We start from the raw sequence: 72,089 nt of genomic DNA on the forward strand, positions 1-72,089 counted from the left end.
ATTATTTTTTAAAAAAGGAAAGAATTAACTTCTTTTTAATGTGTACAAGAAATGAATTAATTTTATACAGTGATATTTAGATTTCACCTTGATTTGTGTAAATTTGATACGAAGATAACTTCTGATCTTCAATGTATTAGAATAAATAATTTAATTAATTTAATAATTTTATGAATATATTTTTTAAAATAAATAATTTTATAAGTAAAATATTATATACAAGTTTAAAAATTAATTAATAACAAAATTATTAAAAGTTACTTTAAAACTATATTAAAAAGAATTAGAATATGTTAATATTAGATGTCGAATTTACAATATTTATATTATTTAATAAATTTATAAAAAATAAAATTAATTAATGTTATAATTATTTTAATTTTTTTAATTAAGTCAACTCTATCGAGTTATTTTATTTTAATAGATACTATATTTTTAAAATATAAATAAATATTAAATTTTAAATAACATATTTATATAAAGTACATAAAATTTTATATTCATAATAAAAAACAATTTAATATGATTTAATAGTTAGATTAATTAGTTTTTTTTATTTATAAAAGGTTATTAAATGGTGTAAAAGTGTAAATTTTTTTACTCTAATAAAAATTATATAAAATATACATTAGTGTTTTTTAATTAATTACCAGTTATTTCTTTTATCATTTTGAGTATCGTTATCTTTTTGTAATACACCTAAAATATATTAAAAATTACAAAAATAATGTGTATTTTATTTTTTTTCACTTTCAAATTATTAATATTATTTTTCTGTTATATTTTTTTAATTTTTAATAAATTTTAACTAACAGTAAAAAAAAATATATTAAAGAGAGTTGTTAACATTTATTTTTTATAAAATTTCGTTAAACGAATCTTAAAGCAAATCCCTCTAGAGTCACCAGTTTCCATCTTAACGAGAGAAGATTTGAATCTCCCTATAGTCTTTTATTAGTCTTTTAAGGGACATAATAATAATAATTCGTTGTTGGCTTGTTGCAAACGTCGGTCCCAATCTCTTTTTGGCAGTTCACATCTTTTAACATACTACCTTGTTACCTTTTTTTACTTCTTCCTTTTTATTATCACTTGGTTGACTCTACTTGTACCGTTTTTATTTTGAATTATTTTTAATTGTTTATGAATTTATGTTTATTATTTAATTTTTTTAATATGTATTTAAAAATATAAAACAAAAAATTAATAAAGGAGAAACTATTTCTCCATATGGGATTGATTGATAAGAATTTCGCTGTCTGGGGTAATTTATGAGTGTTGTAAAATATGTTGCCGACACATTATTAAGTGTCGGCAACCCAAAAACCGACACTAATTATGAATATTGCTTGTATCGGCTGGTTGTGGTCCGACACATGTGTATCGAATAAAGTTTTGATAATACTTGTGTGTTAGCTGAAAGAATGCCGACACTCATTCTGTATCGGTTGCTTTGACACTGACACATTTCTCATTCATTCTCTTGTCCACTGGACAAAAGCAAAAGGCAGACTTTTATCCAATTAAAATGCATATATATAGGCATATGATTGTGCATCGGTTGCAAAACATTTTGAAGAAACTTTGGTAGAAAAAATTTCAGGTTAAAATGTTATTAATTTACTGTTTTAAATTTTTTAATTATTGCAAATAAGTTTGAATTAATCATTTTAATATTATTATGAATAAATGAAATTATAAATATTTTTAGTAATAAATTAAATTATTTAATGTTAATATAATATTATTGAAAATATAAATGTAAATATTTTTATTTTAATTTTTTTGTAATATTTTTTATTACTATTTGTTTAGGTAAACTTTTGTAATAATTTTGGCTGTATTTTTTAATTTGATACACAAGATGACTGAAATTGTAGTTATTTTATACTGGAATGGAAGAGTGTACGAAGGAAATGAGGGTATCATATTTGAAAAGAATAAGAAAATTATTAAAATAGAACGTGGAATTACTTTTGAGATGTTGAAAAATAAATACATACAAAATTGAGATTGTGCAATAGTAATGTAATTTCTAGACTGATTTCACAAATTTTAGTTGATTCAAGGAGTGGAAACAACACAATTTTAGATGTATGTAATGATGAAGACATTGATTGTATGATAAGTGCTTGTTAAGAACAATATCAAAGAAATATAGTTGAGTTATATGTGGATATTGTGGTTGATGAAACTTCTCATGTAGCTGAAAATTTGTTATGTTTAAATTTATCACTCTCAACTGTTAATGTTAGTGACAATGAAGAAGAGTATGCAATTGGAGGAGGTAATGTATAATATTTATTTAAATTATATGATGTTTAAAATTTTATAATTTATTAATAAATATTTGCTGCTGCATCTAAGATGAAGAAGATGAGTACGATGATGACTATGAAGATGAAGGAGAAATTCCTTTAGATAGTTCTTCTGATACTGATTTGGAAGATGACTTCGATTCAATGATGAATATTCCAAACACTGAAAGAAATAACGATATTCAAAGACGATCTACAGGTATAATTTTATATAATACAAAAATTGTGAAATATTTTTAACTAACATTAGTTGTGTTGAATACAGATTCTATAACACCTTTTTGAAACATAAGTTCACACTACGCTGCTATTAATTGGGAACATCCTGATCAAGAATTGGGTTTTTCTGAGTTGCATTCGTCACAATCATGGGTATAAGGAGATGCATTATATATTGACAACTATTTGACTTTAAAGAGGAGGTAAAAATGGCGATAAAACATTATGCAATGAAGAAACATCAAACAATTTTTGTGGTTGAGTCAAAAGCATCAACTCATTTTGTCAAGTGTGTGAATCATAATTCTGAGTGTCCTTGGAAAGTAAGAGCATTGCTACCCAAAAATTCAAATATGTGAAAAATTATGAGATGAGGTAGTGTGCATACGTGCATAAATACTATGATTTCTCAAGATCACAAGAAGTTATATTCAAATTTTATTTGTTCATGTATTATTGGTACGTGAAACTCAATTGAAATTATATTTATTTGTCTATTTAAAATGATTTTGATATGATCATTAGCTGAGACGTATTGTTTAATTTTATTGACAGGTATGGTCAAAGAAGAACCTTCTGTTCCAGTTTCATTAATCCAAGAGAGAATAAGTGGCCAATTTGGGTATTCAATTTCATACAAAAAAGCATGGAAAGTAAAGCAAAAAGCAATTGTGACAATATTTGGTGATTGAGATGAATCTTATGCAACATTACTAAGATGGTTAGAATGCATGCAATTACATGCTCCAGGGTCAGTTTACAAAATTGAGACCAATGATTATGTGCAAGGTAATGTAATGGATAATAGATTCAGAGTCTTTCATCGATTATTTTGGTCGTTTAGGTAATGTCGTGATGCCTTCAAGTTTTGCAAGCCTATAATACAAATAGACGGTACTTTTTGTATGGTAAGTATAAGCAAACATTGCTAATTGCTACAACTCAAGATGACAATAACAGTGTGCTTCTTATAGCATTTGCCATTGTTGAAGGAGAAACATTATCATTTACAAATTTAACAACTACATTTTTTTAATAATGTAAATTTATTAATTAATATATTTCATTCTTATTATTTCAATTTTATTTTGTTATAATTACTATTTTTTATTTTAGTAACATTCTAATAATCACATATAATTCTTCCTCATATATTTAGTTAATTTAATTATTTCATATTTTTCATTTTATTTATATTTCTCAATTAATTTATATTTATATATGTAAAAATTTTTGTTATTTTAAAATAATTATATTTGTATAACTAAATAATATCATTATTATTTTTACTTTTAAATACAATTTCTACATTAAAAAACAATAATATAATAAATTTTCATTTAATTATTTTTCTAATTTCTTATTTTTCTATTTTTATCTTTTTCCTATTTTCATTTTTCTCTAATTTTTACATGCAGAAAACAATAAATCACTAACCTTTTCACGTGAGAATAGGAATGGAAATGGTGGACTACCCGAAAGCCCCTGTAGCAATTTTTGCAATCTTCCTAAAATTAATTCTGCAACAAAAATGGATAACAAAATTAATTTTTTTTAAAAAATATATTCATTTTTATATCTAATATACAAAAAAGTAATTTATTCTTACCTTACAAAATTTAAAAATGGTAAATCATTCACCCCTGTGCATTTTTGTTTCCCAAATTTTGTTAAGCTCTTCGGTTTTTGAATGAAGAAGATGAAGCACCAAGGGAGAGAGAAGGAGGGGCGAGTAGGACCTCTTGTGCAGCAATGACAAGTGAACCACTAATTGTGTGTCGGTCCTGAATATACCGACACATTTGTCACCAAAAACAGCACCGACAATAAAGTTAGATCTAAACCATCCGACACACTAGGCAGCCACCACATGTTCAGTTTACAACCGTAGATCAATATTTTGAAAATTTATCTGTTAATTTTTTAATAGTATCGACAACAAGTTTGACGACACTATTAATTTTCAAAAAAAAAAAAAAATTGTATTTTTTGACACTACTTCCACCTAAGCCCAAACATGGTATTTGTTACAAAATAATCCTATTTGGGGAATTTGTTTCTCTTTTAACCTTGTTCGGGTAAAAAATCCACATACTACGCTGTTACCTTTTTTGACTTCTTCCTTTTTGTTATCATTTGGTTGACTCTATTTGTATCCTTTTTATTTTGAATTATTTTTAATTGTTTATGAATTTATGTTTATTATTTAATTTTTTTAATATGTATTTTAAAATATAAAACAAAAAATTAATAAAATAATATATTAAATTTTATAATAATATATAATTTTTGATAAAAAAATTTCAAAAATTATATATAAATTTTTATTTTGTGTCCTTAAATTATATTAGAAGAATTATTTATTTATTTTAGATTATTTTTATTTTATAATTTCAAGGAGATATTAATTATTTTTATTTATTTATTAGGAATAGTTCTTGCCAATTAATTATTACAATAACTCTAATATTATTTTAAGAGTAATTCTTGTTACCCAATTGCCATAATACCTCTAGTATTTTTAGTAGAGATATTTTAGTAAAATCAATTCATTTTATTATAGTAGTTAATAAAGTATTTTATTTTTGTTAAATCACAAAATCTAGAAGATAGAATTAACCTATTTTATTAGAAGAGAAATAGTATTTGTATAATTTTATTGTAAGTTGGAGAAATAAAAAGACGGAACAAAAGGGAGTAATATGATAGATAAATGTAGAAAAAAATTGTCGTTAAAACATTATAACCGTTAGTGAAGATCAAGCAGAAAATAATTATATAAATTGAAAATTCAATTCTCAGTTAATAAGAATCAAGACAGAAGAAAGATGCTTGATTGTAGCAAGAGAACATGTAGAATGATACCACGCTGATATACATAGATTCCCAATTTCATTATACAGTATACTACTGGAAGTGCGACAAATATCACTCTTATGTTCTTGATTCTTGTCATATACAAAGTGAAATATGAGCATATCATGGAGGACAAGTGAATCAAGCTTTTCATCTTCACCAATTTGCACTGTATAATTACTCACAACCAAAGTGATTTTGCACAATTCAAGCTTAACTCAACTCTCAATTAGCACGCCAATTAGTAGTGTGTCCGCACTCTGCACTTATTCAGGGAGAGGTGTTCTTCATTAGGCGCTTTTCACTGTCACATAAACAAATCACACACTGCTGAAGTGATCACTGAAGTGATCAGAGCATTGTTGAAATCTCAACAAATATATTATCATGCAAATCAACGAGCTTTTGAAGACACGAATGGAAACTTCATTAAACATCACCAAGATAATAACCAATCATGCATATAATAAGATGTCTATTGTCTCTTAAATGTTTGTCACTTTGGTTTTAGTGATTTTTGTTTGAAGTAGTCTTTTTTTTCTTATAACTATATTAATATTTTAAATAGTTTTTTAAAAATAGAAATAGACATTTCTTAGTGTATATAAAGAGAAATTGAAGTGTACCTTAAGACTCAATTAAATCGAAACCGGTTCTGTCCTCCCATTCTCATCCAAGACGAGTGAGACCAAATAGACTTGTCAAAGCAGGGATCAAAGTCAATGGTAAGGATGCTATGGTCTTCTAAGTTGAACACACGATTATCATAGGCCTCCGTGAAGTAGATGCAGTTTCCTTTATACCCAGTTAACTCTCTAGCTGAAACAGAAAAGTTACAACTATTACCCAAAATAAATGCTCTATCCCTCAAGTTCTTCACATCAACCCAAGTACCCCACTCTTCATCCAATTTATAAACCTTGAAGTATTCGACAACAGCATCACGATCAGGGCGTCCAAGGTAGTTTCTTCTTCTCGGGTCACCTTCATAGTACCTATCTACAACATAGAGACTCCCACATGACTCCACCAAATGCTTCTTGTTCCCAAACCCACACAAAGGAGGGGAAAATTGTACTAACTTCAAGGAAGAGGTATCAATCCATGAAATTGTACCCCAATTATCAGTGACATAAAACTGACCTTTGAACACAATAACATCATCATAGAAGAAGTTTTTGTCATCCACAAGAGTCCATTTCTCACCCCCGTGTTTCATAAACCCCAATTTACCCTCCATGAAGACACAACATGCCTCAGAATCCTCAACCTTAATCCAAGGAGAGTTAGGAAAAAACACAACTTTACTCACAGTGGTAGATAAACGCCCTGTGTTTTGAATGGTATATGATTTGCATAGCTCAATGATACGGTACTCCAACATGTTCCACAACATGGGAGAAGCTCCAAGAGGGTGCGCGATTTTGTGGTCAGAGATTGGACTAAGCAAACTCAAGGGACGGTTTTCAGATTCTTCAACCTTAATCAACCACCCTTTTGAAGAAGGTGCCAAAAGTTCCAATTTAGAGTTGGAGGTTCCATCACTCGGTTCAATAACATAGATGGTGGCTTGGTAAAGGAAAGTCTCTGTGGAGTGGTTGGTGGGGTGAGGTATTTGCATGGGAAAAGAAGGAGAATTTGGAAGAGAGGGAGGGATGGAAGATCGACATGATTCACACACACTGCGAAATTTGAGAATATCTATATTTTTGTCAAGAGATTTTCCAATCTTGGGCCACAGCTCTATGGGTAGTTCAGACCAATCTACCTTTTCATCCATGGCTTCAATCGGAGATTTTGGCTTTGTTTGTTGACTTTGCTTTGCTCTATGCCCTTGATTTTAACGGATCTTTATGGGGTTTTTATGAGAGGGTTGGTAAAGTGTCTCTGTTTGTAGAAGTCTACATGTAAATTTACACGAAGGTGAGAAGTAAGGGCAAGAGGAATGAAAAGCATTGGGAAGACTTGAATACTGTTAATTCCGTGTTGGCAAAGTTTCCCTTCTTAGTAGAATCTGGGAAGGACCCGGTGTTGACTTGATAATTCCTTTTATGTGAAAATATATAATAAAACTTTACATGTAATAAATTTATATTAAAAGTTATAAAATATTACTGTAAATATCTAATTTTATCTATATTTTTTTAAAAATAACTTTAAAATTAAAAATTAAATATAATGATTAAATTTTATAAAAAGATAAAAAAATAGATAAAATAGTTTATAAATTTTTAGGAGAGTGAATGAAAAAGAACAAATTGATTAATAATTATAAAAAAAATAAGGAATTATGCAAAGTTAGAGTTTTTTTTATCTAAATTAAAAAATATAAAAATGTATATTAAAAAGTTTCATAAAGTGCTTATGAATAAGAAACTTACATCTTTAGAAATAGAAAACTTTTTTTAGAAGTACGGTCAAATAAAAAAGAGAGAGAATTAAACTCTTTTAAAGATTATAAAAAAATAAAAGATAAGAGAAAACAGAGAGATTTAAGAGACAGAGAGGAAAAAGAAAGACAATTCAAGAAAGAACTTAAAAATAAAAAAAAGAGGAGGAGAGATCAGAGAAAATTATCAGAAAAAGCGCAAAATATACTAAAGCACATCTCAAAGTTGATTATAGGAAACAAATTAAAGGAAAGATCCAACTATAAAAGGACTAATATAAAAACTTTTATTAATAAGAGTTCTCTTTCTTATTTCTTCATTTGTCTTTCTTTTTGTTTATTTAGTGAGAGTTCTTATTCTTATTTCTTTGTTTGTTTTTAATTCTTTGTTTATTTTGTATGTTTCTCTTTTCTCCTTCATGATTTAACATTTTTTTATTGGTGTAAAAATAAATAAATAAATAAATAAAAGGAGGTAATTCAATAAAAATTCTTTCTTTTAAAAAATATCATAAGTCCTAATCATTTTTCTAATCCTAATTTTTTTTTTCTCTTTGTCAAACCCTAAAACAAATAAAATCCAAATCAACGAAAAAAATTTAATTATTTTTTAATCCTAAAATATTTTTTTTTTCAAACCCTAAAAAGAAAATTGTTATTCAATAAAAATCTCTCTTTTAACCTTGAAAATTTTATTCCCTTTTCAGATCCTAAAAAACATCCTAAATCAATAAATATATGTTTTCTTGAAATGCTAAACTAATTCAATAAAACATTTCTTTTTTTAGCCCTATAAGTTATATTTTAACCCTAGAAAACTATTTTTTTTTTACCCCCAAATCTTCCCTTTTTTTTTTTGCAAACTCTAACAAAAAATTAATATTTTCTAACCCAAAATACTTTTTTTTGCCGACTCTAAAAAATCATAAGTTTTTTTAACCCAAATAACTTTTTCCTTTTTCAAACTTTAAAATAATTTTGTACAATTAATTAAAAGATAACCGTTTTATTAATAGACATTGTAGTGTACTAATACTTTCCTTACGCTAAATGACTTCTGAATCCAAATCTAATTAATTTTTTTTAGTGTTTTTTTTAAGAAATTTTGGTGGCAATTTTTTATCATTAATTTTTCTTTTAACTAATTTCAACCCTTTTCTATATTCTTCTTTTTCTCTATACAATGGTCGAACCCTTATAATTTTGGTTGTGACAGTTACATAATTTAATGTATAACAATATTAAATGTTATATTTTAATAAATTTTAATTTTAATTAATTTTTAATCTATTATACAATTTTACAGATTAAAAAACTAAATAATTGAAGCCACGAAAAACAGATAAATCAAAATAAAGATTTTATATATATGGTTCAAAATCTACATGCCTAACGCTCTATAAATGTATATGTATTCATTATTTATAATGATGTAGATTCTAAAAAAATTACACAGTCATGTAATTATAAGTTATAGTATGCGTTTCAACTTTAGATGGATAAATTATTTAAATTTGTCGTCAATAATATATATATATATATATATATATATATATATATATATATATATTTGGAAGATTTAAAAAATTATTAAAAAAAATAGCATTTTAATTTTATCACGATAATAATAATAAAAAATTAAAATTTGAAAACTAGAAAAAAATAAGAGTAAAAGTTAAATTGTAAGTAATAATTAGAATAAGAATGATATTATTAAAAGATAAAATTATTATTTTAAAAATTCAAACAATAAGAATTGTTATCATGAAAAGTATTAAAAAGGAAAATGTCATTTATATATTGTTTAAAATTTAAGATAAGAGATAAAAGAAAAACCTTTATTTGCAAAATTGTAATTACATTGCGTGTATAGACATGACAAAACAGGTTATTTCACTCACTGAGACTACTTTATTGGGAGCATTGGCATTTAGCAAGTCAGGTAAAAGAAGTCTAAAATTAATTTAGATTTGCAAAAATGATGCTTAAAATGGGAAAATTTTATTTATTCATTTATTTTTGTAAATTTTACAAGTATATCAATGTCATGGAAATTTAACTTTTGCTCTTAATTTACGAATAATAACATGGAACTTGATTGAAGTATGTTGAAAAGGAGATGAATTGTGTTAAAATTGCATAGCACTAGAATTTGAGAATAAATGTTGGGCATTCAACATAGGGTGAATTAATGCAAGTTGGAGCTAAAATTATGTTATTAATAAATCTAAGCCATTTTTTATTCAATGATGATTTATTTTAATTTTTTTTTATGAAAATATTAGGGTGAAGTATAATTTTGAGAGGGATTACTTGAGGTATTATCTTTGTTCTTGAATAAATGTAGCAATTACAACTCTAATACTATAATAAGAAATATAATTAGATGAAATTTAAAGCTTTGTTTTAGAGTAATTTTTAGAGAAAGAAGAGAGGGAAGAATAATATTTATTTGATGGTAACTCTTATTTAAAATTTTTAAATATGATGATGAATTTTTATGAATCCTTCTAAATTAGAAAAAAAAAATTGTTAGTTTTTTTTTCTATTTTTGTCTCTTTCCTTATTCGGCTCATCCTTCATTATTGTGAAGGTTCAAAATGGAGGAGAAAAAGGAGATGAGAGAAAAATGAATAAAGTACTTTTACGATGAATCAATCAAATCAAGTTGTCTTGTTAGATTAATTAAGATATGTTATGGCAAACCTAACAAACTTATTATAATTGAACTAACAAAAAGCTAACATCATAATAGAACAAATACTTAGCTGACATAAATTAAGACTCTAATATACAAAATACAAAGTGGAGAATATTGATCTAAATACGATTCTTGATACTCAGCTTCAAACTCATTTTGAAAGAAGATGTAACAGTGAGTTTAAACCTTAATTATAAAAAGATTGTAGTAGAAGTTGGTTTTGTTAGCAAGTCAACAATCTAAAATTTGGAAGGAGTGTGTCTAATACAAATTTCTCCACTAGTAGCCTTTTCTTTGACAAACCAGAGATCTAATTTAAAGTGTTTAGTTTTGTTATGGAGAACATGATTTGTTGTAAGAAGAATAGCACCTTGGTTGTCACACCACACCAATGGTGCTTTGGTGACTTTGATGTGCAATTCAGTTAGCAAGGATTTTATGTAGCAAATTTCTGCAACTAAGGATGCTAAGCTGCGGAATTCAACTTCAGTGCTGCTTTTTGACATAATTCGTTACTTCTTAGCAGTCTAGGATACTATATTAGAGCAAGATAGACACAAAATCCTGATGTAGTTTTCATATAGAGGGCTCGAAAGCCCAATCACTATCACAGTAAGGTGTAATATATAAATTTTCTGATTTCTTCAGTTGAAGGCCAAAATGTATTATCCCTACTAAGTATCTTAGAAGACTTTTCAGAACCTTCCAGTGATCATTAAGAGGATTATACATGTATAGACAAAGCTTATTCATAGTATAAGAAACTATCATCAAACAAGTTAGTGCCTTCTGCAAAAAGCTTGGAGAAATTGCCATAGGTGTTTTGATTGCCTTTATTGAATTCATTTTCAGTTTAATTAGGATATCACTAATATACTTAGACTGATTGAGATGAATGCCCCTTTTTGAGTCAGTTTTTGCTTCTATGCTAAGAAAATAGTGTAGAGGGCCTAAGTTTTTGAGAGAAAAGGTAAGTTGTAATTTCTGGATAAGATTAGTGATGGCTTCCTTTGAATTACTTGTTATTAGGACATTGATGAATCCATATTTTGTTAATATTTTACTTATCTTTTTAATAGATTTTTAATGAAAAAATGAAGTTAGAAAATGTAAATACCATAAAAGTTTCAATTATGTCATTTATTCCAGCTTTCTTAATTTTGGTTCAATTTACATAAATTTTGTAATTATCTTTTGCAATTCTACTTATTAAAAGAATTGTACAGGAATTTTTGGACGATAATTCATGCGATTTAAGCTCTTAAGAGAAAATTGGGTTAAAGTAATCACTTCTAGCACCTAAAGTAATTACTCTAGTAAGCTGCTTCAAGATTCAAGGGAAAGTAATCACTTCCAACACTGAAAGTAATCACTTTAGAGCCAATTCCAAGAAGTAAGCTTGTGCATGTTTACTATCACCAATGATAGAGATCACTACAAATAGTAATTCAAGAGAAGAAGTTGCGCGTAATCACTTTTACTATTCATAGTGATTACGTGCAAGCCTATCTAACCAACGAAGCTGCATGTGTTTACTCTCATTAGATATAGTAGTTATGCGCACTAAAAGTGATCACTATAGAAAGGAAAAAGTGTATGGAGCTACGCGTAAACACTTTCAATAGTCAAAGTGATCAATCTAGGAAGTATTACCCTTACTATAAATCGATTTTCACTTATAGGATAGGGATTTTCTTTCATTTTTATTATACTTTTCATTTACACACTTTGCATAGGCTTAGGTTAGGACCCTAGTGGCTACCAATGGTTCAATTTAGGGTTTCTTTCTTAGTTCTTCTTTTCTTCCACTTACTTTCAATTTTTCTGGTTTGTGCTGAACATCATTCTTTTGTAATGTTGAACCTCATTCATATGGAAGACTAATTTTTACTTATTAATCCTTAGTAAGTTCATAATGATTCTTGAAATTTTGATTTGATTGTCAATACGAATTTTCTTCCCATTGAATTTCACTTTCCCTAATTTCTTGAGGACTGAGTTAGGAATTAAATGGTAGTTGTTGCTTAATCAATCTAAATTTCATTTTTAATAAGGATTTCAAAACTTGGTTGCTTAATCCTGAGTTGGGTTCTAAGATTGCTTAATTCTAAGAACCAAGAATTAAACCTCATGTGATTTGCTTAATCTTGCATGAGAGTTTAAGGTTAATTGACGCTTGTTCTAATTAACCAAATTCTAGAAAGGAATGAGTTACTCCCTCTGGTCCTTTTTATAAAAAATAAAATAGAGCATTTCCTTGGTCTTTATTATAAGAAACAAATGATAGATTCAAGAAACATTAATTGTTAAATTTTTTTTATACCCTTCTTTTATTAGTATTATTAATTGTACAAATTACTAACTACAATATTTAATATCATGGGTATTTTTGGAATAAAGTTTATATTTATGAAAAGCATAAGTGACTTAATTGCTTTCCTTGATTCTAAAGATTTAGTCCTTTGTTTCTTATAAAAAGGACCGAATGTAGTATTAATTTTTAGAGGATTTATGATTGAACCAGTATGGATGAGCTAGGGGTTAATACATTTTGTTAATTGATTTTCTCAATTTAAATCTCTTACTTGAATGCTTTTGAACTTAAAAACAACAAAACCTCCTCTTTTTATTTCCTAAACTTGATGTTTATGTCATGTTTGAGATATACTCTCATACCCAATGTTTACAAGAGGATGACCTAGGTTAATTCAACCTAGTACTACATTAATTTTGTTTGCATTTTGATAGAGGTAGAGACAATTCTTTCATCAGACATCATCTACATAATAAGAATATAAATGGTGAAAGAAGATGAAAACATGACAAATAGGGAAGTGTCACACTTACCTAAATGAAATCTAAGAGAATTCAAACCATGTTCTAGGTGCTTACTTGAGACCATATATGGCTTTCCGAAATCTGCAAACAAGATCTATTCTAAAAGCTTCAAAATCTGCTGGTTGTTTCATAAATACTTTCTCTTTGAGGTCACTATTGAGGAAAACATTATCAAAATCTATTTGATGAACACGCCAGTTTCTGGACAAGGCAATGGTCAATACTACTCTTATAGGCACAGGTCTTACCACTAGACTAAAAGTATCAATATAGTCAAAGTGCTTTTCCATTAGGTGGTAGATGAACAAGTTCCCATGTTGAGTTCTTCATAAGGGCATGATATCCTTTTTGTATTGCTTTGAGCCAGTTAAGATGTTGTAAAGCTTCAGCTACAGAAGAAGGTTCATGGTTGCAATATATGCTTTGGGCTTGAATATCCTTGCTTTTTCTCTTGTGATCATAGGGTGAGTATTTTCTACTTGATGAGCTTGATGAAAAGTATGAAGGGTGTCTTGTGTGGCAATGACAGGATAAACGTCTGGAAGTGGTTGAGTAGTATTGGAGTTGGTATTATGAATGATAGGCGTAGGTGTAGGGATGTTTTAGTTTGTGTTTACTTGTATGATATATAGAAGAGGAGCAATATTTGGTAGTTGATATTTTGAAGGTTGAGATGATAATAAAAAAGGTGTATTTGACTTAAAGGGACAACGTAGCTCATAAAAAATAACATTTTTGGCTATGATGACTTTTCGTGATGGTAGCAAATACTTATACCCTTTTATGGCATGTTGTGTCTATTATAGGGCCTAAGATGTGGATAATATCCACATCCAAATGGTTTGAATAGACTGAAGTCAGGTTGTTGATTGAACAACTTTTGGTAAGGAGACTTGTGTTTCAAATTTGGAGTTGGAAGTCTGTTGATCACAAACACAGCTGTTGCAAAAGCACCAGCCCAAAACTGACTAGGAAGGGAAGAAGAGGCCAGTATGGTTAGTCCAATTTCACAAATATGTTTATGCTTTCTTTCTGTAGTGTCCTTTTGCTGGTGTGTATAAGGGTAACTAAACCTATGTATTATGCCATGCTTAGGAAGATAGTGAGTAAAAACAGAAAATTCTTTTTCACTATTTGTCTGAATTGTTTTGAGCGAATATCTAAATTGTAATTCAGCAATTACTTTGAATTTCTTAAAATTAGTGAATGCCTCAAATTTTTTATGCATAAAATAAATTCATGTGAATCTTGAATATGCATCTATAAAATGAATATAGTATCTATACCGTTCTCTAGATGGATATGGGGAGGGTCCCCATATATCTGAATATACTAATTGAAGAGGGGCATTGAAAGTAGTAATTGAATCATAGAAAGGTAAAGTGTGGGATTTTTCCATACAACATGAAGAGCAAACAAATTGAGTTTTATTTATGTTTGGAACAAGTACATTATAAATCTACATTACATGCTAAATAGTTTTTGCATTTGCATGTGCTAATCTAGAGTGCCACAATTCAAAAGAATTAGTCTAAACAATAGAATTCAAAGCAAAATTTTTAGAGTTTCTATGAACATGTGAATCAGCATAAGTATCACTCAAGGAACTAGTTGTCCTAGAAGCATGTTTATTAGGCAACAATTGTAGATTGTCAAACACATAGAGTTCTCCTTTAAGAGTTCCTTGAAGCAATATACGCTTGGACCTAAGATTTTACAAGACAAACATCTAGGTGAAATTCAAAAAAACACAACATTATCTCAAGCAAATTTAGATACACTGATTAAGGTTTCAGAAATGTCTAGAACATGCAAAAGGTTTTTCAATGTAAGGAAACAATTATTAACAAGAAATGTAGTGTCACCTATATGACTTATGCCTATAGTGCTGCCATTACCCATATGAAATTGTTCATGTCCAATGTATTCAGACTTAGTCATTAGATTGTTAAGATCAAGGGTTAAATGATTGGTAGCCCCTAAGTTTGAGTAGCAAGAGGTATCATAGGTGTAGTTTTGGGCCTGCGTTGCCATCATGGCTTCCATACCTTGGCTATTATTACCTTGTTGAGGGTTGGTAGAGTGTTGAGAGCTAAGATTTGGTTTAGGAAATAGTTGATCAAACCTATGCCAGCAATGATAGGCTAGGTGTCCAGTTTTGCCACAGACTTGACAAAATAATTTTGCTTTTTTCCAAGATTGAAAGTTCGCTTTCCTTGGCCATAACCTTGGATACCTCTTCCTTGAGTGGTGTTGGGCTTTCTTTGCTGAGCAAAGTTGGCTTGCATAGAACCAACATCATACTTTTTATGTCTTTCGAGTCTTTCTTCTTGAGCCATCAATAAGACTTCAATTTAGAAGACTGAATATGGTTCAGATCTTGAGATCACTGATGTCACAAAAACATCATATTCCTCAGGCAATCCATCAAAGATTGCATCAATGTGCTTTTCCAGAGTCAAAGACGATCCAATTGTTCCTAAGGTATCAATGACCTTCTTCATTTCAAGCAAATACTGATTTATAGTGATAGTTATTTTTTATTCCCCTTAGCTGAATCTTCATCTGCTTAACCCTAGCCTTTGTATGAAATGCAAAGTAAGTTTTCACTGTGTTCCAAACTTGATAACACCAGTCACATCCAACCACCCTAACCTTGAATTGAGGTTCCATTGACTTAAGAAGCCAAGACTTCAAGAGATTATCTTGCTGTTCAAAATTTTCAAACAATGTGATAGGTGTATCAAAAAGTCTGGATGCTTTATCTTTGACTTTGGTAGTATTCTCAATAGCACCATTATGTGATCTGTGGTTGATGTATCAGCAAGGCTAGATGCTTTATCCTTGTATTTGATGAGAATCTTATCAGCACCATCGATATGATTCTTCAACTGAAACCCTTTGATGATGAAAATGACTTGTTAGTACCATGTAAGGAAGTTATCTTCACTGAGTTTTGATGAAATTAGGTTCGTGAAGGGTTGAGGGGAGAAAGATTAAGATGCAGAAGTCATACTTGAAATTGGATTAAGCTTGTGATACCATATGAAGGTTCTGAACAGAGAAGGAAAAGAAGATGAGAGATAAATGAGTAAAGTACTTTTCTGATCAAATTGTCTTGTTAGATTAATTAAGATATGTTTTTATGTACAAAACGAAATGATAAACCTAACAAACTTATTATAAGTGAACTAACAGAAAGCTAACATTATAACAGAACCTAACTAATATTTTGCTGACACAAATTAAGACTTTAATATACAAAATACAAAGTGGAGAATATTGATCTAAATAGGATTCTTGATAATTACCTTCTCCTTTCAAGTTCTTAAATAAAGTATAAGAAAACTTTTTATATATTACTCTGTCCAAATGAGAGATTAAAGGTCTTTCTGTATATACAAAAGAGTAAATCTCAAAATTAATTTCTAGATTATATTGATTTGACAATTTTGTGTTTCAAAATTTTAAATTCATTCAATAGTCTCTAAGATTCTTAGCTATCCATCACTTTAGTCTTTATCATTAGGAATGGAAATAAGTCAAGTTGTTTGATAAAGACTTACGACTTATTCGATGGACATGTGTACTCATCGAAAAGTAATATATGGTTCTTAAATTAAGCTCCCAAAATTATTATCCCACAAGGATTCTTTTTCAATTACTGAAAATTTTTTAATTCAATTGTTTGAACTATGAGATTAAATAAAATAAGAATTTGATTATAAAATCAATTGTGAATAAAAACAAGTAACAATATACATATCTTGGTTGAACTTATAAGAAAGGAACATAGGGCATATGAGTTTTCTCATTTAATCCTTTATGTTATTTTTCTGTTTAATTATAAGTTCAATTTCCTTGTCACTAATTATTCATACAATTACTATTAATACCCAATGGTCATGGAATATTAACATTCTTTTCTCTAAACTAACATTCACAATGGTTATGCAAAATATTAATTCAAGAAAGCATAAAACAATTATGAACTTGTTAATTTAATAATGATTAGAAGAGAAATATTAGTTTGGTCCACCTAATTCTTTGTCTTATTTTATCCTATAGATCCATTAATTAATCGAGGTACAGTTGCCTGATAATATAATTAATTAGAATTATACAATTATGCACAATAGGATAAACACTAACTCACAGATGAAAATCAAACAGATTCAAACTTCAAAATCTTATAAATTCATAAACAAGAATTTTCATAGCCTTAACTATAGACTTAGTTACTCATGTTAAAGAAAAGAACTAAAATATTCATAAACAAAGTCATAATCAAGAGAAAATAACAAATCAAAGATGAGATAAGTTCTTAGTCTTCAAGTACGGTCACTCAAAACTCTAAGTCCCACTAAGAGTGTGTCAAAGGGTCAAGAGTAGGGTAGAGAGGTTAGAGATGTATCACAAAGCAAGGACAAGATATGAAATAGGATGCCTGAGGTCCCTTTTTAATAGGTTTCTTCATTAATTGGATTTGCTGCAGATGGTCATAGCCTTGCAAGGGCATAAACACGATCGTACATAAGCTCGAAGCATTATCGTACTTGCTTCTAAAGTCTGAGCGTGTTAATTGCTACGAAACTCTATTTTGCAACCAATTTGAGCCTAAAATGTGCTTTACCCAATTGTATTCTTATGTTAAACTGTAAAATTAATATATAAATCAGTGCAAAATCTAACCAAAATAAAGTTTACATAAATATATGGACTATAAACACGGGTCTAAATACAGACTTATCACGACTTAACTTTTTTAAAGTCTAGCCTAATTTGACCAATTTAACTAATAAACTTAATTTAAAATTTTAAAAAAGATTAATTAATTAAATAGGTCAAACTTGAGCTTAAGAAAAAACTTAAGCCCGATAGAATAGCCTATTTAACATTTATAAAATTTATAATAATATATTAAATAATTTTATATAATAATTATAATATAATATTATATTAAATAAATTAAATTTTAAAATAAATAAAATCTTGAATTAAAAACTCTAATAATTTTCATTAGAGTTTGAGAGTGTACATGCTGCATATGAGAGAATGCATGCTGCTTGCTGAAGTTTTTTATGTTACTGTTGTTTAATTTGTCTTGTACACACAATCTTGATCTATATTTGTGTTTATTGTATGTTTAGTGATTTATTTATTTAAATTAAATATGTGGTTTAAAAGTGATAAATAGAAATATGTAATTTTATTATAGATATTTAAGGTGTTGAACCATTTTTTGGCTTATTTTGATATAATCTTTATAGAAGCATACCTATTTATATACTTTGAAAGCATATTTATAAAAAGACTTAATAATTTATTAAAGATTTCAATATAAAATAGGTCATTAAAGAGATTAATAGACCTAATCAGGTTTTAAAAATGTCAAGTTGACTTAATAAAAAATCTATAACAAATAATAGGTTAAATTTAAGTTTCAAAATTATTAAAGAGGCTAGACCTACTTATGAAAAGTCTAAACCTACTTTAACCTATTTCAATACTTACTTACCACTAGTAATTAAAAATTACTATAAATTAATGTGTTATCACATTAAATGACATAAAAAATCAATGCAACATAAACTACATTATATAACATTGTTTTTGGCTTATGTTATGTTTTGTCTTAACATTTCAAATCTATTCTCTTCTTCTTCCATTGTTTTTTTTCTTTTTTTCTTGTTATTCTTCTTTTATTCTCTTACTAGTGTTATTCCTTTGCTATTTTTTTCTTTCATCCATATTGAGCAATAACAAGAGAAGAAAGATAAATTTCTTAAATGAGTAGAATGCAATACCTATTATTCTATGTGATTGAAGCCTTTACAAACTTAGAAAATAATAAATCTACTTTAAAATTGTCACCAATTATAACAAGATATATGTTGTTGTATCCTAAAATATTTTTATAAGTACTTATTCAAAAAATTTATACCAATAAAAATTAAACACATGGCAAAAAAAATATTATAATATAATATATTTATATAATAATTAAATAATTAAATATTAAAAATAATAAAATTAAAAATATGAAAGATATATTAATATAATATTTTTAAATTTTAGTTTGTTTAATTTTAATTACGTTTTATTTCTCATCAAAGATTTAAACGCTCTTCAACTTGTTTAAATGTAGTAAATATAATAATTTAATTAAATAAATTTATTATTTAAACACATATCTAAATATAATCAGTTAAAATTTTTTATATACGGTACTCTAAAATTTTTTAAGAGTTACCATAGAATTTACAAATAAGAGATATAGCAACAATGTCAATAAAGCACAGTCACAATATTTAAGATTTTTTCAATGTTTTTCCAATGAAAAAAGTGACAAATTGAGTTAATCCTTTCTTCTTACATAACAACGTAATTTTTTAGGCTGTACGACTATGCCAAATCTCACGAGACAACTCAGCAATTCATACATGATAATAACATTATTTGACAAATAAGAATTAAATTAATGGATAAATAATTTTGAAGAGAATTGAATGAATTTTAAATTTTACAGAATAAATTTTCTAACTATTTAATTTTGAGGACCAACTTGAGAGTCTCATATACAAAAATGCATGTTCACCCTAGCCTAACACAATTATAATAGTATAAATAAAATCCCACTACTCTACATTGTATACAAGAAAAAAATGAAATGAAAATAACATATTCATAATAGTTAAGTTACCCTGAATGTTTTATGTATCCATATTTTCTCTCATAGGTTTAAGTTTAAATAAATAAGGGCCTATTTGATTTCCCTTTTTAAATACAATTTTTAGTTTTTAAAATTTAAAAATTAAAAAAATTGTTTGATAATTAAATTTTTAAAACAATTTTTAAAAACAATTTTTTATTTTCAGTTTTTAAAATTAAAATTCAGAACAACTTATATGGTGTTTTTTTTTTTTTTTTTATTTCTTTTCATGATACTCTTCTCAAAATTTTAAAAATGCGAAGAATGCAATTTTCATTAATGGCAATATTGTAAATTACCTAAAAATTAGGTTACAGCTTCACTATCTCCTAACAATCGTCTTCTCCGAATGAACATCACGACGCCCACCCTAACACCCACCCTCATAGTTCACCTCACAGATCAACATCTCTCATAGTTAAGACCTTCAAATCAAAGTTGACGTCTACCTTCACTTCACCATTGATGCCTTCAGATCAACACCATCATTGTCTACACCCATCGACATAACCACTCTTGGAGTACCATCAACCATCTTAGATTCACTTATGTTCCTGTTCGGGAAACACTAGTCTTCAAGTCTCTGCTTGGATAGGGTGACGTCCTTCCGTATCTTGCTGACGTTACTTAACGTGGGGAGGGTACTTGCAAAAGGTACTCCGATATTGAAGTTAGGATTCAGTTTTGAGCAATTATTGCTATTTTATATTGAAAGTTCACCTTTCACCTGTACTTCCTAACTTTCTTTTATAGGCATTGTTATGGGCTAATGGGCTTGCTGAGTCAGCCTTGGTTCTGGCCTTTTAATTAAAGTAGATAATATTTTGATTATTATCCTTAATTGGATTAATTACCTTTTAATCTGACAAAAGGTATTTGGCTATATTAGACCGAAGAAGTACTCGGTTACCTTTTCCTAGAGCTAAGACCGAATAGTGCCCTATCTAGTACACTAGCCCCCTAAGCTCGAAGAGGTACGAAGCAAGGGCTTAATAATGTATTTACCCATGACACTTTGACGGAGGAGGTATTCAGTTGTAATGAAGAAGTAAGCAGACCGAAAGGGGGTATTAGGCGCTATTCATCCAAGGATGAGGCCGAAGGGGTGTTCGGCATCATGCATCCAAGGATGAGGCCGAAGGGGTGTTAGGCGCTATGCATCCAAGGATGGGGCCGAAGGGGGGTTAGGCGCCTTGCATCTAAGGATGACACTCCCAAGGATGAGGTTGAAGGGGGGTGTTAGGCGCCATGCATCCAATGATGAGGCCGAAGGGGTGTTAGGCGCCTTGCATCCAAGGATGAGGCCGAAGGGGTGTTTGGCGTCATGCATCCAAGGATGAGGCCGAAAGGGGGTGTTAGGCGCATTTCATCCAAGGATGGGGCCGAAGGGGGGTTAGGCGCCTTACATCCAGGGATGAGGCCGAAGGGGGGTGTTAGGCGCCTTGCATCTAAGGATGAGGCCGAAGGGGTGTTAGGCGCCATGCATCCAAGAATGGGGTCAAAGGGGGGTTAGGCGCCTTGCATCCGAGGATGAGGCCGAAGGGGGTGTTAGGCATCATGCATCCAAGGATGGAATAGACAAGTTTACTTGTGTATTAATGGTAACTTTTAAAATAACGTTTAAAAGTTAACAAGTTAAAGATGACTAGTTCCATGATATTTGCATTTTTTTTTAACGACTCGAACCGAATACGTTACACGACAACAATCATGCGTTATTAGAAAATAGCTGAGTGAGGTGTGTGTCAGCAAACATTCAAACAGAATGGGTACTCGTAAATGTAAATTTTACCTTAATCGAGAGGGGTTGATAGGAGAAAATAATCAAACTTTTAACCAAGCGAGGTACTTGGAAATATAGATACTAACCGAGATAGGTTATCCGAAAAAAGTAATTAAATCTTATTTGAGATATTAATTCAACCTTAGCCAAGTGAGAACCCGAGAGGGAATATTGATTCAACCTTAGTCGAGCGAGGTATTCTAGAGGAAATATTTAATTTAACCTTAGCCAAGTTTGGTACTCGAGAGGGAATATTTAATTCAACCTTAGCCAAGTGTGCTACTCGGAAAGGAATATTTAATTCAACCTTAGCCGAGTAAGGTACTCGGGAGAGAATATTTAATTCAACCTTAGCTGAGTGTGGTACTTGGGAGGGAATTTTGATTCAATCTTAGCCAAGTGAGCTACTCGGGAGGGAATTTTGATTAAACCTTAGCCGAGTGAGGTACCCGGGAGGAAATATTTAATTCAACCTTAGCCGAGAGTGGTACTTAGGAGGGAATATTTAATTCAACCTTAGCCAAGTGAAGTACTCAAAAGGGAATTTTGATTCAACCTTAGCCAAGTGAGGTACTCGGGAGGAAATAATAAGAGACTATTGACTTGTAAAGAAAGTTCTATCATTTTATTGATAAAGTGTCTCATTAAAGACCTTATCTTGAAAACCTCTTTTCACGTTCTTAAAATAGGACAAAACCTGAGTGAGAAAAGAATGCACTAAATTTACTAAGTACAATTTCTAGCCTGATTGAGAGTGTTCGTGCGCTTCGATATTGTCAATATCTCTGTTGCTAAAGCCTGCTCGAGTACCTTGGACCGGCTGGTGTTTAACATTGTGTAACTTACAAACCTAAGTCTCCTCGGGAGACGTTCAGTTCTGATCTTTTGGTCCTTGTTTCCATGTTTGTTTCTTGCGTGTTCGTTCCCTTCAGATTCTCTTCAACTAGGCACTTGCTCCATCTGGGCCTGGTTATGGAACTTGGCCAGTTCTTCTATTTGCATGTACTTGGTTGCTTGACAACATAGTTCATCTAAGTCGACAGGGTTTTTTTTTTGCAGATATTGTTGACAAATGGCCCTGGCCTAAGGGCTGTTGTAAGATGGTGCATCACAACTGCCGGATCCAAGTTTCGGATAGAGAGGGCCATTTGTCCGAAACGTTCCATAAACAACCTGAGTGTTTCTTTCTTCTCCTGGCGAATATTAACCAAAGCCAACGAGGTCAGTTGATGAGGATGACTAGTGGCAAACTGTAAATTGAATCATCTTGTGAGGGTTGCAAACGAATCAATGGACGAAGGGGGTAGCCTGGTGAACCAACTGAAGGCTGGTCCTCTAAGGGAAGTGGGGAAAATTCTGCACTATAAGGCCTTGTTTTTTGTATACAGACCAACTTGGGTTATGAAAATATCCAAGTGTTCTCCTGGATCAGTCGTTCCATCATACTTTTCTAACGTTAAACCTCTCCAGTTATCAGGTAACTTGGCCTCCATGATAGGCTGAATAAAAGGGCTTCGACCCGAGACATCATCCCGTTCAGTAGGGATTCCAACTTGTAGAGTTCCCTTAAGCTTTTCTTGCAATGCCGAGGACTCTCCCTGCTCTTGAGCGAACCGGGTAGTCCGAGAGGGTATATGGGTTTTAATTTCCTCCCTCAAGTTAGCGTTCTCCCTCCTTAAGGCCGACATCTCAAGAGCATCTCTCTCTCTGGCCTGTTGCATTTCTCTCATCTTGGCCTTGAGCTGTCTTACTACAGAAAAGAGGATTGCATCTCCCCCTCTTTTGGCCAAAACTTCAGGGATCGGTTGATTGGATGTGACCTCTTCCTGTTGACGAGAAGTTCGTCCTTGATAATTCTGTCCCTCCTGTTGGCATCTTGTTAGTACCATGATGACTGAAAAAGTGAGGCTATTCGTGCCCCATGGTGGGCGCCAAAATGTTTCTGTTCGGGAAACATTAGTCTTCAAGTCTCTGCTTAGATAGTGTGACGTCCTTCTGTATCTTGCTGACATTACTTGATGTGGTAAGGGTACCTGCAAAAGGCACTCCGATACTGAAGTCAGGATTCGGTTCTAAGCAATAAATGCTATTTTATATTGAAAAGTCCATATTTTACCTGTACTTCCTAACTTCTTTTTATAGGCATTGTTATGGGGTAATGGGCTTGCTAAGTCAGCCTTGGTTTTGGCCCTTTAATTAAAGTAAATAATATTTTAATTATTACCCTTAATTAGATGAATTACCTTATAATCTGACAAAGTGTATTCGGCTATATTAGACCAAAGGGGTACTTAGTTACCTTTTCCTCGAGGTAAGACCGAATAGTGCCCTATTCAGTACACTAAGGTGCCTAACACCCCTTCGGCCTCATCCTTGGATGAATAGCGCCTAACACCCCTTTCGGCCTGCTTACTTCTTCATTACAACCGAATACCTCCTCCGTCAAAGTGCCATGGGTAAATACATTATTAAGCCCTCGCTTCGTACCTCTTCGGACTTGGGGGGCTAGTGTACTGGATAGGGCATTATTCAGTCTTACATCTAGGAAAAGGTAACCGAGTACCCCTTCGATCTAATATAGCCGAATACCCTTTGTCAAATTAAAAGGTAATTAATCTAATTAAGGGTAATAATCAAAATATTATCTACTTTAATTAAAGGGTCAAAACCAAGGCTGACTCAGCAAGCCCATTAGCCCATAACAATGCCTATAAAAGAAAGTTAGGAAGTACAAGTAAAAGGTGAACTTTTCAATATAAAATATAATTTATTGCTCAGAACCGAATCCTAACTTCAGTATCGGAGTGCCTTTTGCAGGTACCCTCACCACGTCAAGTAACGTCAGCAAGATACGGAAGGATGTCACTCTATCCAAGCAGAGACTTGAAGATTAGTGTTTCCCGAACAGGAACAACTTAGGTTTTTTCTTTTTCTTTGGATTTCTGTTTCACCATTGTTGATTTTTTATTTGGATTTGGATTTGGATTCAAATTCAGATTCTTAGTCAGAACAAGAATCAACATATCTGTAAAAAAAGCTCAGGTTTGATTCTTCTTTTCTTGCATTTTTTTTCTCTGTGGCTATGTGATTTAACATTATGTATGAGTTTAAATGCTGTGTGATTTGAGTGTGGTAACCAAGAATTATGTGCTCATATTCTTAGTTGTGTTTCTGAAGTTAGAGTGAGTAGAGTGACTTGTGACTAAGATTATATGCTAAATATGTACTCGTTGCACTTCGAGACAGAGTGGTGTGTTTGGGCAATTGCTGTTTACTAGTGAGAAGTGATAACATATAAGTATTCATTTATTCATATACACCTACACCTTTTTTTAATTTTTTTTTTACTTCAAAACACCTAAAATCTCAATTTTCCCATGTCTATTTTTGTACTTATCATCTACATTATATTGTTTATTGGCTCTACGGGGTTGATGGTTTTCTGTGCAGTCACTTCAAGCTATTTTTGATAGTGTGATTCACCAATTCTTTAAAGATCTACATATCTATAAGATGCATATTTATTTATTTATTTATTTTCAAAAAGATCCTAGCTTAAATTTATGCATAATACTTTTTGAGATGGAGAAGCCTGCTCCTAACTCAAGGTGCAAGGAAGAAGATAGTTTTAGGACTTGCACAAGAGGCTTGCTATATTTGCATGAGCAGTGGTGACCCTAAGATTATTCATAGAGATGTGAAGGCTACAAATATCTGGCTTGATGACAATTGTGAGAAGATAGTTAGAAATTTTGGGTTGGTAAAGCTGCTGGATCACAAGGTTTTCACAGTGAGGAAAATTTTAGGGCACATAGCCCCACAATATGTTTCAACAGGCCAGTCTTCTTAGAAAACAGAAGTGTTTGGGTTTGGAATCTTTCTACTTGATTTAATATCTTAGCCTAAGAGCTGTTAATTTAGGGAAAGAAGAAAACCAAGAAAACCCATGTTGCCATAGGTGAGCTAAACAAAATTGCTTTGTTTGTCCTCATTCATGTTTATTGTATATTTCTTTGCTTCATCAAAATGTATTCATAATGAGTTGACTACAAATGCATGTGAAAAAGTGCATCAAGAGAAGAAATTTGACTAGTTTGTTGACAAGAAAAACAATTATGACAGTATTGATCTTGCCAACCAAGGGCACCCATGCTAGAGGCAATAGCTGATGGGGAAAAAGAGAAAACAAAAAGGCAAGATGTGGCGTAAATTAGAAACTCATAACACACTGAAATGCTTAGCATGACCTATCTTATATTAAGCCAAACAAAGTCTTAATGCATAAACATTTACATGGTTTAAGAGGCCAAAATGTTGTCCAATTAAAAGGGAGAATTTAGCATCTAAACTTAATAAATCCATCTACGGGTTAGGATTGGCTTCTAGGAAATAATTTCAAATTTTGCCTTTGCCTTTTTGAATGAACCATGCTTTTCTACGGTCAAAGAATGAGTTTCACTTTTAATAAAACGCCAATACTCATCACTTGTTTCTCCATTGGTGTATGTTGATTATACAGTAATTGCAGGCTCCAAATAATATGATCAATGCTTGAATCAAATCCTATCTACAATCTCAGTTCAAACTTTTAGGTGTCTTTATAAATGAGTAAATGAGCTATTTGATATGTTAAGTGCCTGTACCTATACCAGTGCATACTTGTTCATTTTACATGCTTTTATTAGGTATGCATATGTATTTATGAAAATATGAATAGTAAATTCTTGAATTATAGAATGTGTTTTATTGATTAAATACGTGCTCTACATTTTCTTATAATTTTAGAAAGTTATAATATAAATTAAATTATGTTTATGTCTTTGATCAATATTTACCCCTCTTCTATTTAAGTTTCATTTGGCTTTATATGCATTGATGTTTACTTATTTTTAATATTCCTTTGTGATAGATGATAACTAATGTTGATAACAATGAGTCAAAATTCTGGCCTGACTCTGTTGTTAAGGCTTTCATTGATATCATGGTTGATGAAACCACAAAAGGAAACATGTCAAATGGTGTGTTTCACTCTAAAACATAGAATTCGATGATTATGAATTTAAATTCCATAACAAATCGTTCATATAAATCAGAACAATTAAAAACAAAGATGCACAGGCTATCACTTATTTATCATGAATTTTCTTTATTTTTGCAACAAACTGGATGGAATGCAGAAACCAATACTATCACTGTAAGTGAAGAAGTATGGAAAAATTATCTACGGGTATGATTTAATTTAATAGTTAATATTTTTATTTTTTATTTATTTAATGTTCAATAATTAATAATGTATTGACTATTTGCTTATATTATTTTAGGTACATGATAAAGCTGCTCAATTTCAAAAGAAAAGATACGACCATTATAAGTTATTGGGAATGATATTCAATAGAAGTACTGCAACTGGAGTACTTCATCATTCATCTACCCAAGATCCACCAAATACAGACGAAAAAAATAAGCTTGAAAGTCAATACCTTAATAGTGGGAGTTATTTAAATGTTGATAACAATAGATCGGATGATAACACAGAAGAAGTGGAGCGCATCTCATGTAGTGGAAAACGCAAAATTCAAGTAAAAGAGCACAAGTCTAGGAGAGAGTCTAGGACATTACAAATGGGAGAGGCTCTTACAGCATGGGTTGAAGCATCTAAGGCAAAAGTTGAGAAGTATAAGATTAGAAGTATGAAGGCTACTTCTTCACTTGTTACACCAGATTATTCTATTACTAAGTGTACGACTGCCCTCGAAGAGATTGAAGGCATACCAGATGACATTTATGTAAAAGCTTTAGAAAAAATTAGGAAGCCTGATTAGAGGGAAATGTTTCTTGCTATGTCTACTAATAGGAAATAAGCATGATTATTTAGGCTTTAAGGATAGAACTTTAGACATCTATGATTATGTTTTTTAATTTGTGATGAACATTTATTTGTGTGCTTTATGAACTACTTTGAATTTTATGTTATGTTATTTTGGTTTTATTATATAATTTTTATTGAATATCTTTTTTATCAATGTTTTTATTTTGTGAAATTATATGATAGGTTATAATCATAATGGATATTGATAAAAAGTGGTGATTCTTCTTTTGAGTCAAGTGATGATGAGTTAGCTGAGTTTCTTTTAGTTAATATGCTTTATGATTATGATCATAAATTTCTGAACAAAAGAAAGGTTCGAACATCTACATTGAGTGGTCGTGATTATACTCAAGAGTTATTAAATGGATCTGGAGTAACTTGGTTTGAGTTACTTGAAATGAAGAAGGACTGTTTTGTTAAATTTTGTGATGAGTTGAGGGTAAAGAATTACTTAAGTGACTCAAAGAATGTTCTTCTTAAAGAGAAAGTTGCTATGTTTTTATTTATAATTGGCCAGAATGTTTGTCATAGAGTTGCTGTAGATCACTTTCAACACTCAACAGAAATAGTTTCTCGTTATTTTAAGCAAATGTTAAGAGCAATATGTTTATTGGGAAAAGAGCTGATAAAACAAGACTCTACATAATTACCCAACAAGATTAGAAATGAATCAAAATATTATCCTTGGCTCAAGGTATGTATGTAATACTTATTTGTTATTTTAATCATTTGTCCTTTTTTTTCTTTTATTCTATCTTGTTTTAATTTTTTTATATTTTGGGTTATTGTTATAAAACTGCATAGGTGCAATTGATGGCACTCATATAAGTGCACGGGTTCTTGTTGAAAAACATATTGCATGTAGAGATAGAAAGGCAACTATCACGCAGAATGTTATGTGTGCTTCTGATTTTAATATGATGTTTACATTCCTGTATTCTGGATAGGAAGGAAGTGCACATGATTCAAAAGTTTTTTTAGATGCACTTACTAACCGAAATGCAAATTTTTCATGACCATCTAAAGGTGAACACTTATATTATAACTCAATTATTTGTAATTGATAAAGAAATATTCATAAATATATATTCTATGTAATGTAGGTTTGTTCTATCTTGTTGATTCTAGTTATCCATGTACGAGAGGTTTTCTTCTCCTTATAGGAGAGAAAGGTATCATGCACAGGAATATAGAGGCCAAGCCAGACAACCAAGGAGTCCTACAGAATTATTCAACTACAGACACTCTTTTTTGAGAATGACAATTGAGCGTTGCTTTGCAATCTTGAAAAACATGTTTCCTATTTTGAAGTTGATGCCTCCATATAAACCTTCCAGGCAACGACTCATAGTAACAACATGTGCTATTCATAATTACGTACGGAAATGAAATTTGAATGATGATTTATTCAGGATATGGGAAGAAATGGATCTTATTGAAATTGAGCATGAGAATAGAGGTTCAAGTATAGAAGAAACTAGCTCCAATGATCATAATTTAGTTAGATTATCCGATGAAGGTGTAGCTGAGATGACAACATTTAGGGATCATATTACAAATCAAATGTGGACACAATATAACAACTAGGTAGTATTATTTTATACATATACAGTTGCAAATAGTTATACATACGTTGCAAGATTTATCCTTAATATACATATTCACTTTTTTTATTATGTCAATGTTATTTACTTTTTTTTATGTGATATTATTAAAGTTAACCATTATTTTTTAGGTTAATGTAAATTTATTTTATAATTTCATAATTTACGAAACTCTTAGTATTACAAGTATTATTTTAATTTAATATTAAATTTTGATATTTTAACAATTTTTTAATTCAATATTTTTTAAATATAAAATATATATTTGATTAAATAAAAAATACTAAAATTAAATATTAAATATATATATATATAATCTAAAATACTAAATAAACAATAAATAAAGCCAAACACATTTTATTTTTTTTAGTTTTTAAAACTTATTTTTAAAAATAAATTTATTAAACAATTTTGAGAACTAAATTACCAAACGAAATTTATTTTCATTCTCTTCTTAAAAACAGTTTTTTAAAATTGTTTTCAAATATAATTTTTGAAAAGTATAAAGTAAAACTCAATCAAACAGGCCTAAGTGTTTTAAATTTTGGATTGGATGTAGACTAAAATAAAATTTGTCTCATGAACACTCTTATCTGCTGCAACATGTCGTAATTTCAAATGCCTCAGTTTTTCTTTAGTATTATTTTAGTGAGGCTTGTGGAAGGATAATCAAGATACTTGTTAAGGATAAATGTTAGCAAAACGTAAATAGTGTTTATTGGCTTTACATAATACCTACCATTGGCGAGACATTTTGAATATGTTTGGTTTTATTTTTAAAAACAGTTTTTAGTTTTTTAAAATAAAATATGGTACAAATTTATATTACATTTTATTTTTAAAAAACTAAAAACTGTTTTTAAAAATAAAATCAAACATACTCTTTATCTTTTGTGTTAAGATTTCTTACACAATACTCTCCTAGCCTAACTTGCCTTGTTCTTCACATTCAATTGATTTATTTCTCTCTTTTGAGTCAATATCTCAATCTAATTCTAGTGAAGTCATATAAGAGAGTTCTCCTCTCTCATCATCTTTCTTTGTCTTTTTTTTAATTCTCTATTGTTTCATGTTTTTCATTTCTTTATCTCTTCTTTTCAAATTCTTAAGAATGCAATCCAAAAAAAAAAAGACTATTTAAAAAGGTTATTTGAGAGGAAGAAGATGGCACTTTTAACTCTCCGTCCATCCATATTTTTTTATGTCATTTGAATGCATACATATAAAAGCTAAGCATGCATGTGTGCAAGGAACACAAGAAAAAAAAAGTATTATATATTTTGTTTGGCTAATAATAGGTTGAAATAATTTTTTTTTTTTTGACAAATTGATATGCTATGTTGATTATAACAGTTTTCTATGGTCACCACATTTAAACAATATTATAGTAACAATTAACCATTAAACTTAATTATATTACATAATCTAATTGTCAACACTGTATCTTCCCTTTAAATATACTATATGACTTTATTTGAAATGATTAGTTAAAAAGTTAGCTAAAATTTGTTAGTTGTTCATTGAAAATTGTTGATCTAGCTTATTGAATTAAAAATATACGATAAAATGACATAAAAAAAACCATATTTATATAGCTTACATACATACATATATATATGAATATTAAATTTGTTGATAAAATATATTATTAAATAATTATAATTTGAGTTTGTTAAATCATTTTAAACTTTATCAGTTTTGTTTATAAAATAAATACTTTATTATTGATTAAAATGAACAATATAACAGTAAAAAAAATCAAATAATAAAAAATAGTATAATAATAAAAAATATTTAATATCCTTTGAATTATATTTTATATTAATAGCCCAAAGTAATAAATAAAAAAAACATATCATCCAATGTTCTACAATAAATTAGTAATAATATTGTGATAAAGGAAAATTTTATTAAATCAATAAAAATAAAAATAAACAAAATTATGATAAGTTATGTTGTAAACTATAGATATATAATTGTTTTTCAAACAATTCAATTTTATTTGGATAAACTTATAAATTAATCAAACAATAATAAACTAACTAAAATATTTTATCAAGTATACTCTATATTTTAATAGAGTCTTAAACGTGTTTTTTGTTATTAAGATCAACACTCAATTAGACAATACTTACTTAATGTATAATGAAATTATATTATCAATCTACAGCATATTCCTATTCCTAAGCACAGGGACCAAATCACATAACGAAAACCATATTCCATTTCCTCTTCTAATATGAAAACTATAGAAAAGTAAAGGAATGGTCAGTTTAAAGTTGATAAGAAGAAGCATTATCAAAGTGCAATGGAGAGACAAGAGTCAACCAACCACAAGTCCTCAACTTATTACATTGCTTCTTCCATCCACAGCCTCAGCATTTGGGTTTCCACATAGAATGGTACATTTTGATCTTTAAGAACACTAATTTCCTTGTTCTGTTACCTTCAATTGCCTTGTACCGAAGAGATCTGGTACTTTCACCTCCTTCCATGTCGTTCATACTTCAAACGCTGATTGTTGTTTTTTAATTGCAGACCTTTCTTCATACTTGTCTTCATTTTAATGGACGCTATACTGTAACTTTGTTTCTATATCCTTCCCTTTTTTCCCCTAAATTTCAGCACTAATAATTTTCCTTTTTCAAGCGTTAGAATTAAAACAATTAAATAAATAATTAGGCTTTTTTACATTGGTTTCGGTTACATTGATCTGCACCAAACTCTTAACTACTTTCAGTGCACATATTGAGGGAGGAAACTCCTTGCTAAGGAGAATTTTTGGATTTGTACTAAAATTTGGTCTAAAAATAGATTATTTTTATAAAATTTTTAGGTTGAATTACGCGTTTAGTTCTTATAATTGATATTGAAATATGAATTAGTCTTCATACCAAAAAAAATTATATTTTAGTCTTATTCGATCTTATGTCATTAATTAATAATGGAAGAGATTAAAATATAATAAAATATTTATATAAAAATTAAAATAAATTTTTTTAAATATAAGAAGTAGTTCATAAACAATGTTAAATATAGAGAGCAAATGTATTTTAACTTATTATAAGTCTAAAAAAGTATAGAACACCAAACTGTTGAGAAAATATGTATAATACTCAATCTTATCGTTATAACACTTGATTTTTTACTCATACAAACTTTTACTATATTTTATATTTTCTTTTATCCTAATTTTAGAGAAATAAATAAAATATCAATATTAGTATTTTTATTATAATTTTTTAATTCACAACTATCTCAATTTATGTAGAGAAACTATTCAACTCCAATGAAAAAAATAGAATTTCTAATTTAAAATTTAATTTATTTAATATTTTATTATAATTTTTATATAAAATAATTTAATATATTTTTATAAATTTTATAAGTCTTAAATAAGTCATTTTATCGAGTTTAATAATTTTTTTTAAACTCAAATTTAACCTATTTAATTAATTAAGTTTAAATTAAATTTATTCCTTAAACAAGTTAAATTAGGCTAGACATTAAAAAAATTAAGATATGAACCCTTGTCGTATAACCTGATCTATTCTATTCCTATTTTTATACTAATAAAGTTGGTTCCTTCCATAATAGGTACATTTTAATACATTTCTCTCAAATTTTTTTTTTCTTTCTCCATTAACAATGAAATCTCCTATTATTTTGATCTTTTTATTTATTTATTGATGTTTCATTCATTTAGATGTGGAGTACAAATTCAAATTTCAACAAAACAAAAAATTAGTTTAGTTTGTGATAAAAAAAAATATATACAAATTCAAATTTAAACATAACAATACATTAATTTTGATTTATAATAAAAAAATTCACAATATAAAAAATTTCAAAATTTAAACTTATGGTTCATATTTTAGAGAACGATTAACAAAATTGTTCTCTAATTAATACTTAGAGAGTGATTATAATTTTTTTTTTAATATCTTTACTTTGAATAGTTGTACTTGTTAGAGCGTTTTGAATTGCTCTTTAATATCTTTTATATTATAGTGTGAGAAAATTTAAAATATTTTCTATTATATTTAACTTTTTGTAATTGTTATTTATAATTTTTTTATTCTTAGTTCACATTTAATCATTCTTCATCGTTAATGTCTAATTTTCAAAAATTCTAAACTTATCAGTCCAAACAACTTAAGTATCAAAAGGTTAATATTTTCTTTAAACTTTTAATCGATACATAGAAACATTTTAAACGAGAATGAAATAACTTTTAGTATCATGATCAATAAAATTTATATAGCTGTAGTTGGCTTCTATCACTGCCTATTTTAACAGGTTCATTTTATTATATATTTTTTTCTATATTATTATGTGAAAAAATCCTAAATTTGTGTTGCTTTGAAAAAATACTTCAAACCAATGAATATTTGTAATATTTTTTTAGATGAAAAAGAATTTCTACACCTAACCTATTTTAGAATCACGTTTGTTCATGATAAAATTTAAAGTGATTAAGAGTGACAAAATATTTTATCCACCATTCCGTAATTATAAATTTGATTTATTACTTCTAAAATGATAACACGTGTAAAATAAGAATGTGAACATATATCGATTATTAATATGAATTCCAACATTTATATATGACTGACTTTTAAATCTTTAAGCTTAAAAATAAAAAATAAAATAAAATTCACTATGTTATTTCGATGAGCACAGCATTAAATTATAAATGATACTTTTTTGTCAAACGAGAGGCGCCTGATGCTTTATTTCATTTCAAATATTGGTGAACGGATGGTTGGCTAAGACATCAACTAGAAAAGGCTAACTGACTAAAATTGATTGGAGTCACAAACTCTTGGCCTCCCCCAAACAGAGTCTTTGCTACAAACTCGGAAACTATCTCAGTAGGATGAACCAAATCCCAAAACAAGTGATCCTTACGATTTGTGCAAAGATTAGCCTTCTGGGCTTTCATGCATGGACCCTCTGCATTCAGATATCCAATTCCACAACATGCTGACTTTGTATCATTCAACCCTATAACATGTTGCCCAAGCACCGAAAGTCATATATATGTAAGGATCATATGATAAAATCACTAGATAGACAAATGCTTATTATTAAATTATTATATGTATATATGTAAGGATCATGATATGGTGCTTACCGTGGGCCGATGGGCTCTCTAACAAGGTCGCCGTGATTTTAGATGTGTTGACAAGCGAGTACTTGAACCCTTCCAATTCAGCACTCAAGTTTGGCAGAAAATCTCGAGTTAATGAGTAGAATTCAACTGCAAAATCATTGAGTGCGGTCACACAGTTCCCTCCATTGCCAGAGCTTAACGCAGGACAGCACCCTATGGACGCAGGGCCTAGAATGCCAAATTTCCGAGCCCCTAACTCATAAAGTTTCTGCAATTCGCACACAATAAATGAAATGTAGAATAAAAATAAATGGCATAATTGGATGGTACAAAAGTTATTTAATTAAAATTACGTACCCTTAGATTTAAGTCATATGAGTGTCGCAGAACAACCAAATATCCTTCCTTGCCAAAATGAATGGCACCACTGTCATTACGTGCAAATTCGAAGAGGTCGTTACTTCCAGCGCTAATGACAAACAAAGCCTTTGAAATAAACGTAGTAGCATTTTCTGGTCCCAATTCCTGAGTGATACTTTCACGGACCGATGCAAATTGTTCCACCTGCTTTTCAAGGAAAACCACTTCTCCCTACAAATACACCATTCTCTCCCAATTACCTTTACAAATTATAATCGAGAATAAATATATAAATGTTATATAACGTTAAATCATATTTAATTTATAAATAAAACAATTTCTAAAACGTAACTGAAAGAAGTTAATGAAAGTTGATATGATATGATAATAAATGCGATACATTAAATATAATAATAAATATGTATTGTGAATCAAATATACGTAAAATATAATTATTACAGAATTTGATCACTAATCACGACTCACTGACGTAATATTATAAAATAATTGTATAATTGGATGTTATAGAGATTGAGACTTTTATAAAATAAATGAAACTAATGGACATATATATATATATATATATATATATATATAATATAATATTATTTACTATATATATTATGAATAAAATGTATACAAAATGGTATACTTATTATATTTAATTAAAAATAAATTGAGAGTATAACAATTTTTTTGTTGTCGTTTTATTATAAATTGTTATGCAAACAAGAGTTTTTATTTTATTTTGTGATAATATAAAATTATATTTATTGAATACTTGAATGGTTGAGTATATAAAATTTTTAGTACTGATAGTATATAAAATTAAATTATCACACAATTCAATTATAATTAAATATTATTTTGATAATTTATATTTTATTAATCATTTACAAATAAATATATAGTCACATTTTATAATTTTCTAATAGAATTTTAAAAGTAAAAATATTTATAAAATTTTTTAGAAGACATGTTTTTATAACTTAAAGGTATTTCATTCGAAAAGAATTATGAAATTTTATTAAGTAACTCATATGGTATATAAACTACATTAAAAATTTAATTTGCGATAAAGCATTGTATACATTATAAATGTTGTTATATTTATTTTTAATATATTTTCTTTTCTAACTATAACTTGTTAAAAGGATCATAGTTCATAATTTTTAATCAGGATAAAATATACAAATATTATATTTAAAACATTAAATATAATACAAAATTATTATAAAATCAAATTGATAAAAAAAAAAATCTATCTTTTAACATATATCCGATATGTAAATAAAGTTTAGTTATGAAAATACAAACGTAACGGTGTTATAATAGAAATAGCATTTAATTTAACGCGTAAGTATTCTGATAATTAAGGGATTTATGTTACCATTTATATATACGTAGGAGGAGTTAAGGAAAATATAAACGTCCAAAAATGATCTCGCATTCAACATGTAATTAGTTAAGGAAAATAAAAGGTAAAAAGTTTAAATAAAACATTTATACACATTTCGCGTGCTTAAACAAATTGTAACGATGTTATCATATTACTTATAATATTCTCTGATTCAAATATATTTTCACACACAGATATTCCCTAATAATTTAAAAATAAAAGAAACTTTTTATATCATAATTTTTTTTCCCTTACCCCCTCGAATAATTTTAGTATAATACCGTAACCTTTTATGTTCTAGTTATCCTCTTTTTTAATTTTAATTTGAACGAAGGAATAATATTATAAGCAAAGAAAGAGCAAAAATGTAATGCTACTGGTAATTACCCATTGCAAGGACCCCGTCTGTTGAAGAATTCCAGATCCCGCTGAAGCAAAATTTAGACCCTGCAAAATGTCGTTGAAGCTGTGTTGATTTTTCTTCGTAGCCAAAAATGCTGGTGGACTCTGCTCATAACCAAATTGCCTCGCTAGTTTCCACAGAAGAAAAACAATGCAAGCAAATAAAAAATTCAGTAAAAAAAAAAGATAAACGTACACTTCCAAAAGACTTGTATTAAAATGTATTTACCAATTTGGTCAGCAGTGTTGAAGCCATTGCTGAACCTTCCGGTGGGAAGTGAATCATGGAAATCAATCCCATAGTAGGGGAAGTTGGCCTTTGCTTTAGTGTTAAGAAAATTGTTGGTTCCCACATCAAAAACTGAGTCTCCAAACATGAATAATGTGGGTGCTTCATTTCCCGCAAGGGCTACGTGCATATCAAGCTTGGCCAGAGAGAAGAGGAAAAAGGTAAACACCAGAGCATAATTAACGTATGCCATCTCGAAAGAACCTCACGAAAGCGTTATTAGCTTCTACTCTTTGGTATGAAATGCAAAACTAGTTGGGTCTTTATATAAACGTTGTACGTGCCCAAGAGATTCCTCTAAAACGATAACGTGATAATTTATTTAGGGTTGAATATGCTTTTAGTATTTGTAAAATCAATTAACTTATTTTAATTTTTTTCTATAATAAATATATAAATTAAATAAATGCTAAAAGCCAATAAATATATAAATGGTATAAATATAAATAGATAATAAAAATAATTAATTTAAAATATAATTTTTTTAAAAAAATGTCGTCAAAAAAAATTAGTAAGGATACTTTATATATAGATTTCAATTTTGATCGCTCATTCAATCAACTTATATAGGAAAGCTGATATTAAAGGTTAAAATTGTATCATTATTTATTATATTAATTAATATAACTTAGTAAAAACAAAAGGTATTCAAAGTAAATATATATTTTTAACTAAACACGTTAGTTATTAAGAATGAAATTATAAAAACATAATTATTTTTTAATTTTATAAAATAATTACAAAAATATAAAATAATAGAAAATATTAAATTATAACTTACAAAAACTTAAAAAGTCAAGAGTGTCTTTTATACCTCAAGCAGGTTTACCTTAGTTTTAAAAACAAAGTTACTTTCAAAAAGATAAAAACAAATAAGAAAGATGTGATGCAGTATAATAAAACGTTAAATAAGTATTGATAATATTATTTAAAATTAAAAAATATTTTTAAAAAACTAAAATATAATAAATGTTGTGTTGGGAATGGTTACCAAGGTTGAGGCATAGATTCACGTCTTGACCCAGTGAAGTGGGAACCCAAAGCTTTGAGTGAATCGTCACAAAGGTGGCTTCTACTTTGCTCAAACTCAATTTGGGAAATTCATCTATTATTCCCACACCCAGTGCGCCGCTCTTTGAACCCATCTCCTTTGTCGCATCATCATCTATTGACCCTCTCGGTCTCATTGGTTTGTCACGCACAATGGTAGTGGCAGAGGCATGAGTTGGAGCATGTCGATGTGGTGTCTCGTAATTGATCGGGGTACGAAATTGAAATTCAACGATCTGCAACACAGATCTAATCAAAGACAACAATATTGATTTAGGGAGGAGAGCTAAAGAATTCAATGGTGGAACGGAAGTATAGACAAGGGGGTAAATTTGGTGGGCATCTTGGGAAAGTTCTTAATAATTCACGTCTTACTTTCTTACAAATTTTTCACTTGTTATTGGTGTCTCGAGTTTGTGGCGGGTGTTTCAACGATGAGGAAAGGTGGTTGATGTTTTCATACCACAACAGAGTGACAAACTAGGATGTCACTTTGGTTTTGTGCGCTTTGTGGATGTTATGAATGCTAAGAGTTTGGAGGCTAAGCTTAGATCCATTGTCATTGGAAGGATGCGCTTGTCTATCAACTTAACGAGACATGCAAGAGAGAAAACTGTGGATCCAATGGTGTTTACGGAGGGTGATGAAATGAGGCACTCCTTTGTCACTAGGGCTACAAAGACGTCAGGTAATACGTATGCGGACAAGCTTAAAGCATTCCATCTAGATGAGACACACACAGGACAAAAGTGGGTGGAAAAGAAGAAACCTTGGGCTCACCTTGAATTTGAGGTGGATGAGGGGCAGATTGAGGAGTGTAGAGGTGCTATGGTCGGGCGCCTTAATAGAAAACAAGATTTGAAAAGTATGCGAGGGGCTCTCCTACTGGAAGATATATTAGATACTAATCTCACGGCCATGGGTGACAACATGGTGTTGATGGAATCTGATGCAGGGGTATATTTAGAGGATACAACATCGCTCAACAAATTATGGTGGGACAAATGGTTCTATGATCTATGGGAGTGACACCCAAGTATGATAGCTTTGCGGAGGGTGACTTAGGTACATTGTTATGGGGTCCCTTTGCATGCTTGGGGTGAATTATTCTTTCGTAAGTTAGGTACTACCATTGCTGAGCTTATCAAGCAAAACATTACAGTGAAAGTTAATTATCGTTTTTACTCAATAGTCATGCTTGAAGAGCATGCCTGTGATGTTGTAGCCGCAATAGAGGAAGGCATAACTAACTCTTCTGAGGACGGCAATGACTTATCTGAGGTTGGTTCAATGGAGTTGGAGGTCTTGGATAACTATTCTAGTGAGGAGGAAGGTGTGTTGCACGGTAATATCGAAGGTAAGGATTATTTGGTTGATTCTGTGATTAGAATTAAAGTGTCAGTGTCAGTAAAAAGGTGCTTGATGGATGAGGGTTTGGGGGCTGGTGGTGCTGATGATACGGGTTCGATGGTGGTTACCTTCAAAAAATGTGGAGAGGGGAGGCCCAATAGCAAGGCCTTGTCCGTTGCAAGAGGTGGTTAGAGATGGGTTGAATCTATCAGACCCGTTTAGATTAGACGCATTGATTTGAAAAAATCTAGAATCAAGGAGTAAGGAGACAATTGGGACAGCACAAGCAGACCATTTTCAATCCAAAACTTGTATTGAAAAAGAGAGGGTGAATGCCGTGAATCTCTTCGGAGGGCACGCTCTGTGAAAAATAGTCGAGGTGATGAAGGAGGAAACATACATAAAAGCACGATTTCCATAGACTCCCCTAAAAAAACCTTAGGGATCATAATAGAGATGTGTCAATGCCGTCGCAACTTAAAAGGAAGGTATTGCTAGTTGATGAAATTCTGGCTAATGCATCCTTCCGATCCCATAGTGGGGGCGGGGAACATGTCCTTAATTGTTTTGGAGGAAAAAAAGAATACTAAAAAGAAAAAAATCAGAAATAAAAAGAGAAATTACATCATAAATTTAATTTTCACCCTCTATTGCTATTCATATGACCGAGAGCTAGACATTCTTGTAAAATTAAATCACATCAAGGTATTTTTCTTTATACATAAAGTTTATGTTGTGTTTGATATCTCCTCTAGATTAAACCCGTTGTACAATGGGTGTGAGAAAACAATCAAATGGTAGACATAGAAAGTTACGAACGTTCATTAATTATATAGCCTTTTTTTTTCTTTTTCCAATATTTTATTAGTATTATTTTATTATTATATTCAAGTTAATTTAAGATTGAAGTGAAAGAAGTTTAAGAGTGCTAGCAGAAGAACAAGCGGATCTAGATCGCTTACAATTTTGGCATAAATTGTAGGCTGCGATTTTCTATTCGCTTAAGCGAAACAAAATTTGCTTAAACAAATTTGATAAAAAATGATTTTGGCTTGAGTCAAAAAAAATTTACTTAAACAAATTTTGCTTAAGCCAACAAAATTCGCTTAAGCGAATTTAGCTTAAACCAGAAAGAGTGGCAAAATAATAAGAAGAAGAAGAGAGAAAATGAGGCTGAGAGGGAGATAGAGGCAAGAATACAAGGGAGAGGGAGAGAAGAAGAAGGCTAATAGAGGAAAGTGAAAAGGGCTGGATAAGGAGAGAAGAGGAGGGGGATGAGTGGAGGTGAAGGGGAAGAGAGCTAGATGAGGAGAGAGGGGAAAAGAGATTGGGTGAGGCTGAAGGAAGAAGAAATGGGGAAAGGGAGGGAAGAAAGGGACTAAGTGAGGGAGGAAGAGGATAACTGGGTTAGAAAAAGAGGAAAAGGAGAGGGGTTAGGTGGGAGAGGAGCAGAGGCTGAGTGGGTGGGTGAAAGAGAGAGAGGAAGAGAGGGAGCCAGAGGAACGAAAGAGAAAAAAACATCTTCTTTTTCCTTCATATTTTCACTTAAGCAAATCTAGATTCGTTTAAGTCAAAATACGCAGAAAGAAGAAGAGATTGCAATTCTCGCCAAAACTACAGGCGATCTAAATCTGAGAACAAGCACGCATCAATCAAATTAAGGTGCAGTTTCCTTATTTTCTTTATAATTTTCGGTTGGTTATATTTTTTTTAATTTTATTTTATTTTAGAAATAGTTTTGGGTTTAGCAATTTGTTCCAAAAATAAAATTTGAGCTATTTTTGTTTACCTCTTTTTTTCTTTTTTATTTCTTTTACACTTTGGACTTATCTATTTGCCTAAAATTGTTATTGACGTGTGTTAGACTCTCTTTTTTTTTTTGCTCTAACCTATCTTTCTCTTTCTCTTTCTAGTTTGAGGCTAATTTATTTTTTTAAGCAATAATTGTTTTATTATTAATGACTCAACTTACATCATATTTTTTACATTTATATATATATATATATATATATATATATATATATATATATTACTTATTATTTTTTCTTTAAATTTAATTATTTTAATATTATTTATTGATTAACTCCAAAGAATAGTGATAATAATAATAAATAATTAAATTTGATTTATGTATCATGTAAATTTTTATTCTTATAATTATAGTATATTTAATTTCACTTTATTAATTATTTATTTATTATGTAATTTCTTTGTTTTTATTCTAATTGTTTTTTTATAATTTGTTATTATGTTTTTAGCATCGTTATCCTTTATTTTATTGCATAATTTCGTAATGTTGATGTAATTTGATTTTATATTCATGTTCTACACTTTTATTTTATATTTATTAAATTATATTTTTAATTTATATTTGTTAAATAAATAAATAATATATATTTATATTAATTTATAACATTAATGTATAACTTTTTTTAAGTGTTATATGTTATAAATTAATAAATACTTAAATGTATGTATATTACCTAAATTTTGTGCGATAAAATCCAATACATTTGAATTTTAATCAATGCGTAATTTATAATTTTTTACAATATTGATAATTCCTGTTTATTTTTCTGTTGTTTTAAACTTATAACACTACTCACCAAAAAAATAACCTAAGCTTTCTTTATCAGAATTTCGGATTTTATTGATCTCTCAAAGCAGTGGACTTAAATTGTCCCAAATTTATCAACAAAACTCATCTTCAGACCAATTTATTTTAGGTTATTTTTTAAAAAAAGATACATAATTTTTGTAATTATTAAACTTCACGGTCTAAAATCAAAAAAGCCATTAAAATCACTCTTTTATGATAAACCAATCCGATATATTTAGGAGTTGTTTGAAAAGGAAAATTTTAGAGGAGAAGGCAAAACAAAATTTATATTTTAAATAAATATATTTAAAATTAATATTTTTTAAAATAAAAAATAAAAATTAATATATTAACAAAAATTTAATGTATTAATAATATATATTTTATTATAAATAATATATATTTTTTAATTTAAAATTTAAAAAATATCCTCTCCTCTATTTTTCTCGAAAAATCTTTTTCCAAACATATTCTTAAGAAAAAAGAAAAGAGGTCCGGACCCTCTAACCCTTAGACCATAAACATTTCATGATGCAAAATTAAAATAACTAAGGGCTAAAATTAATTATTTACTTAACAAATAATAACAATAACAACACTATATCTTTCTTATTGCTCAGTATATATGTTTCTGTGTGTTCCTTTCTTCCCGTTTTATAGGACGTCTTATCATCGTGAATGGTGGGAAGAAATCAAACTCGAATCGTCAGCGCCTCTCATTTTACTTTTTTCGATTTTCTGATCTGATATTTTTATTATTAAATAAAACAAGAAGAGCTATATTTCTTTTTGTACTGTAACAATAAGATAAAATAAAAATAAAAGATTAATAAATAACTAAAATAATAAAAAAAATGCACTTAATAGTAGATAAACCAAAGTAAAACAAAATTAATTAAAAAATAAATACAAACTCAAATAAAATTAGATATTCACATGTATACTCATTCCTCTTAAATTATATGTTATTGTACGATGCTTTATAAAATTTTTGGTCACTGATCAGGTTAGTCCGTCAACAATTTAAAATGTTATCATATTATTATTCCTTTAAAAATTTTATCACTTAACTAATCTCTAGAAGATTTAAAATATTATCATATTAGTCATAGACAAATTAAGTCTTAAAAGAGAAAGATCTACACGAAAGATAAAATTAGAGAAAAAAGAATTTTTCAGAGATTTTTAATTTAGAAAGAGGTTTAATTTTTGCGAAGTTAATTTTTAGACACAATCTTTAGAAGACTGAGACGGTGGCAAAAAAATATTAGGACCAAAGTTATTAAAAAATATTATGATGATGCACATGATTTTTAAACAATACAAGTTTTTTCTTATAAAATAATTCAGTAAATTAATAGTATATATTAATGTTTTTTGCTAACAAAATAATTTGTTAATATAATATATCATTTTGTTAGTGAAAACTAAAAATATTTATATTAATAATTCAATTATTCTTAAAAAATATACCACAGAAACTAATTGATTCAATATTAAACTGATAATAAATGACAGCTATTTTGTGACTATTCAATTTCGCCATTTTCGACAAGTAGATACATTATAAAAAAAAATATTGTATTTATCACTCAACCACAAAATGCTATGGTTGTTAAATAATTTATTAACTTATTTATAGTTCTATTCATCCAAAAATAATTTACATATGACGCACATTTTAGGTTATAAACCAAAAAAAAAAAAAGTTTGTTCTTTAAGACTATAGCTTTCGCTGTCTTGGATGTTTATTGATTAGGTATTTAGTTTTGGATTATAAAATCCAATTGGTGAAGATCGATGGAAAATGGATCATGAATCCTCAACCAGTAGTCTAAAATTAATGGGTGTTACAAATTCACTCCCATTGTTATAGAGCATAGAGGCAGCAAGAGTAGAAACGTACTCCGTGGGATGGAACTGGTCCCAAAACAAGTAGTTGTTGTGATTCTCGCACACAGTGGCATTAGGGCTGCATGGGACTCCAATCAATCCACTAACAAGGAACGTTTGATTTCCACAGCATGCTGATGTTACATTATCCAAATCTTCACAAACAAAACAAATTATACCGTTTTAGCAAAGAAACGTTATAAGGAAGAAATGCTATTTATCTCGATATGTACTCATAAACATGAACCTCACTCGTAGCTAAGCACTTGCTTTTCTTTTGTCTCGCATGCATTAGACAAGAAATCCTTAGTAACGTTATTTATGCTTTTGGGATGACAGTTCAAAGTTATCAAATGATTTTAAAGTTAGGAATGTCCAATCTCATGATTGGTACGGGGTTACAACAGAATATTAGTAAATATAATTTATATCTACAAAATAGTTTATGTTATCATCATATTGAGACAATTTTTATTCTTGTCTATAGGAACGGAGGCAAGGGAAATTTCATTTCTATGTCGATGGAATACATTTTGTTTGGTGAAAATTTCTCAAAAATTTACCTTTTTAAGTCTATTTTTAACAATTATATTAATATTTAAATAATATCTTATATAAAAGGAGTATATTTTGAGAATTATAATATCTAAATTTAAAAATATGAATTGAAAACCAAACATTCTCAAAAGTGAGTGAAAAATTAATTTGTATTATAAATTTATTTATAAAAGCTATACAAAGTTAATATAATTATAAAATGATATTTTTTTACCGTAATATTTTTCTTAATAAAAAATATACATTTTAACATTTTGAATACTATATTATATAAAATATTTTTAAAAATAAACAATATTAAAGGCAGAAAAAAAAAATGTAACAGTCCACAGAAACAGTTGAAAATCGCAATTTTTTATTCAAGAAGTACAGGTTTAGGCCCCCCATCAATTTTTCCCCTTGCCATCACAAGAAAACAAAACATCCAAACGCTAAAACATTTTTTTCATCCCTTTTCCAATCCAATTAATTTCTGTCCATTAATTTTCACGCAAAACTAACAGAGCATAAATAATTAGGATTTTGTACCTATTTCTCCAAGTTAATGCAGCCTTAACAAACTCAAACAATAAACCCTTTGAAATTATTGTGACTTACTACAAAATCAGGGAGATATCAGACTACTCTAAAAAAACACTATCGAACATAACATTTTATAGCAACTTTTGTTCTTTCAAAATGTAAAGGCACAACACTGATTTTAAGTCTCATAAGTATCCACATGTTATTTAACGTAACTACTTAGTAATTCACAACTGAGAGTTAATATTTCCAAATAATAAAAACTAAAAGTAATTGATGAATGACAATCTCATAGTCTGTCGAATGATTTCTAAGATAAAAAGATAAAATTGCACTATGAAACTAATTTAGATGTACTCTAAAATTTTTAAAATGGAATTTATTGAATTTTAAATGATAAACTAAACAAATTTTGTAAACCTTTCCCGTTAACCTTTTCTCTGAAAATTTAGTCTTGAAAACAAATTTATGGCGTGTTTGTATAACACTACTAAATTTATCTTATATATTTTTCCTTCTATTCGTTCATAAACAAATTAATCAACGAGTCAAACCAAACATGACGATTGATGTATGAAATTAAACCAAAGGTATATCCTTTTTCCTGGAATAGTGTCAGAAACTTACGAAGTAAATCAGCATTATTTATCATGGTAAAGGTAATATTATATGAATCTCCAAGTGAGTATTTCATGCCTGGGCACTCTGAGCTCAAATTTTGTAGCATTCTATCTAATTGCACGTGGAAGATTTGAGCAACATCATTAATCTCGTTGACACAATGAGTACTTGGATCGGCAAAGGCAGAGAGAATTGGGACGCAACCTATAGGAGGAACACTTAATATGCCAAATTTTCTAGCTCCAAGGTCGTAGAGATTCTGCGATGTAAGACAATGTACAAGGAAAATAAATATAGATAGTTTCTTACACACTAGTTATTAAGTATCAAATATCAATTACTATTCAACAAAAACAAGAGAAAAGTGTGAGGTGACATACCTTGAGATGAGCTTGGTAATTACTCATTAGCTTAGAGATGAATTCCAGCACCTTTAGTGTGGATTTACCAGGATTCTTATCTATATTGAAGAAAAAGAAATCAAATATATCGTTGCTTCCCGCACTTACAAGAAAGAGAGATTTATTAATTGTGGCCTCTGCAGAGCCATTTAGATATTGTGAGATATTGTCGTGAACAGTTTTGAATTGTTGGATCTGATCTCCCATCGATACTACATCGATCTGTTTCAACACATCATAGTTATTTTAGTTTGGTTGCCGGTAAAATTGCATATATTGTTCAACTTCATTACAACAAAATAGTTTTAAAAAAATTAATTTTCTTTTCCAATCAATATTGTCTCTTGATCTGATAATATTTGAACAATTAAAATATAAATTCCCAGCGTTAGTGGGTTAACAACACATTAAAAAGTATAGAGCTGTATTGCCTCCCTCACTTATAGATCTAACCTATATCCAATTTGTTATTATGCTTCAAAATCAAATAATCAATACTATGACCAAATTTAGATGAATACAACATGTTTGAGGTGCTTTTTTAGTTTTATGTTTTCAAATTTTTTAAAAAAAATTAATTTTATGATTTTTTGATTCTAATTTTTTAAATCTAAAATATACAAAGAATTCACTACATAGTTAATTTTATGATTATAACAAACGGACAGGGCCGTTCTTAACCTTTTTGAGATCGTAGGCAAAATAAAAAATTATAAAATGCAATAAACAAAATAAAATTATATATTAATAATTTTATTAAAATAATACTTTTTCTTAAGTAACTATAATTTTTTTCTAATAAAATTATAAAAAAAATATTCTTTCATTCAATCAACTCTTATGTTATAATTAACTACAAAAACATAGAAGATCATAAAAAATGAGTTCTACGAGCATTCTGAGATGCAAAATCATTAATGATAACATTAACATTAATGTTTTTAAAAAATTCTTTATCGATTGATAAAATTGTGAGACCATTTAACGGTTCTTGTAACATTGATGACCTTAGGTAGGTTTTGTTTAACTTTAAAAAACTTCTTTCAGTTGATGATATAATCACTGTGATCGTAAAAAAAATTCTATAATTGATTAAAACATTTAAATAACAATCTGCAAATTTGACAAACTCAATAACTATTTAATTTTTTGGAAAAAAAACTAAAATTCTCCATGAGATTTAATGTTAAGAATAGTAAAATTTTGGAATTAAATAAAGTTTTGAGTCTACAGAAGTCAATGAGTCGGCTACATTTATAACAAGTGAGGTGCGAACAATTAAAAAGTTTTTTGTGTTTTTCTATTTTTTCTAACTACAAACTGTAAGAGTTAAAAAAAATTTTCAAGTAAAAGTAGGACACGATTTTTACTTTGAGCCCTCTTTTAAGTTTGGGCCCTAGGCGATCGCACCTCTAAACTACCCTCAAAACCGAGCCTACAAACGGATAATAGTAGTTGTAGTAGTAGTGCATCAGTGGGTTGTAGATGATTTCAATAGTGATAATCAATGGTAATAAATAGTTAGGAGAAATAATTATAAAAGTAGTACAAATTATAGTAATGATGGTTATGACGATGATATTAGTGAGGATGGTAGTAACGATGAAAGATCATGATAATGCTGAGAATAGTAATGATCATAGTTGTAGTGCAATAGTGATAAGTGATCATGCTAGTGGTAATTAATGAGGGTGGTAATGGTGTTGAAAAGGAAGGTAATAGTAGCACGATAATAATGGTGATAGCAACAACAATAATAGTAATAAGAACAACCAATGGATAATACATGAAAGTTGTAACTAATGATAATGATCATGATAATAATAATAATAATAATAATTGTGACAATAGTAGTAATTAGTTATGACAATAGTTGTGGATGTGACAATGATAAGGGTGTTTTTAGTAATTACATTGTTGCAATGTTAATAATTTTGGGTAATTATAATGATGTCAATTAGCAGTGGTAATATCACAAATGAAGATGATGATAAGTGATTAGAATGATAAGAGATAATAATGAACATAGTAACAAATAATAGTCCATGTAGTGGTAAAATGATTATAGTAATAATAATTAATGATGATAGATGTGATAATTGTTACAACAATAATTGAGAAGGTAATAACAATAATACAATAGTGGTGGTGACAATAATAATAATAGTAACTATATAGTTGATAAGTAGTTATTGCAATAACAATTTTAACATGTGAAAGTGATAAAAATGATAACAAGATTAGGATATTTAGATCAATTGAATCAATTATTTTTACAACTAAAAATTAGCAACTAAATTTTTTTTATTTGATTCTAGAAATTGAGCAAGATTATTTTGAAACTAATTAAAAATCAATTTAACTTCATTCTGATTAAACATATTTATTTACATTTAAAAATCAAATATTAAAAACTTGAACCTAGTTCAAACAAGTCCTTAATTAGTACAAAGTCTCAAGTAAATAATGACAGATATTTTTGTTAATATTAAATACATTATTAAAATAGTTACTGAATTAAAAATAATGTTTTTACATCATTATTAATTCAAGATTTTGATTACAAAAATAAAGGAAACTTGATTTAAATATTGTTATTAATAAATAAAGGCAAACACTGTTGATAAGTAATTTATTTTGTATTGAAGAATTGACGGAGTAAATCTACTTAAAGGACTTGCTGCTTCCTTGTTAAAAAAAGAGAGTTTTCTTCTTCTTCTTAGTATCAAAGAGGTGGGTAGAAGTGGTAAAAGGAGACAGAGTTTACATAGTTTTGTTTTCCTGTCTCGGGCAGGATCCCTGATCCTCCTGAAGCAAAATTGACGCCTTTAAGGATGTGGCTCTTGAAATTTTCTGTATCACTGTTGAGTAGAAAGAAATATGGAGGAGGGCTCTCGTCAAATCCTAGTAATTTCACTGATGAAAAAGAAAATGAACATTAGTGTGGTTGATATATAAGCATTTATGTAGAACTGTAATATGGTTTCATAAAGTAAAAGTTTGATATATAATAACAAGTTTTGTTCAATTAAGTAATGATCAAAGAAGGGGCTAATAATACCAATGCGATCAGCAGTGTTATAGCCATTGCTAAACCTCCCAGTGGCGTTTTTGTTAGGAAAATCAATCCCATAAAATGGCATATCAGCTCTGGACTGTGAATCATTCAAAAAATTGTTGGTACCAACATCTAAAGTCGAGTCTCCAAACAGGAAAACTGCAGGTACCGCTGATTCAGTGTTCCAATTCAAACACGACCCAACCATAGCCAGAAATATGGCTACGAAGAGATATAACATAGCCATCACTTAACCACAGAGGGAATTGCTATATGCCTATTTTTCAGTTCAAAGATTGATGTTTTGGTGCATGCTTTGGTCACTCGCTACCAATATATAGCTAGAAGTGGACTACACAAATATGCGAGTGTTGTTGTCAAATGGGCTATTCTTATAATTGCTAGCTGTACAAAGATCCATTCGGTTCTGGAACAGAATGATCTTTTCTACTTTTACAAAATTTAGTAGCTTTAGGCGATGAATTCTATTCAGAGTGATGAAATCTAAACGAGGCGCTGCAGACGCTTGTTCCCGAACAAAATCCAAGGAATTACAGGTTAAAGTTAGCGTTTCGTAATACCCGTTTATTTTTATTTAAAAGCAATTTTTTTTATTTTTCCAGTTTATATCATACTTAGCTGTAACTCAAGTGGTCAAATCATCACGCACGCATTATTGGACGGATCATATTACACTGCTTAAGTAATAAAACATCCCATACATACTTGACACTTACAACACCAACACCAGGTGTAGAAGATGACAAATTCACTCCTTGTACCATTAATCTTTTATAAAGAGAGAATTTTCTCTTACTTGAATATCAAAGTATTTCTTGTAAAAACATTACTGATCAAGCTAATTTGAAGTATCGTAAGAAATCATCAACTTTCATCCACCTCCAGAAACTACTAGGATCAAGTATTTAGACCGCGCTCAATACTTAGGTCTGACCATTAAACTAAAATTTAACCTTATTTTACTATATATTTTAGATTAATTTACAAAATTTAATTAAAATATTGTTTAAAATTTTAAATTAGAAATTATATGATTTCTATTCAAATTATTAAATAATTAAATTTTTAAATAAATTTATTATAAATTAAATTAATTTGTACTTTTTCTATTTTATAAAACAATTTAAAATGAATAATTCCTTCAAGAAGTTAATAAATTACAAAAATTGGATAAGAGGATGGGCATCCCAACACTCAGATTGGGCGTTCTAACGTCCATTTACAGAAAAATAGAACTCAGCAAACAACCAAACATTACAATGCTGGATTCCAGTGTTAAAACACCCATAGCTTGAGTAGCTTGAGATTAACGTGCGTTTCAACATCGGCTTTCAGTGTTGCATGCTTATTTTCCCTTGCAAAATGTTAAACAAAGGCTTCAAAGTGTTCCAACACCCATTCCAGCATCCCAACACCTATCATGACTATGAAGTTTATAAATATTGGGGGCCAATTTTTAGATATCTTGGGATAAATCTTAGATCTAATCTCATATCATCATTTTAAGAATTTTCTTAGCTTTAGATTTTCTCTCCGTTAGAGGTTTGGGAGACTTTTTTTTGTCTTTCCAAATTCTCTATAAAATTTTCTTATATCATCATTATGTATTGTATTGTTTAGACATTTGTGTTTCAAAATGATTCTAGGATGAATTTTAGATTAAAGTTTATGTAATTTTTTTCTAGTTGTATTCAATTAAGATTTTCTAGGACTTTGCAAAGGATTATTCATTTTCTTGATACATCAATTGATTTAGTTCACTTGTATGATTGTATCATTAATTACAATAGACATATTAGTTTAATATTTAAATTTAGAGTAAAGTCTTCTTACTTTTGCATTTCTTAGACACAAGGATGAAGTTGCATTGTGGTTATTAATATTTCTTGTTGCACATGCTATTATTAGTTGAATTTTGCTAAGACAATAGGTTTCTCTAACTAGAAACTAGGGTAGAGTGTTGAGCATCAGATTTTATTACACAAGTAATTTGGATCGTATAAAGAAGACTAGAGAACTAGAGAACTGAATGAAATTTGTTGTTTTTGTTTTGGTTTTGCATATATAATTCATTTATGCATTTAATGCTTCCTATGGATTAATTGAAAGTGTAATTCACAATAGACACGCTGGTTTTATATCTAACCTAAACTGAATTTCATTGTTGTTCTAGCTATCTAGATATAGAGGTTAAAGTTACAATGTTGTCAATGTAATCAAAGATCATTCAATCCTTGTGTGAATACTAAAATGTACATTTATTCTGCATGAAGTAAGATTTATAAAAATTTCTATGCAACAGTGTTCATGTGTTTGTTGTTATGTTATATTGTTTTGTATTTATTTTGTATTATTTTGAATCATATGCATCTTTCTACATTTATTCCATTATTCTATATTCATTGCTCTTTTTTTTTTTGCATATTAATCTTGCAACATTAATCTCCTTAATTGTAAATATTTTAAATAACTTTTACTAAGTTAATTTACAATTTTATTTTCTTCTATACATAATCTAATATTTAAAGAACTATTATTGACTAATTGGTTCAGTCCTCATAAAAACGATAATTCTATTTATACTTATTAAAATGATGGGTGCACTTGTCATTGTTGTTTACATATGCTTTGTAAATTATTCAAATTCAACACATCAATTATTGATGTCGTTAGTAAGGAACCTGCCCTAGGCCAAAATCACCTTGAAATATCCTTCTTAAACAACATCCCACTTCTTTTTGCTAATTCAATGTAGATGTAAAAAATCCTCAACTTAGGTCCACCCACAGGCTTATTTTGTAATATGTTAAACAAATTATGGTTTTTACATCATAGTGTATGATTAGTATTGGAAATCTGGGGTTAGCTTGAGCTCTTGTACTGTCGTTTGGAAGGTTGAAGGTAGCTTCTTGAGGTGTTCTAGTGATCTCTAAAGGGAGGTGTTCCTGTAGGAAATATTCTAACACTCAAGTTAGTAGAAATTTGTCTAGAGTAAGAGTATAAGGTTGTAAGATTGCATTACTAGGTTTAGAGAATTCTCTCTTTATATAGTATTAGCACATTTGTTGTTTAGTACATCTGACATTGTAACCATTAGGTATGAAATGTGTCTTGCATTTGTACGCTAAGTCATGACATTCTTGATAAAATTGTCACTTATCAAAAGTGTCATAACATGGATATACATGTGCAAAAATTAGGTTATCTCGAATGAGACCAAGATGGACTTCATCTGAATAAGGTCTATCCATGATGAGTATAAACCATTATGGGTGCATGGCTGTAATTGTTGGTATGTTTGAGGGATCTGCCTTTTATGGTGGACCTAGGGAGAGCGACAATGATTTTGCATGTTTGACCATTTGTCCTTTATGTCGGGCTTGCCACAAAGGAGGAATACTAAGATGAGAGGAGTAAGGTGTAATATGATTTTGGTTTTTAAGTGTTGCCCAAAGGAATTGTAATGTTCTTAGGCCAAGGTGAAACTTGAACCTAGTTTAAGGTGAACCTTGAGCTTTTATTGAGGGGAACCTTGAACCTAGGCCAAGGTAAAACCTAAGGCCTTTTTAGATGCTCTTTACACTTAGGATGAGGTGAGCCTTGAGCCTAGGTTGGTGAACCTACAAGCCTTTTATTTTTCTCTCCACACTCAAGTCAAAGTGAATCTTAAGGTCCTTTCTAAAGCTCTTCATACATTGGCCGAGGTGAACCTTGAGCTTAGGCCAGGATAAATCTAGAGGCCTTTTCTTATGCTCTTCATTCCTTCGCCAAGGTCAACCTTGAGCTTAGGGAGAGGTGAATTTTGAGGTCCTTTTTAGTACTTTTCACACCTAAGTCAAGGTAAATTTCGTAGTCTTCACACCTTGGCTAAGGTGAATCTTGAGGCCTTTTTCAATGCACTTTTCACCTAGGCTAAGATGATTCTTGAGACCCTTTTTGAGTGTTTTTCACACCTTGGCCCAGGTGCTTCTTGAGGCCTTTTTTGGTGCTCCTACACCTTGGCCAAGGGGAACCCTACCTTGAGCCAAGATGAACCTTGAGACCTTTTCTAATGCTCTTTACACCTAGGTTGCAATGAACCTTGAGTTCCTTTTCAAGTGCTCTTCACATCTTGCTTGAGGTGAAGATGTGGGCCCTTTTCGAGTGCTCTTCACATCTTTGGTAAGGGTGAATCCTGAGCCTAAGCTGAGGTGAACCTTGAGACCATTATTGATGCTTTTCACACCTTGGCAGGGTGAATCATAAGCCTAAGTCAAGGGAAAACTCAAGGCCTTTTATAGTCCTCTTCACTCCTTGGCTGGAGTGAACCTTGAGGCCATTTCTGGTGCTCTTCACACCTTGGTTGGGTTAAACCTTAAGCCTAAGTTAAAGTGAATCTTGAGGCCTTTTCTTGGTGTTCTTCTCATCCTAGCCGAAGTGACCCTGATCCTAGACTAAGGTGAATGTTCAAACCTTTTTGGTGTTATTCACACCTAAACAAAGGTGAATTTGGGGATCATTTCTTATGCTCTTCATGCCTTGGTTGTGGTAAACTCTAAGCCTAGGCCAAGGTAAACCTTAAGATTAGGCTAAGGTGATCTCTCAGCCTAGGCCAAGGTGAATCTTAAGGCTTTTCTTTTTTTTTTGGTGCTTTTCACACCTTGGCCAGGGTGAACCTTTAACTTAAGCCTAAGTGAATCTTGATTGTTTTACAAGTATTTCTTATTGGTATGAGGTATTTCTCCATAGTAGTTCTGAGAATAGTTTTACCAGTTTCTATGGACAACGCCAATGATTACTACCATAAATATGGGGTTGGCTTGAGCTCTTATATTGGTGGTTTTGAAGGTTGAAGGTAGCTTCTCACGGTGTTTTGGGATCTCCAAAGGGTTGTGTTTCTACATGTAACACTCTAACACCTAAGTTGGTGGAAATTTGGCTAGGGTAAAGATATAAGGTTGTAAGATTGCATACTTAGACTAAGAGAATTTCCTCTTTATATAGGCATTAGTATATTTTTCGTTTAGCACACTTAGCATTGTAATTGTTAGACACAAAAATGTCTCTTGCATTTGTGTGTCATGACAAACCTAATAAAGTTGTCACTTATAAAAAGTGTTAGAATATAGATGTGCATGTACAACGATTAAATTATCTCAGTTGAGGCTGAGATAGATTTCAATATGAATAGGGGTCTATTCATGGTGAGAACAAATTCTTGTAGAGTCATGAAAGAATGCATGACCGCAATCACTAATATGTAGGAGGAAATATGCCTTTTTGTGGTAAATGATATTTTGACATATTTTTATAACTTATATTTTGATGAATGATCATTATTTTACTTGATTTTTGCACTAATTTCTATGATTATTGTGCAGATTAATATGAGAAGGCTAAGTTCAATTTTTGGTATATTTTAGGCCTAAATTGATTGAAAAATAGGGCTTTGCTACAGTCAGCACACCCAGACCATAACAGCCAGCACGGGAGTGCTTCGACTACATGCACGGTCGTACTTATGGTCTTTCACGAATGTGCTCACCTGTAGAAAGCCCAAATTTCAAGCAATTTTAGAGTTTTTAAACCCTATAAAAGAACCTCAAGGGGAGCGATTTAGGCATCTTTTTCACCTTTCACATTTGGCATCTCATCCCTTCCACACCTTTATCATATCTCTTTCACATCTCTAACCTTTCTACTGCCCAATCGCTAAAGACTATTTGAGCTTTGGAAGTGCGTCGGATCAAGAACTCTCGTCGTCTCTTATCTATGAGAGATTTTTCTAGTTTGCATTTACTCTTCAAGTTCAATGGATTTGTTTAGTGTTGTTTTGATTTCCTTTTATATTATGTTTGACTAAATCCATAGCTAAGGAAATGGTAACACTTTGCATAACTTTATGAGAAATTTTTTATTAATAATAATTTCACGTTTTCTTCATTAATTGGTGTTTACCCTATTGTGTTATTTTTGTATGTTTAATATATCATAATTAATTAGGTCATTAGCGAATGTACCACACATAGGTAATAGTTCTATAGGATAAAATGAGACAAAAGATTAAGTGAGTCAAATCAATATTTCTCTTCAATCGTTATTAAATAAACAACTCATAGACTCTTTATGTTTTCTCTTCCTTTTTTACCTTACATGATTATTGTGGGTAATAGTTTAGAAAAAATATTATTAACATGCATGACCATTGGGTTTAATATCTTTAGTATGACTCGATTGACAATTATAAGAAAATTAAAATTATAATTAATCTTAAAAAAGAACATAAAAAATTGTAGAAATGAAACTATACGCTTTAGATTCTCTTTGATTAGTTTATTATCAAAGGTTACACTATTTTTATTTCTATTTTATTCGCTTTTATATTTAAAATTTTGTTTTATTTAACTTTATATCATTTAAGTTCAAATAATTAAATTAAAAAAATTTAATAATTAAAAACAATCTTTATGAAAAGATAATTTAGGAACTTATTTTTTAGGGTGAATAAAATATATTGATTTCATTGTATAACATTGAATGATCACATGAACATATAATGCTCACCTTTTATGAATATAGAAAATTGTTTCTCTCCTTTTCTCCTGATTCAATATATAAATTCATTAATTATGAAATCTGCAACTTGCGATGAATAATTGCCTTGTAAGCTGTTTTGGCTCCGCGGCCAATTCTGCAAACGTTCATGAAAAGAAGCAATCGAGGTTTAAATATCAAGTTGTATAAAAAAAAAATTTGATTTTTTTATTGTTAAATAAAACATACATTTTTAATAAATTATTAAAAGAAGTATAATAAAAATAAGTTGTGTTCAGATTTCAGTTAAAAAAAAAAAGAAGTCTGATGAATAAATATAAGGGTAAAATAAATTAAAAAAAAACTTAAAACAGACTAGAATCTTAAATAAGAATAAGTTAGATAAAATAAAGAAAAAATCAAATTTCTATTTTGGTAAAATGAATTGAATTGATTAAGAAATTTAAAAGGTAAAATCAAATCAATTTAATGAAGTCAAATAAAAACAAAAGTATTTCTAAAGGAAGTTACCATTTTCTTTTGGAAATGAAATAAATATTTTAATCTCTTTTTATTTCTCTCTTCCTCTTTCTTTTAAGGAGTCGTCGCAATTCAAATTAATGTTATGCAATCTAAAAAAATGCAAATCTAGCATTAAAATTATACAACTTAAAAATAAATAAATAAATAAAATAAAAAATGCTAAAATTTCATAAAATGAATTAAATAGTTTTGAAAAAAAGTAATATAACAAAATTAAATTAAATAATATAAAAATACAATCTCAAATATCATACAGAATATATTATTGATAATCAAGTTGAAGAAAATAATACAATTTATATATCATAAACAAATATAATGTTGTGACAGCCGTACATACCAAATTATATAGCATCAAAAACTTTCTAAATATCTCTATATAACAAAATATATCATTCTTATATGTATTGTATTGTATATAAATTAATTAAGAATAAAAGATTCGTAAACGGTTGCTAAATGGGTTCAGGGTTGTGACTTTTTGTATTTTAGCGCATCAAATCGAGCAGCAAGTTCATCATAATCTGGCAATTTGGGATGAATTCGAAGGCTTCCATCCTTTTTAACCAGGGATGAAGGCACAGGTGGTGGAAGCCGATTAGGTGGCAAATTAACAGGTGGTTCTTCTGCTTCAATTTCTTCATCACAATCTGATTCATCAAACTTAATATCTGAATGTGCAGAAGTTGGATGGTAGCTGTGTCTCCTGTAATCCTTTCCACCACACAATTGGGTAGGCAATGTATCCACACAGTTCATATGATCAGACCTTGGTAAGCTGTGAGACCTGTTCATTTTCTCCTCAGTTGTAAATTTATGAGTTATGTTGTTCTGGGTATTTTTTGCAAGATCATTTGATTGGAAGGTTGAAGAGTTAACACCTGAGTTATACAACTTATCATTGGGAAAATATGGTCGACAGGCTTCATTATAGTCCTTCATAGCCATATAAGCAGCCACTTCAGCAGCAGCAATTGCTTTCTTAGCTGCTTCAGCTGCTGCTTCAGCAGCAGACTTGGAATCTTCAAAATGCATGGCATCAGTTTTTCCACCACCCGATAATCTGATGAATCATCAGAAAATTCTATTATTGCATAAGGAGATAGCAATATAATGCACGTACCTAAAAAGGTAGAATCTGATTAGAACTACAAACATATATGGCATCACCACCTAGTAGCTGGCTTATATGATTCCACAGATACATCTATTGAAGGCTTCACCGGTATGCTGCTGGCGCTGACAAAAGTGCGTGGCCCTTCCTGATGGGAGAGAAGAACCAAATTATCAATGAAAATTTGAGTCAAAGCATAAGAAAGCAAGGGAGATCAAGAAAGAAAACATACTATTAGCTCTTCCGGTGGCTTGAGAAGTTCTTTCTCAGATTCTGAGGTATCCCAATCAATTTGATGTTCCTTAGCTATTTCCTTCAACACTTTCAATTTTACTTCACCAGGAGGTGTTCGTACTGAAAGCTTGTCGATCAACTAAAGTTCATTTCAATTCACAAGGACTAATAAGTAATATTAATACTTTTGAGGATTAATAGAAATTTAGTAGTTTACTAACAAAGCAAGCATCAAAAGGCTACCAGCAAAATTGAAGACGGTTTACCTGACGATTTACACCACAGCTAGGTCTAAGATCTACAGCTGCAGATACAAAATCTTTCCCATATTTCTTTTCAAAGATATTTTTAAGAGACACAAGTTCTGGAATTTCAGAGCACCTTGGCGCTGCAAATATCAAGCTAGCAATTCCTTCTTTCAAATCCGCTGGGCATTCCCTGGAACAAGTTGGAATAGCATCAGAATTTCAAGTATTTACTATTATAATGGAATAGCGAGTTCCCCAATACTTCACCTTTGCTTTGCAATGATAGAGAGTCTTGCAACAACTAGTTCACAGAAGAGCTCAATAAACTCATTTGCAGCCAAAACATTCTGCTCTCTCATGACATGCTCAACCTAGAAAGCCACAAAAATAGCCATTCCAATTATAAAATGAAAAATGGCATCCGATACATCGCTATGCACCATCCTCAAGGTAAATCTAATGAATTTCTACTTGCAAATGTCATACCATACCTCCTTGAATGTGAAGCACTACCCATGGACATTAACCATAGACCATAGTCACAAAAGAAAAACAACCATCATAATTAATCACAACAAAATTACTTGTGGAACCTATTCTCTTCAATCTTTACATTAGCTACAATTTCACACGATGTCCTCTTTCTTTATAACATGAAAAGTGAACAAGCATTAGCTTTACAAATTTTCAGTTTCCGAAAATAAATTAAAAATTACTGAATTCCCCCCCATTCCCTTCAACTTCAAGGGCGCGTTTGGATAAATTAATTAAACGCTTATTCACTAAGATTATCGTATTGAACCTATTTTGATAAGTTTCACTCACATTCCTTTATTGAAATAAGTTAAAATGAGCTTATGGATACTTATAAGCCACTGTCAGAAGCTCTGCTAAATGCACCCTAAGTCTTAAACTAACATTCAAAGCATGATGTTATCTAAACGTCACCGTTTTCGTCCAGTAAAACAAGATCTAAGGAACAAGCACGATCAATCAAATACCCGGAGCTACTCAACCAAAAGGTATTATAAAAGGAAACGGCAAAAGCTGAGTCCAAAAATTCCAACCACGAAATCACAAAACTATTTAAAATCTAAGAAGATAATATAAAAGAAGAAAGTAAAATAAGCGAGAAGGTGACGTGGCAAATAAAATACCCTGATACGAGCAGTGGCATCTTGACCAGACTGAAGAAGGAGAGCAATGTCTCGTCTCATCTGCCTCACCACAACCTCTCTCTTGTTCCGAAGCAGCTTGATTCTCGCCACCGCCATCTTCGCTGCCGTTTTGCTGCCACAACAACACAAGCATTCATTTTGGTTATTTGAATGTCGTTTGGAGAATAAGAACGAGAGAAGATAAGAGTACCATTTGGAGGAGTTGAAGCCGAGGCGGAGGAGGGAGAGAGTGAGCTTCACGAGCCTCTTGGTGCGTGCGGAGGCAGCGCTTGCGACCGTCATGGGATGGATGGCCAAGTGAGAGTGAAGAAGGGTTTTTGGGGGAAAGAAAGAAAAAGGGAAGAAGAGCAACGGTCTGCTGAAAAGGAAATGAGATAAAAAAAGGAGTGCTAAAAAAGGGCATGAATGGGTTTGTCGTTTTTTGTGGGAAAATGTAGCCGTTATGGGAGAGAATGCGTTCAGAATGAATCTTCGATTAGAATCCTATGCAGCGAGGCTTTCCTTATACGTGGAATCTGACAACTTTTAAAATGCCACGTCGCCAAACTAGGGATTCGCGAGACTTGCCTACTAAGCCATGCTTATACAATTTTGTTTTTCTCTATATATAATTTGAGTCATAATTATTAAATGAGAGTATTTTTAAAAGTCATATTAAACAAAAGTAATTTTAAGTATTAACACATTATATAAACTTTTAGAATAATCTAAAAAAAATATTAGAAAGAATATAGGAAAATTTATTTGCATCATTTAATTACAACTTACAAGATAATTATAGAAAATTATATTTCTAGAATTATAATATCAAGTTACCCAAACATAGTGAAAAAAAATGTCTACAAATAAGCATGATTGATAAACAATTTGGCAAGTATATCAAATCGTTTACAGTAACAAAATATATTTTATCGTCTACTAAAATTAATGTTAAGTACCAAACTACAAGAATATTACTAATTGAATCGTAAAACAGAATATGAACTATAAAATAAAAACATAGATAATGTGCAAAATGTAAAAATAAAATGTAAGTGTTGAAAAATTAAATTAACAATAAGAGTAAAATTCAAATGTAAGAGATTGGCTATAAATGAAACTACATTGCAGAATGTAACTAAATAAGGAAACAAAAATGAGTTGTAAATTAATTAATTAATTAAGAAGTAGATTGAGTTTAGAATCCCTTATTTCTTTACTATTGCTTAAAAAATATATATAACCTAGAATACAATCCAATCTAATGGCCAGATTTTCTATAGTACCTAATATCAATTCTTTAGTTGATTGGTTCTAAATCAGTTCTAGATTTTCAATTCCTTAGGTAGTCAAGAAGATGATCAGTATTAAATTTAGAAATCAACAAGAGTACATCACTATAAATTTCTATTCCTAGATAATCCGTAATGAACAATTTAATTCTATTCCAAGAAAGGTCACAACTTTTCAGTTATAAACTCCTTTTCATCATTCCTGAATACAAAGAACAAGGAAGCATTAATCTCAAAATTAAATATGTTCGATTGCAGCTATGAGTAAAAGATTAAGTTCATCCTTTTTCAACTCCAATAAAATTAGTAAAACTAATAGACGATGCTAGGTCGCTATCAAAACAATTAAGTTTTCTAAATATTTTGTAATATAGAGTCATGGAAACACATTCTCAATCAAATTCAATTTTAGGTTTTTTTGAAAAAAAAATGCAAATAAGGTTTTTGGAATTTTGAAAATTGCAAATTAATCAAATTAAATTACGGACAGAATTAAAGTGAGTAAAAATGAATTAAGAAACATTAATCCAAAAAATATCAATTGCGTGTAACTCTGGCTATCACAGTATCTAAAAATTTGAATCCACGTTTGAACAATCACCTAATTCAATTATTAATTCAATCGAATAACCTAATTAAATAGAGTTACAAATTAAATCAAATAATCATTTAACCTAATCCGCATTAATTATCAAATTAGAGCATCAATTGAGTTCTAATTTGAATTCTAACAACTAAAAAGTCAATTACGATTGCTATACACAATTCTAAGATTAGAGAGAAAAGAGAACAAATTCAGAGTAATTTAGCACAGAACTCAAGTCAGAATTACGACGTTTGGATTTTGCAGATTGAACGAGAGGTTTAGCCTTCTATCAAAACGTTTAACCTACGCAAGAATGAGAAAAGAACGAGAGAGTTCGAGAGAAAGTAAAAACAAAGATTCTTACTTCGGTCAAGTCTCAAAATCTCAAAGTGTCTAATCGCATCATACCTTAAATCAGAATTTTATTAGTCTATTTATAAATTCTAATTAGGGTAAATTGAGTGGCCAAAATTCGGGCCTCAATAATATCTAAAAGCCCAAATACAATCTCAAAGGGTCCAAATACAATCCCGTAAAAATATTCAGTAAATCTGCCTCAGCTTCAAAAAATTATAAAAAATTGAAAACAACTCCAAATCTAGTGATACATTTTGAAGTCCTAGAATCAATCAAAAACGATATATGTAGAGAAGGTTATGGCCAAAAGAGTAGTTAGTGGTCAGAATTACTGAAAAATATGAAATTAAAGAATTTATTTATAATAGGTCTAATTTATTCCAATAAGTAGAAAATGGTAAGAACTCTAAAAATAAATTTTATTAAAAGTGTTTATAAACTAAAATAAAACTATAAATATAAACCTAAAATATGTCACATCAAATTCCTCCAAACATAAGAGTTTGCCTTTCAAGACAAATCACAAAATCAAACCATAGTGGACTTAAAATAAATTAAGGTATGCAAAATTTCTATCAAGTTCAAATATCATGGCTAAAATGGAAATAAATCCTCACACTTCAAATTTACAAATGAACTCATCAAACCAAGTGAATGAACCATAAAAAATAGAATCCTCACATGACATACTCTCAATCACTCAAGTGTATCACTCAAAATGCACAACATAAAACATGATCAACCATAAGATTGCACTTTGCCTACTTCTCCACTAGAATTCACACATACACACAAAAATCAAGAGGACTTTGCTAGGTTATAAAGGGACATGGTGAAGGTGGAAAAATTACAAAGGTAATCAAGCTAAAATCAAAGAGGATATAAGAATAATGGAGAATGAATCCAAAGAAAGTAAGCATGAAAGTAAATCCCCTAAACAAAGATATAATATAATACAATCCAAAAACAATTGTCTTTTGTTACTTTTACAACTGTTGTTCCATTGTAAGTAAACTGACTAGCAAGTGTACTAGTGTTGTTGTAGCAAGTTATAAAAAATCTTAGAATCAAATTGAGTTCCAAGTATCATCCTCAGGGAATAAAGTTCTCAATTACCACTTCACAAGATCACAATTAGTTGAGTTTTACAAATTTCAGATGGATTTAGTATGAATGTATCAAAAATGAAATTAGAAAGTAAAACAGAACAGTTAGCATAAAAGTATATAGTAAACAGATGTAAAAAGAGTAGCTAGGAAATTGTTTCACCAAAACTTCAACATTGAATCAATAAAGTTCTGAACTTTCAAGCATTTAAATGAAATGACAATCAGTTTCACGTTATATTAATCAAAGGACAATCCCTTGCCTCAATGAATCTAGCATCTAATCAAATCACTCTAATCCCTTAGATCTAATCCAATCAAATGCTGCATTAAGTTTGAGAAACCAAAAGATTGCAAGATTAAGATATCTTATCCCTAAGAAACCAATAACCTTGGCAATTAATTCAGATCTGAAAAACAAATTCAATTCCCATTGATAAGAGTTCCTCTATGATTAGTTGATTAAATTTCCATTCAATCACTACTTTAACAGCAGAATCAATCACTCAATCCAATCCAAAACTCAAAGTTCAGATCCAAAATCAATTCAACATTTCTATTTCAGATTCACAGTTCCTAACCACAAAGAGTTTAAGTAAACATTACAAAAAGAGAAGAGAAGAGAAGAGGAGAAGAGAATGAACAAAGAAGAAACATCTTCAAGCCAATCTCCAATCTGATCCCTCAAGAAATGAAGCTTGGTGTTCATCCTCAATCTCCTTCTCTAACTCTCTCAACAACAAAAACAAATGGAAAATTATAAAAATGAATAAAATCTCTAAATTCCTGAGCTAATTGTCTTTTATAGAATTCCCGCTCTGCTAGCGTGATCACTTTTGCCAGCAATAGTAATCACGCAGAGGCTAATTCTTGCTTTCCACTTACGCGTGATCACTTTTGCTAGTGATAGTAGCCACGCGCACTTCAAAGTGTTCACTTTTGTTGAAAATAGTAGCCAAGCAGAAGCTTCCCTTACTAATGTCATGCGCGTGTTCACTTCTGCTAAAAATAGTGAACACGCAGAGGCTACCTTCTTGCGCGTGTTCACTTTTGTGGATAATAGTGAACACGCGCAACAACTCTTCTTGGAGGACTCTCTGGAACGCTCATTTTTTCAGAAAAAGTGATTACGCAAAAGTTCTTCTTCATTTTATGGTTCTGGAGTGATCACTTTCGCCAGCAAAAGTGATCACTCCGAGGCTGTTCTTTAATTATCAACTTCTTTCCTCCAATTTTTGCTACTTTTTTTCTATTTTTCCCTTGATCATCCAATCCTCATGAACTTAGCTCAGAATTCCCTACAAAAGCATACTTGAAATGTCACTTTTTACATAGAAAATCAATGAATTTTAAAATAACTATGTTTAAAAGTGACATGCAACATTTTATTATTTTTTTAAGGGTTTTCTACTATTTCTAGCATGTTTTCTTTATTAATTACACTAAAAACTATTGTAAAATACTTGTAAAATATGGATTCATCATCTTTTGCTTTTGCTAGCCATCCCATGCTCATTTTCATTTTTGTTGCTTACTTTTTCTTTTTTTCTTTTTCTTTATTTCTCCTTCTTTTCTTTTTTTTTTAAAGGAGCTGATTTTTCTTTTCTCTTACATTTTCTAAGGTAATCTCCCTCACATTTATTTCTATGATCATTTTCAAAACAATTTCAAAGTTCTTATATTCCCTAAGGTTAGGTCATGTTATTATTTTACACCTTTGGCTTGAAATGAGCTAAGATCACAAGAAATAGGTCAATTAGGCTTAAAAGAACTCAAATAATTGAAATAATGTAAGGTTGGCTTTTTGGCTAGTAGTTTACAAGAAGGAAATGATGTCTCTATCATGTTAATGCAAGCATATGGAAATATAGTCTGAAAAAGGCTCAAGGCAAGTTCTAGTGTCATATAATCATAAGTACAATCACACAATTAAAGAAAGTAAAATGATATGATATTGTTATCTATATGGCTCAAAACCTCACAAGGTATATATCCTATTACAAATAATCCAACACACGAGATATCTAAATCCACATATCAAATCGAAGAATGATTCAATCAATCCATCAAAGCCATGAAATAATCACTTGAATAGATTATGTACACACCAAAAACATAATACCCCCTACTTTAAATTAATATTGTCCTCAATGGAGACACAATAAGCATAAGGACAATTCAAACAACCTAATAAGTGAGAGAGATGTACAAAAACTCCCTATAAATCGGGGTAGGTGGCCAATTCAAAAATGGCTTCCTTTTATGCATGTTCCAGCAAGTAAGATGATAGAGACATTAACAACAAGAAAGGGACCATCCCATCTAGATCTCAATTTTTAAGGCATCAACTTAAGTCTAAAATTATATAATAGGACTTTTTGACCAATGTGAAACTCTTTACGCCCTATTAGCTTATGATGAAAAGTTGGGGTGCATTCCTTGTAGATGTTGAAGTTCTCATATGCTTATCTATGAATCTCCTCTTACTCTAATAATTAAAGCTTCCTATGTGAGCTAGCTGCTCCCATGTCCAGATTACATTGTTTATTGCTCAAAATGCCTTATTCTCTACTTCTACTGGTAAATGACATGTCTTGCCAAAAATAACCTGATAAGAAAATATTTCTATGGGTGTTTTGTAGGCAGTCTTATAAGTCCATAGAGCTTCTTCTCCAACCCTTCCTATTGAGTTGGAAAGTCTTCTGTAGAATTTGCTTTATTTCTTAATTAGAGATCTCCACTTGTCAGTTAGTCTGGGGGTGGTATGATGTGAAAACTCTGTGCATAACCCCAAGCTTTCAAAGTAAGGCATCTATTGTGCGATTGCAAAAGTGTGATCCCTAGTCACTGATTAATACTCTGGGAAATCCAAACCTGCAGAAAATATATGACTTCACAAAATCTACAACAACACGAGCATCATCAGTATGAGTGACCTTTGCCTCCACCTACTTGGAGACATAGTCTACTGCTAACAAAATATAGACATAGCCAAATGAAACAGGAAAGGAACCCATAAAATCTATACCCCCATACATCAAACACCTCAAAGAAAAGGAGAGGCAGTTGGGGCATCTCATTCCAGCGCGAGATGTTCCCAGTCTTTTCGCATCACTTGCATGTCATAAGTTGTGTGCATCCCAGAACATGCTAGGCCACTGTAGTCCATAATCTAAGATCTTTTGGGCTGTACGCTAAGGTCCAAGGTGTCCACCACAAGCCAAGGAATAGCAAAATCTAAGCATAGATTAGAACTCAGGTTCAGGCACGTATCATCTAATAACCTTGTCATTGCAAATCTTCCACAAGTATGGATCATCCTAAATGTAGTATTTGGAATCACTCATAAGCTTGGTAGCCTAAGCTTTGAAAAAGTATATAGGAATCTCCTTGGCAGCCAAATAATTCACCAAGTTTGTATACCAAGGATCATGCCCTCCAATGTGGTAAAATTGCTCATTTGGAAAGGTGTCTCTAATGGGGAGATCCTCAAGTGGTTGCTGAATTCTGCTCAAATGATCTGCCACTAAGTTCTTTGCACCACTTTTATCTTTGATTTCAGTGTCAAACTCTTGCAAAAGAAGCATTTAGTGAATTAGTCTCGATTTAGAATCAGACTTCTTAAGCAAGTACCTCAAAATTGCATTATCAGAGAAAATACTAACTTTAAAGCCAAGTAAATATGAATGAAATTTATCTAAAGAAAAAACAATGGCTAAAAGTTCTTTTTCTATAGTGGTGTAGTTTGCTTATGCTTTATCCAATGTATGAAAAGCATAGGCTATGACATGGGGTTGCTTCTCCACTTTCTGACCAAGGATAGCACCAACTGCAAAGTTTGAAGCATCACACATAAGCTCGAACAGAATCTCCCAACTTGAAGGCTGAATGATAGGAGTAGAAATAAGACACCTCTTTTGCTTATCAAAAACATCCTTGCAGGTCTAATCGAAGATAAAATATGAATCCTTCTGCAAGAGACTAGACAATGGGGACGCAATTCTGCTGAAATTCTTGATAAAAGGCCTATAGAAACCTGCATGGGCAAGAAAATAGCACACTTCTTTCACAGAAGTGGGGTAAGGTAAAGAAACAATTACATTAATCTTGGCTCTATAAGTCTCAATACCCCTACTTGATACTACATGCCCTAATACAGTCCTTTTGATCACCATAAAATGACATTTCTCATAATTTAAAACTAAATTGAACTTATGCACTTATCTAATACTTTAGACAAGCTATCTAAACATGCATTAAATGAAGACCCATAAATAGTAAAATTGTCCATGAATACTTCAAGTGAGGTCTCTAGAAAGTCTGTAAAGATGCTCATCATACACCTCTGAAAAGTGCTAGGTGTATTACATAGTCCAAGTGGCATCCGTCTGTAAGTAAAGATACCAAAAGGACAAGTGAAGATGGTCTTATGCTGATCCTTTAGGGCTATGTGTATTTGAAAGTAACCAAAAAATCCATCTAAAAAGTAATAATAGGATTTTCCTGCTATCCACTCCAAGACTCGATCAATAAAAGGCAGGGGAAAATGGTCCTTGCGAGTGGCCTGATTCAGCTACCTACAATCAATACAGACTTGCCACCCATTCTGAATTTTGGTTGAAATCAGCTCATCAAATTGGTTCTTTATGACTGTTATACCGGTCTTCTTGAGTACAACATGGATCAGACTCACCCACTCGCTATCGAAGATGAGGTATATCATGCCAGCAACTAACAGTTTGCTAACTTCTTTTTTCACCACCTGCTGGAGGGTAGGATTCAGTCTTCTTTGGGGCTGTCTCATAGGTTTTGCATTTTCATCCAGTGGAATTCTATGCATACAAGTGGATGGGCTAATTCCTAGAATGTTTGTCAAAGTCCACCCAATTGCTTGCTTATGGGCTACTAAAGTTTGCAACAACTTCTCCTCTTGTGCAGCATCTAAATCTGCTGAAATGATCATTGGCAACTTGTTATCAGCCTCTAAAAATTCATACTTCAAGTGCTTGGGCAGAGGCTTCAGTTCAAGTGTAGGTGACTGTACAATAGACGAAAGTATCTTGGTGGAGAAGTCTAATTCTGTAGCATGTATATAGAAAGGTTCAGGGGTATGTGTACTTGTTGTAATCAAGCTAGAGCTTTTCGAACCTGCTACTACATCACATGAAACATCATCAGCTCTTAAATATGCATCTATTTCAGCACAAACTTTACACAAATCTCCTACAGTGCATGTACAAATAGAAATTTAAAAAAAAATAGTACAAAACTCCTCAGTTAAAATATCAATAATATCTATATAAAATGCACTATGCAGCTCTGATGGATGCTTCATGGCCTCAAAGATGTTGAACTGTACAACATCGTCTCCAAACTCCATGGATAAAATTCTTGAGTGCACATCAATCTTTGTCTTTGCTATTTTTAGGAAGGGTCTACCAAGGATAAGTGTAGGCATGCTGAACTCTGCCGCCATGTCCAGAATGTAGAAATCAACAGGAAATATCAGCTTATCCACTCTCACTAGCACGTCTTCTACTACTCCAGCAGGGAATGCAGTGCTCTTGTTTGCCAATTGAATGACTACACCAATTTCCTTTATAGGGCTGAGGTTCAAAGACTTGTAGATTGATGTAGACATCACATTTATGGAAGCACCAAGATCAAGTAATTTAAGAGAAATTTGCTTTGCCTTTACATCATTTTATACCTCTTTATTATAGCACTCACGTTTCTGGGATTAACCTCTGGTTGAGAAGGGGTTGTCCAGAACCTTGAGACTTGAACTGGTTTATAGTGGTAGCAAGTTGGCCAATTTGTGTCTGCAGGTCTTGAATGGAGGCATTGACATTCTATTGGAATTGTAGATTGCTCTTGGCCATTTGTTTAACAAAATCCTCCAACGAAGGCTCAGAATTTTGCTGTATTTGCTGTTGCCTCATAGGGGGTGGTCTATAGCCATTACTTGCTTGGCTAATCTGTTGCTACTGCTACTGCTCAGAGGTACTATATCTCATATTTGGATGATCATTGAAGGCAGGATTATGAGATTGGTACTAGAACTTGTACGGCTATTGTTGAAAATTTGAAGCTCTATATTGGTCTTGTCTTCCACTAAAACACTGTGGACAAAAGTTTGTTGGCCACCATCATGCAGCAAAAGACAACAATCTGAGGTGTGCCCTATGGAGGAACAAATATGATAGTCTTTGGTCACCCCTCCTTGTGAAACAATTTGTTGTGCAACAACTAGTTGTCTCACAAAAGTAGTGAGCTCCTCAATTCTGCTATCAAGTCTGCTGGAATTTGTTGTTATATGGATAGGTTGTTGTACATTATGCACCTCTCTAACTGGTGTCATGGCTCTTGTATTAAACTGCTAGGAGTTTTTCACAATGTTGTCAATTAGTGCTCTAGCTACAAATGATGTCTTGTCCAAGAAAGCTCCACCGCTTGTGGCATCAAGCATACCCCTTTCCATTGGAGCAAGGCCTTCATAGAAGTACTAAATGAGCAGCTAGTCACTGATCTAATGGTGTGGACAGGTTACGTATAGCTTTTTGAATCTCTCCTAGTACTCATAGATGCTTTCTTGGTTGAACTGTCTGATGCTACTGATCTCTTTTCTAATTGTGGCTGCTCTAGAAGTAGAAAAGAACTTCTCTAAGAACATCCTCTTTATGTCTATCCAGCAAGTGATAGACCCTAGTTATAAGTAATATAGTCAATCTTTTGCTGCACCATCTAAGAAGAATGAAAAAGCCTTCAACTTGATATAGTCTTCTGGAACTCTGTGAAGCCTCATTGTTGAGCAGACTATGTGAAACTCCTTTAGATACTTGTGAGGATCCTCACCTGCACTACTATTAAACATAGGCAACAAATGAATTAGACCAAATTTTAACTCAAATGGAGTGTCTATATCATGATAGTGGAGGTTGAAAGGTTGGTAGGTAACATCTGGTGCAGCCAATTCTTTAAAAGTCCTTTCGTGTTGATTATTAGCCATAATATCATAATGAACAAATATGCTATCAGAATGATCACAATCAAAATGCTCACAATTAAAGTGCACACAAACACTATCAAGGATATCAAGGGTATCATTACAATGACTATGCACACTATCTTCCAATTTAAATCTATTCAACCTGTTCCAAGTGAGTTCAATCTCAAGATCAAATGCAAGTAATTAAATAGAATTAGTTTTAGTCATGCACTAAGAAGCAGATCGATCAAAGTCAACAGGATCAACAAAGTCAAAGTCAAAGTCAACCTAATTACTCTTTTTTCTTTTTCTTTTTTTAAATTATTTATTTATATTTTTTTAAAAAAAATTTGTGATTTTTTTAGGATATCAAAATTCAAAATTCAAAGAAATAAAAATAAATATATAAGTAAAAATTAAAAAAAAGTTCTAAACTATGAAAATTGGGAATAAGATCCCCATGCATCATTTGCATACTATTGAAATATGAGAGACTATATGGGTGAGGTTAAAAATTGCATTCATGCATCATATGCATTGCTACTAGGCACGATTTGATTGATTATGAAATTGGTGATGAACATGAATGTTATTTCTTTCTCTAATGCATTACTATGTACTTGATGATGATCTATATTGCCTGTGAAAATGTGTGTGATTGTGATGCTGCCTTCCTTAGGGTATAGCTAATTGGATTGTTGTTTGTGTGTGGAGAACTCACCCCTTTGAATTGTGTCGTATCGTGTTGTTTTTTCTTCCATAAATATATAAAAAAACAGGAACAAGGTGAAGGTATGGATCCTTCTTTCTGAGGGGGACATATGGGTATTCAACGCTGTAGCCCAGCAAATTATCTTTCGCGGACTTACTCATGTGATTCATGGAGAGGAGAGTGGTGGCTCATGGATCACTTAGTATGTTGCTAATACCCCGATAGAGATAGTGTTTTTTGTTCCTCTTAGTGACACTTAGCTGCCTTACCCGACTTTGTTTGCTACCTCGACTCCTATGTCAATAGATCCTTGTACTTTTATATTTAGGCCAGTCCCCGCACCTGTGCCTTTTCCTTCTATGCACCCTATTTCACCACCTGTACCAACTGAGAGAGATGTCCATGTGGTGGAATCCTCTGTTAGGTTCAAGGTTATGCCATCCTATATGCATCCTGCCTACCCATCTACTTTTTTACCCTTTCACACTGCACTACTACTTCTAGCTCTACTTCCTCTACTTCTGAGAAGTTTGATCCTATCGAGGATTACTCTCCTTATGACTGACATGATGCTTTGATATTTTTATGTATTAAGGGAATTGCTCTTAGGGAGTCCGGTTATGCTACGTTATGTATTTGGATAATGTTATTGTTATTTTAAGCTACATTTAAGTATTATGACTATTTCCTTGTTGGATCAACTGGTAATTTAATATATGGAGATATTTTCATATTACAAAATTGTGATCAGTCCTACTGTACTATATTATTAATGATAAGACCCTTCTAGTACTGAAACTTTGATACTAGTATAAGTATCAGTATATAATCCTTTTCGAAAGAGCATGTTAACATGTATATATAAATTATGATGACTAACAAATAATTGTCATCATTCTATGGTTAGCATTTCTATAGTTACATGTCTAACTATCTAAACATGTAACTTGGCTCTAAAATGATGACAATAATTATGATGCAACACAACCATACATATTCTTAGCCTCAGCAATACAGCTATATATACTTTCACAGTAAAACGAAACGGCTCACAACATTAGTTAAGTATTTCTGCATATTAATCATCCTCAGCACATATATCACAGCCATGATCCGCATAAAATATCAACACTTATCTACTAATTTTGACATATCTTATTGTAGCATTTCAGCCTAGACAATTTCTCATGATAACAAAAAGCTCCATTACACCCACATCAAGCTTAATACATCAGCTAAACAACAGTCAACCCATTTTGTCATGCTTATTCTAGGTTTTATCCTAAGGTTTGTTCATACACCAACTTATTCACAGTTAGGATAAGATTTACACGTGGCCTTACAACAACCAAGAAAACCATAGAGGTTATCTAAAGTAAACTCCCTTTACCTGGAATGGGTTTTCCTTAGATCTAGGTCCATGAGAGTTCTGGAGAAAAAAATAATGCTCAAAGGCTCATATCTCTGCACTATTTGAAAATAGAAACTCTTGAGAAGAGAAACCAAAAAGGAAAGGAAGGATGAAATAGGGGAGCCAAGCCCTAAACTTACCTAGATCCATACTACGTAAAGGTTCTCACTTGAATATAGAGGAAGTTCGGCCTTGAGAAGGATTGCTTGAAGTGAAGAGGATGAGAGAACATAGAGGAAGTGAAAAATGTTGGTGATTTAATGAGAAATGAAAGTTTTCAGTTAAAAACGCCTTAAATACCCTTCAGCTCGTGATTTTCTCACTACAATGAGATATACCAGACACTAGAACCCTTATGTTGTTTGTCATTTTCGTTGCAGTGAGAAACTCATTGCTCCAGCGAGAATTTTTTACTCCAGCAAGAATTTTTTGCTCCAACGAGAGTATTAGTTGGGTTAACCTTATTCACTTCTTGCTACAACGAGACTATCTCGTTGTAGCGAGAGGGCTCCAAAGAGCCTCACTCTGGACGAGAGGTATCTTGTTACAGCATATCATGACATAGTTAGAATCCACCATACCCTGTGTACGTACCTCTATCAAGGCACAGTTAGAACCCTAGCAGCTCACATATCATGATCACGATCATCTTAGAAAACCAACTCGATAGACTTTTGAGCGAATTACTGGCAGGCAGGCCACTACAGATTCAAGTGATTGTTATCTCGGATCGGATGATGATCTCGATTCCAAGGATCTTGTGGCAATAAAGAGATGATATGGGAACGACTACTATTCTTTTTCAGTCTTTTGGTGGATAAATTGTTCATTGGGACTTATTATATTTTGTATCTTGTAATTGTTGTAAATGAGTCTTAATGTATTTTGATGTATATTTTA

General features: G+C 30.7%; 5 protein-coding genes across 7 annotated transcripts; 1 reads left to right on the top strand and 4 right to left on the bottom strand.

The window, feature by feature from the left end:
• Positions 1–5,292: 5,292 nt before the first annotated feature.
• On the bottom strand, positions 5,293–7,325 carry LOC113859032 (F-box protein SKIP23-like). Of its 3 annotated transcripts, none has more exons than XM_027491850.1 (2): positions 6,020–7,223; positions 5,293–5,653 (listed from the first exon to the last, which is right to left on the bottom strand). In XM_027491850.1, the coding sequence occupies exon 1, from the start codon at positions 7,171–7,173 to the stop codon at positions 6,028–6,030; it is 1,146 nt and encodes a 381-aa protein (XP_027347651.1). In that variant the 5' UTR covers positions 7,174–7,223; the 3' UTR covers positions 5,293–5,653; positions 6,020–6,027. The 3 variants fall into 3 exon arrangements, with proteins under 3 accessions (XP_027347651.1, XP_027347650.1, XP_027347649.1); XM_027491849.1 differs by having other exon boundaries at positions 5,316–5,720; positions 6,020–7,325; XM_027491848.1 differs by having other exon boundaries at positions 5,378–5,697.
• Positions 7,326–25,477: 18,152 nt separating this feature from the next.
• LOC113859387 lies at positions 25,478–27,638 on the top strand. Its single transcript, XM_027492177.1, has 4 exons — positions 25,478–25,597; positions 26,726–26,834; positions 26,994–27,043; positions 27,138–27,638. The coding sequence occupies exons 1-4, from the start codon at positions 25,478–25,480 to the stop codon at positions 27,636–27,638; spliced, it is 780 nt and encodes a 259-aa protein (XP_027347978.1).
• Positions 27,639–34,066: 6,428 nt separating this feature from the next.
• LOC113859389 (GDSL esterase/lipase At5g55050-like) lies at positions 34,067–37,048 on the bottom strand. The gene is made up of 5 exons (XM_027492178.1): positions 36,796–37,048; positions 36,552–36,694; positions 34,763–34,996; positions 34,427–34,673; positions 34,067–34,296 (listed from the first exon to the last, which is right to left on the bottom strand). Exons 1-5 carry the CDS (start codon positions 37,046–37,048, stop codon positions 34,067–34,069), a joined length of 1,107 nt encoding a protein of 368 aa, XP_027347979.1.
• Positions 37,049–43,666: 6,618 nt separating this feature from the next.
• Positions 43,667–49,154, bottom strand: LOC113859390 (GDSL esterase/lipase At5g37690-like). The gene is made up of 5 exons (XM_027492179.1): positions 48,911–49,154; positions 48,617–48,765; positions 45,829–46,071; positions 45,455–45,707; positions 43,667–43,902 (listed from the first exon to the last, which is right to left on the bottom strand). The coding sequence occupies exons 1-5, from the start codon at positions 49,152–49,154 to the stop codon at positions 43,667–43,669; spliced, it is 1,125 nt and encodes a 374-aa protein (XP_027347980.1).
• A 7,295-nt stretch (positions 49,155–56,449) lies between these two features.
• On the bottom strand, positions 56,450–59,040 carry LOC113860047 (IST1-like protein). Its single transcript, XM_027492671.1, is given in 6 exon segments — positions 56,450–57,047; positions 57,170–57,471; positions 57,599–57,770; positions 57,848–57,951; positions 58,738–58,870; positions 58,949–59,040. Coding segments are annotated over 6 exon segments (1,401 nt in total).
• Between the last annotated feature and the right edge of the window lie 13,049 nt (positions 59,041–72,089).

Source organism: Abrus precatorius, unplaced genomic scaffold, assembly GCF_003935025.1.
Source record: "Abrus precatorius isolate BTA unplaced genomic scaffold, Abrus_2018 Scaffold2, whole genome shotgun sequence".
Classification (NCBI taxonomy): Eukaryota; Viridiplantae; Streptophyta; class Magnoliopsida; order Fabales; family Fabaceae; genus Abrus; species Abrus precatorius.

Coding starts and splice junctions, on each gene's coding strand:
- LOC113859387 (XM_027492177.1), top strand. CDS start 25,478: ATGAGCAGTGGTGACCCTAAGATTATTCATAGAGATGTGAAGGCTACA. Junction 25,598..26,725: donor TAAAGCTGCTGGATCACAAG/GTTTTCACAGTG, acceptor CCTTTGTGATAG/ATGATAACTAATGTTGATAA. Junction 27,044..27,137: donor TATGGAAAAATTATCTACGG/GTATGATTTAAT, acceptor ATATTATTTTAG/GTACATGATAAAGCTGCTCA.
- LOC113859032 (XM_027491850.1), bottom strand. CDS start 7,173: ATGGATGAAAAGGTAGATTGGTCTGAACTACCCATAGAGCTGTGGCCC.
- LOC113859390 (XM_027492179.1), bottom strand. CDS start 49,154: ATGGCTATGTTATATCTCTTCGTAGCCATATTTCTGGCTATGGTTGGG. Junction 46,072..48,616: donor AGACAGGAAAACAAAACTAT/GTAAACTCTGTC, acceptor GTGTTGAAACAG/ATCGATGTAGTATCGATGGG. Junction 45,708..45,828: donor ATTACCAAGCTCATCTCAAG/GTATGTCACCTC, acceptor CTTACATCGCAG/AATCTCTACGACCTTGGAGC.
- LOC113859389 (XM_027492178.1), bottom strand. CDS start 37,048: ATGGCATACGTTAATTATGCTCTGGTGTTTACCTTTTTCCTCTTCTCT. Junction 36,695..36,795: donor CAACACTGCTGACCAAATTG/GTAAATACATTT, acceptor TGTGGAAACTAG/CGAGGCAATTTGGTTATGAG. Junction 34,674..34,762: donor CATATGACTTAAATCTAAGG/GTACGTAATTTT, acceptor TGCGAATTGCAG/AAACTTTATGAGTTAGGGGC.